The following is a 72,089-nucleotide window of genomic DNA, read 5'->3' as shown; positions in this document are numbered from 1 at the left end:
AGGAGATTGAGGGGTAGGAGGAATAGAATAAGGGAGGAAATGCAGAATGAATTTGACAAAATCATGCTTTGTGCATGTATAAATATAACACAGTGAATTCCACTTTTATGGATATCTACAAAGCACCAATCAGAAATAAATAAACAAATGAGTGGAAAGAAGACTAGTACAGTAGGGGAGAGAGGGAGGAGAGGAGGGAAAGAGGGCAACCAGGGACTAAAATGAGTTATAAATTCCATGCATGTATGATTTTGTCAAAATGAACCCAATTATTATGTATAACAATGAACTGATAAAAGAAAAAAAGAACAAAACAAAAATAAATATTTACATATATAAATCATGTATATGACGTTATACATTTTATTTCAGTGTTATTTCTTGATAATTTGAAATGTTCACCATGTATTCCATTCCATTGTAAACACCTTTCCATTCCAATAATTGCATGCACACATGCATTCTACTTTTTCAGAACAACATTCCAACTCTCCTAACATATATAATCTTCACCTCTAGTCCTTCAATGCCAAATGAGACCTTTAAGATATATGTCTCCCTTCATTTATACATATCTTCTCCACTATTCCTGTTATTGCCAGCCACTAAAAATAGAGTCATCTTATCTTTCTGACCCACACAAAACAAAACATATTTGCTATATGGCTAGGGGTGATGAGTATTCAGAAATCTCAGTACCAAGAGTCAGTGAGAGCATTTCCATGCAATTGCCTGAACTGCCCCCATTTGATGAGTCCTCAGCTAACAAATTTGGGATAAATGCTGTGCTCCCAACTGTATTCAGCAGGTTAACACTGATTTCTTTCTATAATATGGTCAACTGCCACATGTCAGACATTATACAATACAAATTGTATTTTGGCATGTTCTTAGGTAAATCCTTGATGTTTTCCCTGTTACATGCAGAACAAATATAATGTATAAACCCATTTATATTAGTATAACGACATTTTTAAATAGATCATGCAATAAGTTATTATATATACATATATATGCATTACATATTGCATATACACACACACATACACAGTATACCATGCTTACCATGCTAAAATTCTTATTATTCTTTTTTTTTTTTTTTTGCGGTGCTGGGGATCAAACCCAGGGCCCTGTGCTTGTACGGCAAGCACTTTACCAACTGAGCTATCTCCCCAGCCCTTCTTATTATTCTTTACAGTGAAATGTTCTTCTGGTCAGTCTCAGTTTTTCTCGAAAATTTCCATTTTATGTGTCAATTATAACTAAAAATCCAAAACTATTTTTGGGTATTTTGTTTTCTCTGACTGAAACATTTATAATTCATGGTCTTTTAATCCCTAGAATTATTGTCAGTTTTCACATATGATTGATATTTAAATACATTAAGAAATCTATCTATCTTTCTTTCATCTTTGAATCCCAGAACTTAGCATATTATCAAGCACTTGTTAGGGTCCAGTGGAATTTTGTTGACTTTCATAATTTCCTTAGATAAAATAATTATTTATAGACACTCCCCTAAATTTGGCTACTATGACTTCTTTAGTGATTTGTCAGTCCAGTGAGATCACATTTGTGGTTATTTCCGAATGACCAAACACATCAAGGAAATAGAACAGGGGATCTTCAAGGATGCAATCCCAATTAAGGCTGACTAATTGCTACCTATAGTGCCCCTGATGAAAACACCTATACTTAAACCCAATTATAAAAATTCAACAGGAAATAGACTTACCAGGCAGAAGAGATAATCATGTCATCAAGTGTTTTAGAGTTCCTGTTATTGCTGGGAGATAATCCTAGCCAATAGTTATATAATTCAAGGGATTTTATTAATTCCTATAGGAAATAGAAATGATCTGTTTAAAAATTATATTCTATTGTACTTTCCTTATCATGAAATTTTTGACAAATTACTTTCTTAGTATTTTTGATATTGCACTACTACTTTTCAATGCCATTTAAAAGAAATTGAAAGTGATTTTCACTGTCAGATTTCAGTGGTTTTACAGTATCACTTTCTGTCTCACAAGGAGTGAAAAACTGTCAGTTCATAGCATAACTTTAACAAGGTTAAATATTTGAGCAGTAAATATTCAGTTGAGGGCAAAGGAGGTAGTTAATGACCATAAAGGAGAGTTAACAGAAAAAACAGGTTAGGAAAGTAGTGCAACAGAGTTGAAGAAAAGAAGTCAGGATAGAATTCAGAACCAGACCAAAATTTTGTAGTCAAAAAAACGTGTCCCTTCTTATTCCTGACTTTAAATTTTTTCTTGAGTAAGAAACTATGAATGGATTACTTGAGATAATGTAATGAGAAAGAAATTGTGCTTGATATCCCCTCTTCTATAGAGGTTAACAGATTGTCTTATGGTAAAAAAAATCTGAGATGCTTAGGAAATGTTTTGCTTAAAAACATATGATTACTGAGGGACCAGAAATCCCAAAATAATAAGTGAAATGTGGAAAAACCATCTGGACTTGAAAATAAGGATTAAAAAGAAAATCAGAAAATCAGAAAATCAATAAAGCACAGAGAAATCACTTTTTCTGTGTCCCAAGGACATAGTTCAACATATCTGTCTGGCACTTGCCCTTGTCATACCATCTAATTTCTACTTATTTATACATCTTTTGTGATAGCCTAATTAACCAGACTTTTTCTCTTAGTTAATGACAGAATACAAGAAGGTAGAAGCAAGGAAAATCCTTTTCTGTATTTTTTATGAAATTGGTAATTCTCAGGAATGATCTCCAGGTCCTGTGTTTTTAGATAAATATTCAGATAAATAATCTGAGGCTTGATTCCAGAGTTCCAACTAGGAAACGCTCACAGGCCTGAAGATTCTGGGTGCCCCTGATTTATTTCTCTACCCATCAGTTTCTAAGACTCTGCTGATGCTAAGATCCTAAGCTAAGGTTTTATGTGGTTTACCTTATCTGTGATTCCCTGAGAAAAATATACAAGGTCTCAGTCACCTCACACATTGACTAGAATAAGCCAAAATCAGGAGTGGGTCTTTCCCAATGTTCCCCACTCCTACTTTATGATGGGAGAAGAGACTTCCTTCCTCACAGGGTGAGAGACTTGGAGAGTCTTACCAATTTTTTTTTGTTCTTAACCTGTAGCAGGCTGGCATTATGGGCAGAACAGAGGATTTCAGCATTTTGCCATGTTTTATAATTAGGAAATTGGATATGACAGCTGTCTTCTTTCCATATCCAACCCTTTGGACAAGGTTTACATTTGTGCCCTGGAAGAAGAACATAGTTTTTTTGGTTTTTGTGAATAGTCTTTGTTATTTTTTCCTTACCCTATGTGACATTAAACAAATTTACAGTGTTTCTTCATTTTGGGTCAAAGGAAGGGAAACAAAATGAATCCTGTATGCTATATTCCTACATATCACAAAAATGTGTCTACATAACTTGAACAAAAAATTTTAAAGTAAGAACTTGGATTCAAGTGTGTCTTCCTCTATCGGAAGACCTGGATCATCTTCATCATTTCTTGTATTCACTTGTGGCAATAAACACTAGTCACAGGAAATATTCTGTATATAAGAATCTGTCTCCCATACCTGCAGCAATCCTCCCTTCTCCAACTAGTGCACCTCTAGCTCTCTGACTTGTTGACTATTGGAGAGGTTACAAAAAAAAACTATAAAAACTTATAAAAATATTATAAGATCAGTTTCTTAAGGTAACACCAATAGTGCATTTCTTTTCTATGGCCTTTTTATCATTTACTACAATTTAGGAATGAGGTCATTCAAAAAGAAGTTCTTTCCTCCCTGTTGTCTAATGACCGCAGTGCCTAAAATAATAGTAATTGCAGATTAAACAAATTATATACTGCTGTCTAATGTTTTATTATATAACTGTCATTCCTTAATAATTTGGCAATTTGTAGTTACTGTTACTTTTCTGTTTTTCCTTCTAACTCAATGAAGATATCAATGAAAATTCCATATTTAATTCCTTTCTTTAAATAATGGTTAGTGATCAAATTATTCTTAAATGACTAAGGTTTAGTTCATGGTCTAGTAACTCTGAGAGCACTACAGGTTACCTGGTTTTTTTCTATCTAGCTCACGACACAATTCGGTGGCTACTATTTGCAGTGTGATAGAGAGGTTCCTGATCTCTTCTGAGCTTCTTACGTTATCCATGAGTTGTAAGGAAACATTTCTCTGAAGTTCCTCTTTGACATTTTGCAATTTATTCAGTTTTTTCCTTTCTAACTTCAAAGTTTTATAAACTCCAGTTGAAAAAAAAGGGGGGAGGGGAAGAGAGAGAGAACAAGATAAAAAAAATTGTAAACCCTCAATAAAATTACCACCCTCATAAATTTTTGTTTGTTTTGCTGTGATTTTTGCTGTTTTTTCTTTCGTTTTGCAGAAGTAATGTTAAAAAGTCTATATACCACCTTAAGGTCCATTTGTGGGCACATCACCTCTTATTATTACAAGCCCTTAATTCAAAGAAAAAACATAGGTTATAAAATTCATAACATTTTAGATGCCTTTCCTTTCAGTCAGGACAGCATTAATACATACACACGCTTCCCAAGGTTCCCAGTCCAATGAGCAGCAGAAGGCATAGGAGAGTCAGGATCAAGGTTGATTGACGCCATAGAGGGGAAGGAACGGAAGCTGCTGTAGAAAGCAAAATTTGATTCATTCATTTATTAATTCATTCTGCCTTTATTTGTTTCCTAATATGTACCTTGAAAAGGAATGTGATTTGCTAGAAACTCATGGACTCCAAAAAAATTCTTTTCAATTGTAAATCATGAATAAGTCAGGAAAATCAGTTGGTTGGTTGGCATGCAAATGGTTCTCACGAGTGAAGATGTCAACTTGTGGAGTGATTCATGAAACCAAAAGGCAAAGATGAAGTTTATAAAAGAGAGAGGAGAAAAGTTAATCTCGATACAGTATATCTTTTTGTATAAATTTGGAGAAAATGAGCAGTTGGCAAATAGTAAAGACATCAATCTGAGTAACTTTTCCTTGAGGCACAGTTGCAGTTTACCAAAGGAAATATTTTCAGTTGTTTATGCATTCCCCACTTAATCCCTAGTTTGGTTGCAGAACATAACAAGGTAGGCTGTTTCTTTGTAATGCCTTCAGATATTCCCTTATGAGAAATGGAAAATCCCGGTGGTCCATTTTCAAAATAGCATTTAGCTTTAAATGTAAAATGACTTGGGATGTAAGAAAGGCAGCTGGAGAGCAGAATGGAAAGTTACGAGCAGTTAACAGGGGAGTGTAAAAATTCACAGACCCTTGACAAAAAGTGGGTGAGAAGGAAGGGACCCACCAGACCAACAGAGATAAACTGCAGGTGCCAGAAGCCACTCAACCCAGGGGGCTTTCCCACCACAAGGGAACAAAGGGAGGTAGGAACAACTAAAAGATTTATCTCTTTAAATAACCCAATAGAAGATAGTGAATTCAGCCAACCAGTGAGTAGTAGTCAAGTACCTACTTTCCTTAATGGCTGTTTGAACCAAAGATTGTGTGGTCAGCCCTGACCAATGGGCAACTACCCAGTGCCCTTGCATTTGGCCTAAAGGCTAAGCAGACTGCCTGTTCGTCACACCTGCCTTTCAGTTTTGATTGCTGTGCACCCTTCTCCACCATGATAGTAAAATTCTTGCCTTCTCAACAAAGTTGATTAGTACCCGAATGTTTATCTTGGCTCCTGGGTTGCCCATGACCCCTGATATTTCCAACTCCCTCATCGGTCCCATGTCCTCCTTAGTTTTGACTTATTCCATTTTCTGATCAGAATTTTCAATTTTTAAAAATGTTTTGTAACAAAAATCTTTTATCGAATGCTTCCTGGTTTTTTTTTTTTTTTAAACTGAGTGGAAAAGCCCAGAATAGATAATTTCCCTACAAAAATTATGAAATTTATATTATTATCATTAAATAGCTATATGATTTAAATTTATTGTCATATGCATATGTGAAGATTAGTTATTTAAAGAAAATACAATTCATGGATAATGTTGTACTCTTACTATGTTTGTGAAATATCTTAACATTCCACAGTTGATAGCGCAATAATGTGAAATCCAGAGAGAATTGGAAATAAAATGTAAAACTTAATTCCTTTAGATATTAGAAAATTGTTATTCATAAAAGAACTACATGGTTGGGATCATATCTAAGGTTAGAATTACAAATTTAAGTGCTAACTTTTATAAGAATTATTTTCTCATTTATGTATGCATTTAATTATTTGAAAACTATCTACTGGGTACCTTGTATTTCCTAGACACTCTTATGGGTGCCACTGATACAGAAGTGGTGAGACTTGCAACTGTCTGTTCTCATGGAGATAAATTTTATTGTAGGAGGAAACAAATGAATAGATGGACAGACATATAAATCTCAAACTGGACTATAGTGTGTCGAAATTTGAAATAGAGTTATGTTATAGAAAGTAAGTAGTTTAGAACTTATGGAAAATGGGAATCAGCATACAAAGTCAGTGGGAGTAGCACTATATACAACAAAAACCTCTAGTTTAACAACTCTGGTTTGGGGGAAATTTTTCTATTTTGAAAAACAGAAATAGAGTGGCTGTAGAATTGTGGTCAGTGTGAGAAATGATAGTCAAGGAGGTAAAAAAAAAAAAACAAAAAAACAAGAAAACAAAAAACTTCATATAAAATTGAGAAGCAGTCTTGAGATTTTCTAGTCTGGAAATCCAGGGAAAAGTCATAAGAAGATACTTGGAAGTCATTGTATTTGAAGCTAAATGACAGAATGAAGCAACTTAGAAGAGCATAATGAGAGACAGAAGAAAAGGTGACCCAGAACAGAAGCCCTGGCATATTCTATCAAACAGACTTTGATCCAGAGGGAAGAAAAAACAGAAACAGAAGTCCTTGTGATAGCAGAAACCATAAGGATGTGTCTAGGAGAATGTGCACAAAAAATGTTTGCAAAAGAAGGAGCGTTCAACTTTGTAAATGCTGCAGGGAGGTGAAGCAACAAAGAATAAAGACAGGACTATTGGGAGGAAACCAGGAGGCCATCAGTGACCTAGACAAAAACAGTTTCCACGGGACAATGAGAAAAGAAGCCTCATAAAGCTGATTGAGAAGGGAATGAGAGGTGAATTGGGAGTCAATGACCAAAGAACACTTTTAAAAAAATAAGTTTCTTTCTCTTTAAATACAACATGCAATCATTTTCCTATTAATAAAAACATACAAACCCATGACTTTCCAGGGTAAAATATTCTCCTTTTTCCATAGCTTTGTCTAATGAAGGGAAAAACACTTTAGACAACTCATTCAAAAATATGATCATTTTTTATGTATCTTGAGTGTAACATTAAAAAAGTAGATTTATAAAAGATTAAGAATGTTCAGCATACACATCACTGATTTTAGAAAAAGAAAAACCATTATAGTCATTTTGTATGGATGCTTTTGATGCATTTGGTAAAAATTGGGAGACTTGATTAAAAATTCATATTGAATGATACCAATATCATTATCAATGTACTCATACCTGAAGTGTGAAGTATAACCACTTCTGCCACCTTACAACACATCCATAGCTCAAAATCTTACCTTTTTTCCCAAGGTTTTGAAGGTTCTGGGTATTTTCTATCTTATTGGAGTCCTGGAATTTTAGATTTGAATAAATAATTTCTTCAGACATTGGCAAATATGCAAGGAAAACTCGAAAAAGAAAAGGCGAGAGGCAGATAACCCTTGAATTTTAAACAAGATCTGTAACTAAACTTCTGTATATGACCTGAAGCTTAAGTTTACAAGCTTCAGCTTCTGTTCATAAACCTACTGTACCAGTCTCTCATATGTCTGCATACAAGCTTGTCTCTGTCCTCAGACAAAAGCTGAGAGCTGTTGCAAGAGGAAACATCTTTCTTCCTCATATTTCTTCCTTTTTCTTATTTCTATAAATAAAATAAAGTTTGGTTTTATTTTATTTCAATACTGGGGATTGAACCCAGGGGTGTTCCATCACTGAGTAACATCCCTGGCTCTTTTTTTTTTTTTTTTTATTTTAGACAGGTTTAAGCTAAGCTGCTTAGATTAACCTTGAACTTATGACCCACCTACCTCTGCCTTCAAGAAGCTGGAGTGCACCACTGTGCCTGGCCATAAAGTAATTTTTTGAAATGGTGTTTGTGTAATATTATTATTATTATTATTATTTTTTTTTTTTTGCGGTACTGGGGATCGAACTCAGGGCCTTGTGCTTGCAAGGCAAGCACTCTACCAGCTGAGCTATCTCCCCAGCCCGTAACATTATTATTATCACACAAAAGTGCACAAATTATTAGCCTCATATGGTGTGGCTATAAATAGAATTTTTTTTCAAGCAGAGATATAAAAGAAAGGATGCAGTTAACAAAACATTCTTTAATCTAAAGGAGTGGCCTAGTTCAAGTGTTCTGAGAGTATCAGAGGCAAGATCCCAGTAGAAGGATTGGCTTGGCTAGGAGAATGAATGCACACAAAAAGGGACTCCCAACTATAGTGGGAGAGTACACAGCATCCTTCACACTGCTGCATAAGTATAGCCTACGGGGAGCTTAAGAATGCCTAGTTTCTCTAGGTATCAAGAAATATATTAAGAAAAAAAAAAAAAAAGAAATATATTAAGGGATCTTGGGCCTAGCAGCTACACTGGGAACTTTCACACTTATGGTATGTATGTGAGGGCTCTGTGACAAGCTTTACAGGCTAGAGACTATCTCTATCAACATGAATCACTTAGCTAAGCTACCAAAAGGAGAGAAGGAAATGAATCCCCGCGGTCATCCAGGTTTGTGTCCTATCAGTTCAACCCAGCATTCTTAGTATTCTTGATCAGCATGAAAGTGGAGATGGGAGATGAGCGATGAATATTTTTTAATGTTTCCTAATTTTCATTAGTAAATTTTACTTTGAAATTCTTATTGGTATTGCACCTATATAAATAATATATAATGAATAGACGTTATTTAACTACAAAAGAGAATGTATAAAGATTTTCACAAGAATTTAATAATATTTAACTGCTTTATTATGTTAGAACAGATAGAAAAATAAATGAGAGCACCCTCTACAAGAGCTACTAAAACAATAAACAGAAAAAAAAAAAAAGCACAGGTACAAATTAACCAGAAATTTGAATGACCAAACTGAAGAAAGTTAAAAAATTATCAATGAAATTTTAAAAAATTAAAATAGAAAAATATGTTTTCAGATTAGAACATCAATTCTATTAAAAGGCAGTCCTAAATTTATAAAAAAAAAAAAATCAATGTCAATTTACTTAAAACACTTTTAGACTTTTTCTTGATATTTCAAAAGGCTCTTATATGGTATAATTTAAAGTAATTAGAAGAGGATTTTGAATATTTCTATCACAATCACAAAGGAATGACAAATATTTGAGATGTTGGATACCTAAGTATCCTGAGTGGATCATTACACATTGTACCAATGTCCTGGAACAATACTAAGAGTTGTTTTAGAGGCATACACAGCATACAATGTCTTGTCTCAATTTCCAACTTAACAGAACCATAACTTTGTTTTCTGTTTGGAAATGCTACAATCTTTGGGACTTGGGCCTCCAACCACAACAAATGGGAAGCACAAATCTATTATGTTGGCCCTCGCACATAATATATAAAGCAGTAGCTCCTACTGAATATAGGAGGTTGACATCATGTTTTGATAGCAGTTTTAAAGCATATAAAATAGGTAATAAGAGAGCAACCAAATCTTCTGAGGTACTATCTTCTAGATTACACCACAACTAAACCTTTTTCTTTGATACCAGGGATTGAACCCAGTGGGGCTTAACCTGTGAGCAACATCCCTACCCTGTTTATATTTTATTTAGAGACAGGTTCTTGATAAGTTGCTTAGGGTTCACTAAATTGCTGAGGCTGGCTTTGAACTTGCAATCCTCCTGCCTCAACCTCCTGAGCCACTGAGATTACAGGTGTGTGCTACCATGCTTGGTCATAACTAAGTCTTAAGAAAAGCATTGAAGTCACTTCTGTGCATTAACAAGCTATCTGATTTTGGGTAATGGAGTATGTGTAAAGTTCAATGAATTGTCCTTCATTGTCCCATTTCCTTTGCCTGGAAATGAATTTCTTTGACAGAGGGCATGTTGTAAGGAATGCTATGGAGATTAATAAATTGCTTTGTAAACCCATGATTAATTGCTCCGTAAATCTTACCAATCCGGTACAACCTGAATTTTTTTCTCTTAATAAAATAGTCTCGCTGAGTTCAACAAAGACTATCTTTTCACTCTATTCATTGAATGTTTATTTTATATTGTCTTACTTGATGTATTAGAACCATTTGATTTCAAGGGTACTCGTTCCTTCTTAAACATTTTCATTCTTGAATTACATCTTGCCTTCCCCTAGTTCTTCATTATATTACTCTTAATTTCAGGTATCTATGTCAGTACTAGAATTTTCATTTATTCTTGAATTAGTTTTGTGTGCTTCAAATTCATTGTATTTTATTTACTTGAGCATATTAATCATTTTTATTTTCAATACCCTATCTAATATCATTAGAATCTGAAGCATCCAAAGCATACATAGTTGATTTTTTGTTATTTGGCTTGTCATTTGGTAGTCTTCTGTTTCTTTCTTTTTTTTTTTTTTTTTCCCTTCCCTTTTAGGATACCTCATAATTTTTATTCAATGCCAAGGATTATGTGTGAAAAAAAGAGGAGACTCTGCATGAATCTCACTACAAAGAAGTTCTTTGTTTTGTTTTGTTTTGTTTTGTTTTCCTGGCATGCAGGAAGAATATAAACAGAAAATTTTGATCAATCAAAACCACTGGAGTTTTGTCTTCTCAGTTGTTTTATGAATTTTATTCTATACTTGTAATTATCTCTTTGTAGGAGTTTTCATCGGATACAAGCTCCAGTTCTGCGGTCAAAACTGGAAACTTCCCTTTGTTCTTTGTATAACACCTACTGAGTACATAAATATACTGAAAATTATATACATTCAGTGTATATATGTATGCGTGTGTGCATGTAATCAACTAACTCATGCATTCATGCACATTATTTTCTGGAATGAGTTTTATTAGAGGAAAATATTACAGACACAGAAGCAATGGAAGTTGCTCATTTGTCCCCTCACACATCACACTCTTGTGCAATGTGCAGGAGTGTGGCAAGTCTGGGCAAACACTAGAGACAGGAGTCTGAAGTTTGCACATGGGTGTTTTAGAAACAAAACTAGTTAACCAGCAGTTCCTCTGCTGCCATGACTAAGGAGTGCATTCTAAGCATTTAGTAATGGCATAATATGGGGAAATCTAGCTTTTCCTTTATTCTTCTACCTCAGCATTTTTACCATAGAAAACGCAAGCCTCAACCTTTGTGTCTGAATCTGTAAGATGCATCTAAAAGGGTCACCTACATCATTACTGAAGAACTTTATGCCAATGAATTGCTCTAAGCTCACTGTAGCCAGCTAAAGTGGAGACTTACAGGAACTAAATATGATAAAAATCAGTATAACGCCAGTTAATTCTTCCCCATTATACTAGTCTTGACTTCAAAATGTGGCTATATATTTATTCCTATTCCATAAGCAAACACTTTCACTTGTAAGAATTCCAAGGCTGGATCACTGTAGCACACAGCTGCTGGAGAAAAGTTTTAGTTCAACCTAGCACTCCCACTTTTACAAGAACAAATTAAATCTGATAATCACCAAATTCATTACTTTTCCTGAATCTATAAGAGATCTGAGGTTATAAGGCAATCAATTCAGCTGAAATCTAAGGAAAGATATGTACCTCCAAGGAGACACAGAATGTGAAATCCTGCTCACGTGACCTAAGCACTTAACCCATACACGTGTTTTTAAAGTATTTAGATTAATTAACAAGTCACAGAAGGCAGAGAGTAAGTTTGCATGAGAGCCTAGAACCTTTGGCAGCTGCCTCCAAAAGAGTAAGTCACTATCATTTATAGTACTCTGTAGACCTCTCCAGATGCCGAAAAGGTTAGGAGATTTTAGAAAGTTTCCTTATGTTATATTTGTGGGAGAGATGAGCAGCAACCATTGCACAAAAGACAAAAAGTCCCTCTTGGAAATGTCTTCTCTGTGGAACAAGAGCCTAGGGCCTTTGAGGATACAACAGCCAAGTCTCCATCTCAGTCCTGAGGTGAAGACCTACTGCCGTTGGGGGAAAGAACCAGAAATCTCTCCACTTCTGAGGGAGGGACAGGAAGACATCTGAATAGTATTTGCACTGGCTTCTAGAAGGCCCATGCTACATTAAACTGGTTATTCACAGTGTTGACTTGCTTAATAGTGTATCCTGTCCCAATTCTCCATTGCCCTTCAGTGTTTCTTTCACCTTCCAAATAAACAATTTGCAGTAGATTCTGTGGGTCTTGCTTCCATGAGTCTAATGACTTTTTTTCACATTTTCTCTAGGTCTTTTCTACTCTCGAAGTGAAGGGGTTTCTTTCTTTCTCCCTCCCTCCCGCCTTCCCATCTTTTTTCTTACCTTCTTTCTTTTCTTATTAAGCATTCAATTGACAATACATATCAAACATATTCAAGGTGTATAATTTAATAATTTAATATACGTATAGGTTTCTTTTATGGAACATTACTTTCCTGTGCTCAGTACTTAGGTTGTATCAATATCTGAAGCTTTACAGAGAAGTTTAAGTAGAAATATAAGTAGAGAAAAAACCTAAACCAAACCCTGGAGTGCTTAACAATGTAAAAGAAAACTGTTGTGACTTAAGTAGTTTCATCAAATAAAGCACAAGGTATCTCAGTTAAATTGGCATTTTGGATTAAAAGGATTACTTTTAAAGCAAATATTCCTCATGCAATATTTGTATTTTATTATCTTTGGCATATTTGTTGTTGATATAAAGTTCAAAGAAACAGGGCATCCTATATATTAAGTTGCTAAATATGGCCACTTTCTATATAAGCTCAGTAAAGTGGGTTGACTAGAGAAACAAAGAAATTTATATAGAGAGAAAAAATAGTTTAATGGGAAGGGAGGTTATTCCCACACCCACAGTGTACTCCCCTGACCTTCCAAACATATATTAGCTAACCTATCCATAACCCAATCCAATGCTTTTTACTGTATTTGTCAAATATATCTGTGAATTATGTCTAATTAATATTTTCTAAATGACTGCTGTTATTCTAGTTCTGGACTTCAGAAGTGTTTTAGTCAGCTTTTTTATTGCTGGGACTGAAAGAGGAAACATTTATTTAAGGGTTCATGGTTTCAGAGGTCTCAGTCCTTAGAAGTCCAGCACCATTCCTTGGGGCTTCAGGTGAGGCTGAACATCATGGTAGACGAGTGTGGCAGAGGGAAGCAGCTCACATGGTGATCAGGAAGCAGAGAGAGAGGTCTCCACTTGCCAGATACAACTATATATCCCAAAGCCATGCCCCCAATTCCTACCTCCTCCAGCAGCATCGTACCACTTCACTTACCACTCAGTTAATCCTTATTAGGAGATTAATTCACTGATTGGGTTAAGGCTCTTATAACACAAACATTTCTCCTTTGAACCTTCTTGCATTGTCTCACACATGAGCTTTTGGGGGACACCTCACATCCAAACCATAACAAGAAACTTCAGAAAGGGTACTGAATGTGGTAGACATCTTTCTTATACTATAAACAAAAACCTGAGATAATCAATTTATAAAGAGAAAAGGTTAATTTTGGCTCACAGTTTTGGAGGTAGCAGTTGTTGAATGCTTGGTTCTGTAGTTTGGGGGCTATGGCAAGGTAGTGTGTAGCGAAAAAACAAAACAAAGCAAAACACTCATCTCATGACCAGCAAGCAAAAAAGAGAAAGAAGGGTCTTCAGTTCAACAGTCTCCTCCTTCAAGGACCCCTCAGTGATCTAAATACCTCCCAACTCACATAACTTCTACCACTTTCAATAGCACCACCCTGGGGACTAAGCCTTCAATACCTGGGTCTTTACAGGACATTCAAGACCCAAAATATAGCACTAAAGGAAGAACATAGCTACTGAGGTTTCTGCACAGTCTTACATGTAAAAGAAACTTTAAAGTTCTAAATTGAGACTGCCACAACAATAACACAAAATAACTGAAGCATAAGTACTTATACATCAGAATGCTTGGTCTGGTAGCAACACCTCTCCCTTCCCTTATATCACCTGGCAATTAGAGATATGGAGGGAAACAAATGCCCCACCGTCTCTGTGCATCAGTCCTGGGAGACAAGTCCAGGTAAGGGAATGTGGACAGGCAGTTGACTGGACCTCAGCCTACATTCAGGTCTTTACCTGACAGCTACTGTGACCCTGCTAGGGCAGTATATTCCTTAGTTTTGGTTACTGCATATCAAGGGAGTTGGATTCTAAATCCCACAAAACGTAGCTCTAAATAATATTTTCTTCTACTTTGTGCCTAAAAAATTTAAATATTCATTCTGAAAATCTAGTACTATGAAAACATGAGCAAATGGGAAAAATTATGGGCATATGCAATGATTTCTAGGCTTAAAATACGTGGTACCTTCTGAGCAATAAGGAAATATTTCCTTACGTAAGAGTTAATGAAATACATAGGGACGAAAAACTCTCCAACATAATCATGAGAGTCCAGAAAACATCATAATATTAAAAAACTAATTTGTACAACTGGAATATTTCCTAAGGTTCTGCCTTTCTTCTTACTCAACAGGAAATGACATAAACAAGTTTATAGTCAAGGAAGAACCACTAACTCATAATCCTTAGCCACATTAATGAAGATAGAAAGACTGTGTAGATAGGGACCAGAGGATAGGGAAATAGGTGAGTCTGAAGTTTTTAAAGAACTGTACTTCTCTGTGTACACCTAGAAATTTACTTTATTCTTTCATTCCATGAACCTTATCCTGAGACTCTCAGATTTTCCCCAACTGAATAATTTAAGGTCAATCCCAAGTGTTCAATGGTACTTTAAGTAATAAAATAGTCTCATGTCAGAAATGATAATGTGAAGTCTAGCACAACATCAAAACTCCAAACTGTCATATCCAAACTTAAACTTCAACTGAAAACCTCTCCCTTCCTCTACCATGATGCTTTCAGAGGATGAAGTGTGCTCTGTGCTTCCTCATCTTCCTAAAATCATCAAATCCTCTATTCACTAGCTGCTGTTTCTAGGGAGAGCAAAAATAGCACAGAGGTGTGCTGTCGATGGCTCTCCTTTTAATGAGGGCATATGTGGATTTTTCAGAAGTCATCTTATCTGTCTAGAACTTATTTCCTGTCTAAAATATTTCTCTTGAACTGGTTTCCCCCTCATCTTTTGGGGTCCTATAGACTTTTACTCTTAGAATTTCATTACCTGGAAGTCCTTTTGGACATATATATATATTTTAAATTGCAGTAAAATAGAATACACAATATGAAACTTCTCAACTAAATCTTTTTTACATGTACCTTTCAGTAGTGTTAAGAAGTGTACAAATATTGTTGTACAATCGTTGGAATGCTTTTATCTTGGAAAACTGAAACCCTGTGAATCCATTAAACATCTCTTCCTTCCCCTCCTACTTCTCCCCAGCCCCTAGCAATTGCCATTCTAGGTTCTATCTTTATGATTTTGACTACTGTAGGTACCTCATTTAAGTGGAATCATGTAGAACCTGTCCTTTGTGACGGGCTCATTTTACTTAGCATAATATTCTTAAGGTTCATCTTTTGCTGCATGTGGCAAAATTTCCTTTCTAAAACAAAATAATGTTCTATTTTACATACTTATGAGAGTGTTTATCTATTCATCTGTTGATGAACACTTGGGTTGTCAACCTGTTGGCTTGTGAATGATGCTGCTGTGAACTTGAGTGTGCAAACATCTCTCAGAGGTCCTGCTTTCAATTCTTTTGGCTATACATTCAGTAGTGAAATTGCTAGGTCATATCATAATTCAATGTTTAAATGTTCTGAGGGACTTCTATATTGTTTTCCATAATGGCTGCACCACTTTTAAAAATTCTCACCACAAGTTTTTAAGGATTTCGATTTAGCCACATCTTTATAACCCTTGTTATTTTCTGTTTTTCAAAGAAGATATGATAATGCATGTGAGGGGGGCTTCCTGTTTGGTATTGATTTGGATTTCCCAAATGATTAATGATGTTGAACATCTTCTATGTGCTTATTGGCCATTTATATATTCTATAGAGAAATGACTATTTAAGTCTCTTTCCCAATTTTTAAACAAGTAATTTATTTTTTATTATTCTGTAGGAGTTCATGTAAAGAACTCGTTTTTAAGTTCTCATTTTTAATCTCTTATTAGATAAATGATTTGGAAATGTTTTTACCATTTTGTAGGATGATTTTTCAACTTGTTGCTTACGTCCATTGACGCACAAAGTTTTTAATGTTTATGTAGTCCAATTAATCTATGGTTATGTATTTTTCTGCTTTTGGTGTTATACCTAAGGAACCATCACCAAATCTAATGTCATGGGATTTCATCTTTTTAGATTTTCTATTTAGGTCTTTGATTTATTTTGAGTAATTTACCTACCAAGAAAGTTCCCAGCATCATTGTTGGAGACCGTCCTTTCCTCATGGAATGGTATTGGCACCCTTCTGCAAATCATTGGACCATATATGTGAGAGTTTATTTCTAGGCTCTGTGCTCTAGTTTATTCATTTATATTCCTGTATTTATTCTAGCATCACATTGCTTTGATTACTATAACTTTGTAATAAGTTTTCAAATCAAGAAGTGGGAGATCTCTCCATTTGTTCCTTTTCTAAATTATTTTGATGATTTTGAGTCCCTTAAAATACCATACAAATTTTAGCATGGAATTTTATATTTTTGTAAAAAGCACCACTAGAATTTTGAGAAGGATTACATTAAGTTTGTATTTACTTTATAATCCCCCCCAAGCCATTTGCCTAAGGTAGGATGCACATCCGGGTTCTCTGCTCAGCTTACTTTGGGATACTTTTTACATACCTTTTAGGTTTCTCTAGTTAGGCTCAGATAATGGTCACTATTCCATTCTAATTCCGTGGTACATATTTGTGTTTATCGAGTGGACTCTTGGAAACTACTCCCACTTGTTTGGAGATGAGTAGGAAATACTCTCCCTCACTCACTGTGGATCATTGAGGAAATACACAGCAGAGTGATAACTCAAATAAGTGTCATTTTTTTCTATTTTCTCACTTAAATATCTTTGTACTTTCAAGGATAGTTATAGTTTGATGTAGGTCAAGTTGACTTTATACTCTCTTAGAATCTCCTGCTAAGTGATACAGCATCTGGTTTTAGGATATACATGTATTTAATACTTCTGAATTGTTTTTGACCTTTGAGATATCAGCTGAACTGAGCAGAATGGGTTTCTTTTCATAAAACTTTGCTATGGTGTGCATGGGTGGCATTTTTACCACTTTCTTCTTTGTATCTTCTAATCATTCAACAATGCCCACCCCTGCACATTTTAAAAAGATTTTGACAATGAGACTGTATCAGGTACTATTAGTTATATAATCAAATCCATTCTCTTCTCCTGCACTTCAGGTATCATCCTATTTGAAGAGTAGTGTTTATATTTGTGTGCATGAAATAACAAGGAAATAAAAAGATATATATATATATAATATTATATGATATGTATATATAAATCTTCCCCTGGTTCCTGGTATACAGTACCTCAAGTCCTTGTGATTTCCTCAGTGATAGGAGTGCTAGGAGCATCCTTCATTACTTGGTCCTTGATCCCTGGTTCCTGATCCAGGAGGATCTGACAGAGCTTCTAAATCACTTGGAATGTTCTGGGTGGTAAGAGCATCTTTTGGACTAAGTCAGTGACTTGTGCTCGGCTCCTAGATAGGAACTGGTGATTAGAACAACCAAATTATGTTAGAAGCCTAGAAGATTCAGTTCCATTCTCCCTTCTTTGAAGAAGAGGGTTGGAAAAGGAGTTAATCATTGACCATGCCTAAATGATGAATGCTCCATAAAAATCCTGAGTACAGTGTTCCAGGAGTTTCTGGATTAGCAAACATATCCATGCATTGGGAGGGTGACACACCCAACTCCATGGGGAGCTCCTGCACTTGGGCTCTTCCAGATCTCCCCTTGTATGTCTGTATATAGCTATTTATCTGTATCTTTTATCATACCTTTTAATAATGAATTATAAACATAAGCATTCCTTAAGTTTTTTGAACCACTCTAGCAAATTAATAAAATGCAAGTAGGGGGGTCATGAGAATCCCCAATTTAGAGTCAGTAGATCACAAGTTTCATGGACTAGAGTTGGAATTATTATCTGAACTGAGAGGGAGTCTTGTGGGACTGAGTCCTTAATCTGTGTGATACAATCTTAATTCTAGATAAACACTGTCAGAATTAAATTGATTTACTCATAGAACATCCAGCTAGTGTCTCCTGGAGAATTTCTTGATACATGGGGAAAACTTCCCCCATGTCTGGTGTCAGAAGTGAAGTATTCAGAGTGTCTGAGCTTAATGGGAGTTTTTTTGCTTCCATAGTGTGGCATACATGCCCTTCTTTGAGAAAAAGGTTGATTCTATCCATCACAATTTTACTGAGTTTAATTTCAGCTGATCATAGTATTTCCCCTTCATAGTTATCTGCTTAGGAAAGGTAAGTCAAAGTTCAAATAAGGTGAATGAAAAATGGGGTACATTTGGTTAGATTCTAGAATTATTTTCCAGCCATTAGGAAGATGGAGGCAGATGGGTGTGATACAGATGCAGACACAGAGCAATGAACACTAAGTATTGCTGGCAACCTCCGAACCTAGAAGAGATCTGGATCAAATTTTCTCCCAAAGTGTCTTGATTTCAGACTTCCAATCTCCAGAACTATGAGACAATAAATCTCTATTATTTTAAGCTACAGAATTTATACTAATTGATTATTGAAGTCATCGAAATCTATTAAATAAATAAGCATAGAATAACATATGTAACATATAGGTAGATTAAATGTTTATACATAATATATGCTTTTATATGTATATATATTTATTTATATATGTATATTTGAAAGGTAATGAGGGTTTGGGTAAGAGTGTATTCCCTTTGCTTTGCATGGTTGTAATATGCCTAAACTTTGCCTTCTACAAATTAATTAATTAATAGCAACTCAATGACATGGTTCAAGTATCAGTTTCATTGTATACTTACTATATTCACAGGATATTTGCTGCAAATAGTTGCATAAAGTACAGATTCCACTGCTAGATTTTTTAGCTCATGAGTTACTTCATACATAACAGGTATGCATCATGATTAATAGTTAGTCATGTCACTTCCTTCCAAGTCTGTCAAGGTTGGTCAACATGTATCTGTCATTAGTTAACACACAGCAGCATGAGGAGATTTATTTCTTCTTTGTAACTCAGTAACAAACCCGGGTAAGATTTTTCAAAAATAATCAGAAGAAGCTATTAGTCAACAATGCTTAAAGTCCAGCAAAAAGTAATGATGCTGGAAGTGAAAATCAAATAGAAGATAAGTAGAGTTCTAGAAGAAATAACTAATCATGGGAATATTGATATTCCCCTTTGAGGAGATTCTAGATATGCAACCAGAGGAATTTAGTAAAAGACAAATTTACTGACAAAAATAGAAAAACGTTTTGATGAAAATGATCAAGATGTCCCAGAGGAAGTTATAAGGACAGAATATCTTCACATCAAATGAACACTCAAAGTATTTCAAAAACTATCAAGTACTAGGGATAAAATGTAGGAGCCCATCCAGACTTAGAAATATGAAAGGTTGAGACAATTTGGAAAATAAACTGGATCCATACTGCAAGTGATATAACCAAAAATAAGGCAAGCACTATTTGAACAACTCATACATTTTTAAAAATAAAAAAAAACACTTGAAATATCAATGTTTCTAATATTTTAATTACAATGTATTAAAAATATGAGTTTTACTGATTTTTAAGTTCCCCTACTCCTTTCCTCTCCTGCTTATGTGCAACAGAGTTTTTAAAGACTAAGAGTTTTCAATGTTTTGAGAAAAAAAAGTTAAAGGTCAATAAAAAAATCATAATTCCCCATTTATTAAAATCACTCACCATGATTTCATTTTTCAGGACAATTTCTCCCCCCACCACCACCTTTCTTCATTGGTGGTGCTAGAGATTGAACCCATCCATGGCCCAGGTATGCTAGGCAAGCCCTCTACCAATGAGCTACATCCCCTGCCCTTTCAACATTTTTATTTTGAGGTAAATAAATTGCCTAGATTGGTATTGGATTTTACAGTTCTCTGTTTCAGGTTCCTGAATAGCTTGGATTACAGCTGGGGCCACTAGTTGCCAATTTTTATCATCCTGCACTAATATGGAAAGTGAAGACTGCCTGTATATGAAACAAATCTTTGTTTAGTCACTACACAAACAAGGACAATTCCCCAAATTTCACTAAGAAGGTAAACTTAGAACTCAGAAATAAAAAATAATAAAAAAAAAGATTAGAAAAATATAAAAACAGAAAAACAATAAAAGAATGGGATGAGGGTAAGATCTACAGTAGGATGCAAAAGAATGTGTACTGTTAACATTACTAACTCATATAACTATCAGATTTGAGATTTTAAGGAGACTACATAAAGAAGTTAAAAAAAAAAAAAAAAAAAAGGAAGGAAGGAATAGAAATACCCATCCTTTGCTTTGACTAGTTATCGGGTGGGAGATAAGTGCCAGTCAGAGATTGAATTCTCAGTGTTCACTGCGCTCGGCCAGCCAATCCTGGCTGCTGAGCCATCACTGCTGGGTCAGGAGTACCTACCGTTGGTGCTGGCCAACTGCCGTTATGGTCCCCACCGCATTTTTCCCTGTGAGAATCCGACAAATGAAATAATAGTGGGTCACTACTGCTACAGTCCCGTGGTGGATTGAGTAGAGGATACTAGACGGCAACACTATTTCCCATACATTCTTGCTGCAGCGCTGCCCACTGAGAAAACCCGGCCGTTTCTTGCATTTATAACCACCAAATATAATTAGTAGTTATCACTTTATCCTGGGATTATTCCAGCCTCTGTGATCATGGAAACTTCTTCAAAAGTGACGGAAACATGGGTAGAAGAGTCTGAGAATAAAGTTGAGCAGCCCAAGACCAACCAGATGGGTAAGAGAGTTGGCAGTTTGTCCACAGCCTTAGAAGTACACCTTCTGTGATTATCCTAGCATCCTTTCCCGATTCATCTTGACTCTCAGCATTTGGGGTAGTGACAGTGGAGGGTATTGTTCATCACAAGCACCTTGAAATGAAATGAAAGCAGTCTCCATTAATAAAACAAATACTTTTTAAAAAGGGGGAATACACCCCACTCTACCTCTGCCTCCCTTGTAAAAGACAGCATTTCATCAAATAGCCTCAGGAGGAAACTCTGGTTTTGTTCTGGAAGCTAGGTAGAAGAATGAGTAGCATAGTTTTACAAAATGACACAAAAAGTGGAGCCAACTCACTTTGAGTGGGCTGCTGCTGAAGGGTCACAACATCTTACCCTTTTTCATTTTCTAATCTTTTGTTTACTGGACTGTGAACAGGAGAACATACTGAAGATAGATTAGCTTGTTTTTCGCCAAAAGATAATGACATTTGTTTCCCTTATGTGTAGTAAAAAAGAAAATGATAATCCTTTCAAGTTTGGCATGTGGAGCTCTTGCTTTTCTTCTCTGGGGGATTTTAAGATTTCCTAAAAAATGTAAGTTAACAATTTCTGCTAAAAATAACAATTGTATTTTTATTGGTCCAGTCTGATACTAATGACTAGATTTTCCTTCCCTAATTTTGAACAGCTGAAATCAGAACTGTTGTATAAGCCAGAACATTTAATTGCTCTTCAAATTTAGTCCCTGCTTTACCTTCTAGAATGTCATTCAATAAATGTTCATGGAGCTTAGATTATAGCGTTAGCTGCTCTCGTTTTTCTTCTCCTTCTCTTCCCCCTCTCTTCCTCTTTCTTCTTTTGGGTTGGGGATTGAACCTAGTGCTTAGAACACACTTGGCCACTGGGCTGCACACTAAGCCCTTACCATTTTCTATTAAACTCATTATGATCAAGCTTCTACTCCCCCTGCACCCCTCAGCAAACTTGTCTTTCAAGTTTGCCAATAATTTCAATATTGCAAATCCAGTGGTCCATTGTCAGTCTTCATCTTGCTTAACCTTTCCAAGTCCTCATTCCTAAAATAATTTCTTCATTTGACTTACAAGATAACATATTCTCATCATTTACTTCCCACCCAATTAATTGTTCTTTTTTCATTTCCTTTACTTGTTCCCTCTTTTTTTTTCTGGCCTTTTAATTTTGGTATGGCCCAGGGCCCAGTCCTTGAACAGGACCCCTCTTTTCCAACCCTTGTACCCTTGGTGTTCTCAACTAGAACATTATCACACCAATACCCCTGATAATACATCTCCAATCTGGGATATTTCCCTGAATTCAAACTTTTTAAGTCAGACTACCTACATGGCTATCATATAAGTATTTCAAACTCAACATGTCTAGGCTGAAATATAAATCTCCCTCTCTTCCATGACATCCTCTATCTGTGATCTTCCTCATTCCAGAAATAATAAATTCATTCTTCTAATTTTAAAACCAAAAAAACCTTATAATCATTTTTAAACTGTTTTTCTTCTCATGTTCCAAATATAATCAGGATCGTCTTTCAAACTATAAACAGAATCTAGGCACTTTTTTCCCCAGCACCTAGCCATCATTTCTTTTCTAATGTTCTTCCCTCTTCCATCCTTGACTTCCTTGAGCAACACAGCCCAGTAAAAATAATGCAGGTCATTACATATACATATGTAATTTATAATTCTAGAAGCAACACTAAGGAAGTAAAAGAAAATGTGTCAAAAATAATTCAAATTATATTTTCATTTAGCCCTATATAGCCATTATATTATCATTTCACCATATCACAGTATAAACATTATTTAAGAGACTTTTACCTATTTTTTTTTTTTCCTGAGTATATTCAGTGTAGATTTTACACTTGCAGGACTTCTGAATTGGGACCAGAAACATTTTAAGTACTCAATAACAACATGTGACTAAAAGCTTCCATACTGGAAAATAAAGTTCAAGAGTTTGTTTCCCTTTTTTTTTTTTTTTTTTTGTTTATTTTTGTTTTATTTTGTTTTGTTTTGGTTTGGTACCAGGGATTGAATCTAGGGGTGTGTTTCTACTGAGCCACATCCCCAGCCCTTTTTATTTTTATTTTGAGACGGGGTCTTGCTAAGTTGCTTAGGGCCTCACTAAGTTGCTGAGGTTGACTTTGGATTCAAAATCTTCCTGCCTCAGCCTCCCAAGTTGCCAGGATTGTAGACATGCACTACCATGCCTTGTTCTAGAGTGTTTTTAATAAAATTTTAAACATCCCAATTAGATATGTTCAAAATTCTGCAGTGGGTTTTCATTCACTTGGAGTAAAGCCAAATTCCTTCCCATGGTCTACTGTGCTCTTATTGGATCCAGTCACCACATTACCCCTCTGATAGCATCTACTTCTTTTCTCTTCATTGAGTCCACAGGAATATGGACATTCTCACTATTTAATGAACCAGTCAGGAACATTTACTCCAGTTCTTTGCTCTAGGAAGATATTCTTCCTTTGTATGTGCATTTGCTTCCCTAGCCTAGCTCCTTCAAGCCTTTACTACTCATCACCTTCCCATCTAGCCCTACCCTGATATCTGCACTGAAATTGTAACTACTTCCACCAATAATCCTGATCCCCTTCACTCTGATCTATTTTATGACAAGGTATATAATTTCAGACATGTCAGTTTTATAAGAACTAGGATGTTCTAATGTTATGTGTGTCATTGTATTCTTAGAGCTAAAAGTGTCTGTAGTATTGTGAATTCTCAACTGGTATTTGTTGAAAGTATAAATGAAAGGTTGAATAAATTAGTGAATGAATGAGACGACTGGCTTTCTGATGACCCAGATTTTGTATCAAATACATGATTACTATGTACTTGTTGTCAATTTAAACTTGGTATTTAAAAATAATTTTTAATTGAGTACTTTCAATTAATTTCGATGACCTCAATATTTTCACTTGACTGTCATAGCAGGTCTCCAGAAGTAGAACTGCACTGCTAGTTGATCCTTCCATTTGAGGGTCCTTCTATTCATAGGTTTAAGTATGAGTCAGTTATTTTTCTTTTTTCAGCTGTGGGTAAGAGATGTTTTAAACCTTGTTTCTCTGAGTTTTATCTTAAGTAACTTCATCTGTCTGTTACAGTAAAGAGTAAAAACAAGTGGTAAAAAGTCAATAAAATTTCAGCACATTTTTTCCATCTAATGCATTTTGTTTTAGGACAAAAGACAAAGAAACAGTTTCAACTTCCGAAAAAATGCTGTCTTTGAAAGACAATTGAGTCTCAGTTAAATCAATGATAGAAAACAAGCTCTTTGAGGTTATAAATGTAGAGAAACTTATTTATAGTAAAACTTGTTCCAGGCAGCACAGTAAAATTTAAGAAAGGAAATGAATGAATAAGGGAAATCCCAGTAATATAAAAAAAAAAAAATGGAAGGGAAAGTTTCTGGATGTTGTTTGTTATTGCTGTTATAAGTTACGCATAGCTATTCATTTGCCAGTGCTAATTTCTTTCACACTCTGTTCTTGATGTTTAATTGTTCTCAGTACCCAACTCAGACATCAATCTGAGTGAATGTTTAAAGTTAAATCTTCCAATCTGAATGTGAAAGTAAAATATATTTTATCAGTCTGAAATATATAAGAATCTTTTACACCAAAGATCAAATTTTTTCCTCTTACACTTTCTTCATTTTTTTTTATTGTTAATTTTAGTTGGAATTAAAAGAATCTTTAAAGATAAGACATGCTTACGGGATTTAAGTAAATGTCCACAAGGCTGGAACCTAATCCATAAACATTGCTTCCTGTTATCTGAATACGAAACTACTTGGATCAGTGGCCAGGAAAGCTGCAAAATGCATTACTCAACTCTGGCTAAGTTCAACTTTCCGAAAGAAATGGTTAGACTTCTCCTTTGCAAGATTAATGTGATTGAATGTATTGAGTAGCTATTATATAGCAGGCATACATGTATGATGTGATATGTTGGTCCATAAAGTCAGTCAAAGATCTTTGCCCCTTGTGGAACTTACATTACAGAGGAAGAGATAAGAAATGAAAAAAAAATCATGGCAAAAATTTAAATTATACAGTATATTGGAAGTTAGTAAGTTTCATGCAGAAAGTATACAAATAACTGGTATGATTAGTTGGCTAATTGGGTAGATTGAAGGCAAGATCAGAGCTCATTGAGATGAGACAGAGTCAATATGTAAAGCAGATAAATTAGTTAAGGGAGTATCTGGGGGATAAGATCTCCAGCAAAAGAAAATAACTGGAGCATAGGTCTTTAGGTAGATGCATGCCCAGAATATTAAAGGAACAGAATGGTGGCAGCCAGTCAGTATGTCTAAAAATAGGGAGGGAGTAAGAATGTGGATCAGTAGGATCTTGTGACCCACTGTAAAGACTACTATTTTTGCTCCAAGTAAAATAGGAAAATGTTCCAAATTATGAGCAAAAGTATAATGTGCTCTGATTTCAATTTTAGAAGAACTATTTTCTTTGCTATGATGAGACTGGCTACTGAGTAGCAAATACAAAGGCAGAGAATTATGTCATCAGGCAGTTGCAGTAACCCTGATAAGGATATGGAGAGAGTCTGTTGGACTCAGACAAAGACAACAGTATTTTACACAGTAAGAATAAGAAAACTAGGAGATATCCATTATGGCGCTCTGTATTTTGTAACAGGAATATTTGATGCAACAGCTGAAGCACCCTTCTACATATTGGATAGGACTGAACAAACTCAATGAAAACAAAACCTGGAAATGGGCAGATGGGAGTGTATACAAAGAATGGTAAGCTTTAATAGCATTTATTAATTGAGTTACACTTGGTAAGAATTCTGAGTTTATGGGCAGCTACCTCTATAGTGTCCTCCACAGCATCCCCAATAGTCCCTCAACAAGTAGACGCCAAAGAGAAACTGCAGATACATTGCTGGGCTTTAAAATACCGATTTCACGTCTAAATGTTGAGTTGTGTCGCAGTGTTCTTTTTGTCCTGAACTAGATGGAAGCCTAAGTAGTTTGATTTTTATCTCTTTCCACTTTGGACTTTGCCTTTTGCTTTTTTTTTGGGGGGGGGCAGGGTTTAAATGTGTTTTCCTATTTACTTTTATTTAATATTTATTCCATTTACTTTTATTTTATATTCTTTAGCCTGGAGAACCAATTATACTCTTAAATTCCATTTTTGTTTTGTAAACATTTAAACATTTCCCCAACCTTAGACTGGAGAAAGTACTTAGAAGGACAGTGCTCCCCACAGAGGATAGCTAACATTTTCTGAGCACCTACTTTGTGATGGGTACTTGTTCTGCAGCAGTACAATAACATGTCAGACATTATATTATGTATAAGACAATGAAGTTATGAGAAGCTTTAGAGAAACTTCTTTGATCATTGTATTTACATCAAATTTGAGATAAAGATACTTGAGAACAGTAATATAACCAATAATAATTGAAAATGTAAAAAAGTATGACATAAACTTTCTAACTAAAAATCTCATATTTATGACATTTTCCTGAAAGAAAACATTGACAATTTAACCTGATGTTATATATTATATACAGTCCAATTTTTTTAAAATAGATAAATCAAAGTTATCAGTTGGTAAAATTTGGTGTATTACTTTGCTAGGGTTGCTGTATCAAATGCCACAGACTGGGCTTCTTAGTAATTTGGGAAGCTGGAAGTCCATGAGCAAGTTGTGTGTAGGGTTGGTTTCTTCTGGGGCCTCTCACCTTGACTTTCAGAAGGTTGCCTTCTCACTGGGTCTATTCATGGTTTACCCTCTGTGCACTCTCAAGTCTGTATTGAAATTATATCTCTAAATGAGATCATCAGTCATATCACCATATTTGGCCCACCTAAAAGAACTCATTTTGTTATCTGTCCCTTTAAAAACCTTATCTCAAAATACAGTTACATTCTTAGGTATTGGAGGTTTGGGCTTCAACGTATGAAATGTGGAGTTGGGGAGGAGATGTAATTCAGCCCATAATATTTGGTAAGTTCTCAGTTGGCACTAGGGAACACATAGGCAGGGAAACACAATTGGTGTTCTGCATCTGTGGATTCCACACACATTGATTCAGCCAAAAATGATAAAAAAATATTAGAAAATAAATTTGTGTGGAGTGTGAACAGACTTTTTTTGGTCATTATTCCCCAAAACAATACAGCACAGCACAGCAACTATTTCTATGGCATTTGTATTGTATTAGATATATAAGTCATTTAAGGCTGATTTAATGTCTGGGAGGATATGTATAGGTTATTGGCAAATACTGTACCACTTTATATAATTAACTTGAACATCTGTGGATTTTGGAATTCATCACAGTGGAGGTCCTGAGCCTAAAACAAAACTCATTCTCTCTCATTTTTTTTTTTTTTTTTTTTTACACATTATACACTTTCAAAATGTCTTATAAGGCTATGGAGGGATGACTGTACACATAATTTTGAATATAGGTACCAGTGCTACAACCATTTTAATTATAATATAACCAGAAATTCATCATAACTCACCATTGTATTTTTTTAATCGCAAATTTTCAATATCATGTATTTGTGTGATCTAAAAATATGAATTCAGAAAATCCTCTTAGATATTTTGTGATTGCTTACACATCATAATACATCAAGTGAAGAATATTACACATCATAATGCATCAAGTGAAGAATACCTATTTCACTGCAATGATTGTTGCAGAGAGTGGCCAAATGAGCCTCTATTTCAGCATTGGATATACCATGGAAGGTTGTTCAATGAAATGTCAGTTACACTCTCCTTCTGTATCATCTCCAGATGGTTAAGTTCATGTATTTCTTTAGATTCTAAAGCACGAGGGCAAGAATTCAGGCTCTCACAAAATGATGTTCAGCGTTTTCTATGTTGGCAACAACATGAGAGGCCAGTACTGTGTTGTTATGGAAGTGAAGTTAACTCTGTGCTTTCTTTACCATCGTCTTAGAGTCCTGAGGTAGTATCTGGAGAGTGGTAAGAGGAGAGAAACTGATTATTCAACTTCCTCTTCTCTTTCTGCAATGCACATTTAGAAACATGGTTACCAAAGTTTACATTCTATGTTTCAGGTGTGCTTGGTTGTTTTTTCTAAGATCCCATAAATAAAACACATCTTTATTTTGTTGCAGGTACAAAATTGAAGATAATGGCGATTGTGTCTACATAGATAGGAGAGTCATGAATAGTTCCAAATGTGAAAAAAACAAAAAATATATTTGCAGCAAAAGAAGCTTCTGTCTTTAGAGTTCTTCTATTACAGAAAATAAGAAAACTATCCTTTTTTTATGCATTATGAACTCATATAGATACCATTAAATGTATGTTTTAAGATGATTGATGAAAGTTTAAATAAAAATTAAATTAACTGTTAAGTCTGGAAATTAAGCTGAGTTTTAACACGGTGTGGTTAGAGCAACACCGTTGGTGCTCTGAGCTATGGGTATGTTGGTGGTCTTGGTCGGAACTGACCCATCAGCAAAGCCTTAAAAAAAGATTGGAAAGAAAAAGGGAAGGGATCGAAAGATGGCTCTACTTGCCTGAAGTCCAATTAAAACTGCCTAATAGATATAAAAGAGATGCAGCACAAGGCAAACATTAATGATGTTTCACTCCACCTTACACTACATTCTTTATTTAAGATTTGGAGAAAAGGCCCATGCAGAAATATCCCAAGATTGAAAAGGGACTTTATCACCATTGACCAAATCCCCTGGAAATGAAGTTCACACTGAGCCATGGACAACTCCTTGTAATTCTTGGACCCTCAATCAAATTACTGAAGTGAAGAATCACGCTCACTGGATTTATGCTGTTGTTGCTAAGACTAGTGAGGGAGTTGGGCTTTGTGGCAAGCAGAATGTGAGCAGGGATGGAGGCGATCGTGAGTAAAGAAGACTGTCTCACAAGAGTGAACCACGGAGTTTCCTCTGGATTCTTTAAAACTATAGTATTTAAATTCCAGGTAATATATAAACAGGTGTTGGAGAGATAGGGAGTAAGGTTAACCTCTGGTCATTGTTAAAAATCTCTCTTTTAATATTTTCATTTAATCTAACTTTCCCTCATTTTTTGTTTTCTAACATAATGGGAGATGCTCTTTTGAATATTACCTTATACCATGAATCATGCTAAATATTTTACCCCTCAATGGTGAATATTTTATATCAATTTTTCTTAAACAAGACAATTTCAATCTTATTTAAGATTATATTACATGATAGAACCACATTTGAAATTTTGCTCTCTCTCATACACATTATAGACTTCTAATCAATATGGAAAAGAGGATAGAAAAAAAATAGAAGTTATGTTTAGCATCATCAAAAGCAAGTTGTCAACATCTTTTCATTCTCTATACCGACTGGGATTTAGTAGTGCCTGAAATGTGTTAACAGGCTAAATACAGGCTTTGTTCAAACATAATTTCCATTTTATGCAAGAGTCCCAAATCATCTTAACCTTCTCAGATTACTGTGCTGCAAAAGACAACCATTGTCTATGAAATGAGACTGCGGGATAGGACCTGTGCATATTCAAAGTCATGGTTTAAATAGCTTCTTCACTGGAGCTCTTGAGTGGTGACTACCTCATCAGAAGGGTGCTGCCCCGCATCTCCCAAGGGCGAAATTGCCATCAATCTGTATTGAAATGGAAATAAGTATTATTAGAGTCAGAGTGCCCAATGTTAAAGGTTTGACAGCTAAAGAAGGAGAGATAACAAAGAAACAAAAAAACAACAAAGGGGAATGTCTTTGTGCCGTGAGATAGGTAAAGATCAGATGAAGAAGGCCCCAAATACCAACTGGGGGAAAAGAAGTGATTGATCTGCCTTTATTAAAATGAACTTTTGATATTCAAAAGAATTAAAGCAGTGAGAAATGAAAAGTGAAGCCATGGGTTGGGAGAGAACATTTGTAAAACATATACAAAATGGGAAACGTATATCCAAAATACCTGAAAATGGACAAAGTATTAAATGAGCATGTCACCAAATAAGATATCTGAATAATAAATACACTAAAAAAGGTGCTTTGACATGATTAGTCATTAGAAGGATGTAAACTAAAAGAAGCATATGAGTAATCTATAAACATTTGTTACAATACCTAAATTTTTTTAATTTTAAAAAAGCTTTTAGATGTTGATAGACCTTTACTTTATTCATTTATTTGTATGTGGTGCTGAGCATAGAACCCAGTGCCTCACACATGCTAAGCAAGGGCTCTACCACTGAGCCACAACCCCAAACCCAAAATACCTAAATTAAGAGACTGACAAAAACAAAAGTTGGTGAAGATATGAAACATTTGGACTCTCATGCACTGTAAGAGAAAGACAGTGAAAACAGAAAAAATAGAATCTTGAAATGAGTTAGAAATGCCAATTGAAACCATTGTTACAGTTTACCAGTATGAGCTCCAATAGCAACTTTCAATAATTCTCTTAATAATATGTGAATATGATAACATGAAAGGTAGAAGACTTCAATAGAACTTCTCATCTAAGTGACATTCCCAGCTACAATACTTTTAGAACCCTCTATTGGAATATTTTCAGTGAGAATATTATCTGTCTTACGTTTCATTTCAATTTAGAAATATTTTAATTGAAAATTTTTCTGTTTTAGGGTAAACTTAAATTTACCTTTCTATATAGTCCAGCTGCTGGTCATATCGGTGTACTCCTGTTTGGGATATACAATGAGAAAAGGAATTTCTGTTGTTGTGTGGTAGAAAGACAAAACAGGAAGGGTGGGGAAAGGTTTATTGGAAGAGTACAAGAAAACTAGACTGCGGGAGTGTCATGATACTATGTGTGTGCAAGAAAAACGAGGAGCACAAAGCCTTCAGCCTGTGATTCATTCTATTTTGCAAGTTTTCTGCACAGTTTTTCTGTGAATTCTGACTTTATTCAATCCTGTGTTAACTATCCTTAGGTCGGCCTCACTTAAGTACAAAAAACATCCCTTCCACCTGCTCAGCCAAGTCATTGTTAAAAAACAACATTCTCCTCTAACCCACAGTTTCAGTTTCTCAATATTGAATGGAAGACATTAAATAGAAAATTCCAGAAACAATTTATAAATTAAAAACCCTTTTATTACAATACTGTTATAATTATTATATTTAATAGTTAATTTTTTCTTTGCTACTTTTAAAATTAAATTTCATCATAGGTGTATATGTATTGGGGAAAAAACATGATATATGTAGGGTTTCATACATACAACAGTGTTTTGGATTGTAGCTCCTATGAATAAGGGGGAAAAACTATGGATGAACTCACACATTCTTCCCAGATTGTTTCTGCAGTTTTCAATAATGTTTTAGACAATACTATTTTATCATTAATAGAATTATTATTTGTTCCTAATCTTTTAACATTACCATGACTACTAATTCATTCTGCTTACCACAAATAAATTACTAATTTATTTTGACATTCTCTTGCTCAAACACCTTAGATGTCATTCTACGGCTTACAGGATAAAGAAAAAGAAGTATTTTGTAATTAAAGTCTTCTCTCAGATAACATTATGGCTTTCTTTCTCCCCTTTTATTGCCTTGTATTTCTGTTAGACATTTGTTCTAGTCACAGCCCTTTTGAAGATGCCTTGCTTTCTTGCTTGCAATCTTTCTCTCCATATTTCCACTTTTTGAATAAACTTGCCTTTCCTTACTCATATCCCCCCACCCTCCACTCCCCATCTGAACAGCTGTGGTCATTACTAATCTTTCTTACACTTTGTAAAGTCTTTGTATGCATTATTATTTTAAGATACATATTTTTGAAAATTTTTATTTGTTCTTTTTAGATATCATGACAGTAGAATGCATTTTGACATATTATACATACTTGGAGTATAACATCCCATTCTTGTGGGTGTACATGATGTGAAGTTACACTGGTCATGTATTCACATAAGAACATAGGAAAGTTATGTTCAATTCATTCTTCTTTCCTATTCCTATCTCCCCTCCCTTCCCTTCATTCCCATATGTTTTTTTTTTTTAATTTTTTTACATTTACATAGGGTAATGATGTTTATTTTATTTTTCCCCTCCCCCCACCCCTCCCACCCCTCTTTTCCCTCTACACAGTCCTTCTTTCCTTCATTCTTGCCGCTCTCCTTAGCCTAACTCTAAACCTAACCCTAAACCTAATGCTAGCCCCTCCCACCCCCCATTATATGTCCTCATCCGCTTATCAGCGAGATCATTCGTCCTTTAGTTTTTTGAGATTGGCTTATCTCACTTAGCATGATATTCTCCAATTTCAACCATTTGCCTACAAATGCCATAATTTTATCATTCTTCATTGCGAAGTAATATTCCATTGTATAAATATGCCACAGTTTCTTTATCCATTCATCAACTGAAGGGCATCTAGGTTGGTTCCACAATCTGGCTATGGTGAATTGAGCAGCAATGAACATTGATGTGGCTGTATCTCTGTAGTATGCTGATTTTAAGTCCTTTGGGTATAGGCCAAGGAGTGGGATAGCTGGGTCAAATGGTGGTTCCATTCCAAGCTTTCTGAGGAATCTCCACATTGCTTTCCAGAGTGGCTGCACTAATTTGCAACCCCACCAGCAATGTATGAGTGTTCCTTTTTCACCACATCCTCGCCAACACCTATTGTTGCTTGTATTCTTGATAATCGCCATTCTAATTGGGGTGAGATGAAATCTTAGGGTAGTTTTGATTTGCATTTCCCTTATTACTAGGAATGTTGAACATTTTTTCATATATCTGTTGATTACTTGTACATCTTCTTCTGTGAAGTGTCTGTTCATTTCCTTAGCCCATTTGTTGATTGGATTATTTGTATTCTTCGTGTAGAGTTTTTTGAGTTCTTTATAGATTCTGGGAATTAGCGCTCTATCTGAGGTATGGTTGGCAAAGATATTCTCCCACTCTGTAGGCTTTCTCTTCACATTTCTGATAGTTTCCTTTGCTGAGAGAAAGCTTTTTAGTTTGAATCTATCCCAGTTGTTGATTCTTGCTTTTATTTCTTGTGCTATGGGAGTCCTGTTAAGGAAATCTGATCCTGAGCCAACAAGTTGAAGATTTGGACCTACTTTTTCTTCTATAAGATGCAGGGTCTCTGATCTGATTCCGAGGTCCTTGATCCATTTTGAGTTGAGTTTTGTGTAGGGTGAGAGATAGGGGTTTAATTTCATTCTATTGCATATGGTTTTCCAGTTTTCCCAGCACCATTTGTTGAAGAGGCTATCTTTTCTCCATTGCATATTTTTGGCCCCTTTGTCTAGTATGAGAAAATTGTATTTATTTGGGTTTGTGTCCATGTCCTCTATTCTGTACCATTGATCTACCTGTCTATTTTGGTACCAATACCATGCCATTTTTGTTACTATTGCTTTGTAGTAGAGTTGAAGATCTGGTATTGCAATACCCCCTGCTTCGCTCTTGCTACTGAGGATTGCTTTAGCTATTCTAGGTTTTTTATTCTTCCAGATGAATTTCATAATTGCTTGCTCTATTTCTGCAAGGTACATCATTGGGATTTTAATTGGAATTGCATTGAATCTGTATAGGACTTTAGGTAGTATAGCCATTTTGACGATATTAATTCTGCCTATCCAGGAACATGGGAGATCTTTCCATCTTCTAAGGTTTTCTTTAATTTCTTTCTTTAGTGTTCTGTAGTTCTCATTGTAGAGGTCTTTCACCTCTTTTGTGAGATTGATTCCCAAGTATTTTATTTTTTTCGATGCTATTGTGAATGGGGTAGTTTTCCTAATTTCTCTTTCTGAAGATTCATCACTTATGTATAAAAATGCATTGGATTTATGAGCATTGATCTTGTAACCTGCTACTTTACTGAATTCACTTATGAGTTCTAAAAGTTTTCTGGTGGAATTTCCAGGTTCCTCTAAATATATAATTATGTCATCAGCGAACAGGGATAGTTTGAGTTCTTCTTTTCCTATTCGTATCCCTTTAATTTCTTTGGTTTGTCTGATTGCTCTGGCTAGAGTCTCAAGGACGATGTTGAATAGAAGTGGTGAAAGAGGGCATCCCTGCCTTGTTCCAGTTTTTAGGGGGAACGCTTTCAGTTTTTCACCATTTAGAATGATATTAGCCATGGGCTTAGCATAGATTACCTTTATAATGTTTAGGAATGTTCCCACTACCCCAATTTTTTCTAGTGTTTTGAGCATGAAGGGATGCTGTATTTATCAAATACTTTTTCTGCATCTATTGAAATAATCATGTGATTCTTAACTTTAAGTCTGTTGATATGGTGAATGACATTTATTGATTTCCGGATGTTGAACCAACCTTGCATCCCTGGGATAAAACCCACTTGATCGTGGTGCACTATCTTTTTAATATATATTTGTATGCGATTTGCTAAAATTTTGTTGAGAATTTTTGCATCGATATTCATTAAGGATATTGGTCTGAAATTTTCTTTCCTCGATGTGTCTCTGTCTGGTTTAGGTATCAGGGTGATATTGGCTTCATAGAACGAGTTTGGGAGGGTTCCCTCCTCTTCTATTTCATGGAATAGTTTGAGAAGTATTGGAATGAGCTCTTCTTTAAAGGTTTTGTAGAACTCGGCTGAGAACCCATCTGGTCCTGGACTTTTCTTTGTTGGTAGGCTTTTGATGACCTCTTCTATTTCATTGCTTGAAATTGGTTTATTTAAGTTGTATATGTCCTCCTCGTTCAGTTTAGGTAGTTCATATGTCTCTAGAAATTTGTTGATGTCTTCGAGGTTTTCTGTTTTGTTGGAGTATAGATTTTCGAAATAGCTTCTAATTATGTTTTGTATTTCACTCGTGTCTGTTGTGATGTTTCCTTGTTCATTCCGAATTTTAGTAATTTGAGTTTTCTCCCTCTTTCTCTTTGTTAGTGTGGCTAAGGGTTTATCAATTTTATTTATTTTTTCAAAGAACCAACTATTTATTTTGTTAATTTTTCCAATTGTTTCTTTTGTTTCGATTTCGTTGATTTCGGCTCTGATTTTAACTATTTCCTGTCTTCTACTACTTTTGGTATTGGTCTGCTCTTCTTTTTCTAGTGCTTTGAGCTGTAGTGTTAAGTCGTTTATTTGTTGATTTCTACTTCTTTTTTTGAATGCACCCCATGAAATAAATCTTCCTCTAAGTACTGCTTTCATAGTGTCCCAGAGATTTTGATATGATGTGTCTTTGTTCTTGTTTACTTCTAAGAATTTTTTTACTTCCCTCCTGATGTCTTCTGTTATCCATTCATCATATAATAGTGTATTATTTAGTCTCCAGGTATTGGAGAAGTTTCTGTTTTTTATTCTGTCATTTATTTCTAATTTCAATCCATTATGATCTGATAGAGTACAAGGTAGTATCTCTATCTTTTTGTATTTGCTAACAGTAGCTTTGTGGCTTAAAATATGGTCTATTTTAGAGAAGGATCCATGTGCTGCTGAGAAGAAAGTGTGTTCGTTCTTTGTTGGATGGTATATTCTATATATGTCCGTTAAGTCTAAATTGCTGATTGTGTTGTTGAGATCTATAGTTTCTTTATTCAATTTTTGTTTGGACGATCTATCCAGTGGTGAGAGAGGTGTGTTAAAATCGCCTAGTATTATTGTGTTGTGGTCTATTTGAATTCTGTAATTGAGAAGAATTTGTTTGACGTACGTGGATGAGCCAATGTTCGGGGCATAGATATTTATGATTGTTATGTCTTGCTGATTTATGCTTCCCTTAAGCAGCATGTAATGTCCTTCTTTATCCCTTCTGATTAGTTTTGGTTTGAAGTCCACATTATCTGAGATGAGGATGGATACTCCAGCTTTTTTGCTGTGTCCGTGTGCATGGTATGTTTTTCCCCATCCTTTCACCTTTAGTCTATGGGTGTCTCTTTCTATGAGATGAGTCTCTTGCAGGCAGCATATTGTTGGATTTTTCTTTTTAATCCAATCTGCCAGTCTGTGTCTTTTGATTGATGAATTCAGGCCATTAACATTCAGGGTTATTATTGTGATATGATTTGTATTCCCAGTCAATTGACTCATATTTGTTTTTGACATGATTTGGTTTCTCCTTTATTTGGCTATTCCTTTAGGCTAGCGCCTCCTGTTGCTGATTTGCATCGTTGTTTTTCATCTCTTCCTCATGGAATATTTTGCTGAGAATGTTCTGTAATGCTGGCTTTCTTTTTGTAAATTCCTTTAGCTTTTGTTTATCATGGAAGGATCTTATTTCATCGTCAAATTTGAAGGTAAGTTTTGCTGGGTATAAGATTCTTGGTTGGCATCCGTTTTCTTTCAGGGCTTGGTATATGTTGTTCCAGGCCCTTCTAGGTTTTAGGGTCTGGATTGAAAAATCTGCTGATATTCTTATTGGTTTCCCTCTGAATGTAATTTGATTCTTTTCTCTCGCGGCCTTTAAAATTCTGTCTTTATTTTGTATGTTAGGTATTTTCATAATAATGTGCCTTGGTGTGGGTCTGTTGTAATTTTGTATGTTTGGAGTTCTATAAGCCTCTTGTACTTGGTTTTCCATTTCATTCTTCAGATTTGGGAAATTTTCTGTTATTATTTCATTGAATAGATTGTTCATTCCTTTGGTTTGTTTCCCTAAGCCTTCCTCAATCCCAATAATTCTCAAATTTGGCCTTTTCATGATATCCCATAATTCTTGTAGATTCTGTTCATGATTTCTTACCATCTTTTCTGTTTGGTCAACTTTGCTTTCAAGATTAAATAATTTGTCTTCAATGTCTGAGGTTCTGTCTTCCAGGTGTTCTATCCTATTGGTTATGCTTTCTATGGAGTTTTTAACTTGGTTTATTGTTTCCTTCATTTCAAGGATTTCAGTTTGTTTTTTTTTCAGTATCTCTAACTCTTTATTGAAATGATCTCTTGCTTCCCGTATTTGGTCTTTTAACTGTTGATTGGTGCGATCATTTAATGCCTGCATTTGCTCTTTCATCTCATCATTCAATGCCTGCATTTGCTCTTTCATCTCCTCATTAGCTTCCCTGATCGTTTTAATTACATACATTCTGAACTCCCTTTCTGACATTTCTTCTGCTGTGCTGTCATTGGGTTTTATTGATGTAGTATCTAGGTTTGTTTGGGACATTTTCTTCCCTTGTTTTCTCATATTGGTCAGTTGTCAGTGGGACCCTGAGATATTGCAGTTTTCCGCTACTGTCTTATAGTGTCCCAGTAGATTTCCAGTGTATCACCTCCCAGCCTTCAGTAGCCTGATGTCTTGGAGGAATCTGATAAAGCAGCTCATCCGAAGAAAACTGCCCCTAGCCCCCTACTGGTTCCATGGTTTGGAACTGGCTCTGTGCGGAAATGCTCTCACTGTGGGCCTGCGCCGTGCAGCTGGCCGTGTGGGAGGAGCCCACTGCCGGAGTGTGGAAGGCTACCTTGGGAAGACTCTAGCTGCCCTGCCCGGCTCCAATAAGCCACCTCTATCTGGGCCTGCCACCCGGGCCGAGCTTTACCCAGTGGGCAGACTCACCTGTGGCTCTATTTCAGTCCGAGTCTCTCAATGCCTCCCCTTCTTAACTCCTGGGTTTGAGCGACCGGGGGTGCAGTCTCCCTCTAGGCCGCCATCTTGGATTGCCCCGTGAAGAGAGCCTGCAGCCGGAGTGGGCAGAGCCGCCTGAAGAGGTCTCTGGCTGCCCTGCCCTAATCCCAGAGGCTGCTTGCTGATCGCGGCTCTCCGCTGGTTCGTTGCCAGAGTACGCTGCGCTGCAGGGGCTCCGGGACTCGGAGCTTGTTCTGGTCAGAAAGGCTCTCACTAGCGGGCCAGTTCCCTTCCGAGAACCTGGAGAAGCTGGGTGTGTGGGCGGGGCCCACCGCCGGAGTGCGCAGGGCTGCCTGTGGATGACTCTAGCTGCCCTGCCTGGCTCCGATAAGCCACCTCTATCTGGGCCTGCCACCCGGGCCGAGCTTTACCCAGTGGGCAGACTCACCCGTGGCTCTATTTCAGTCCGAGTCTCTCAATGCCTCCCCTTCTTAACTCCAGGGTTCTGGAGCGACTGGGGGTGCAGTCTCCCTCTAGGCCGCCATCTTGGATTGCCCCGTCCCCATATGTTTTTAATTAGAGGTTTTGTATTTATTAGAAATTCATTAGGGTACTTAGAAATTTTACAAGTGTTTCTTTGACTTGCAGCTTGCAAATTGAAGCAAGACTGGAAGATGTGTCTTTGTGTATGTGTCCTGTATATTATGGTGATCATTCTCATAGTAGGTGAGTGCCTCAAATCGAACTTTGTGTGAGTCTTCATTCTTGATAGATCTAATTAGTCATATCTAAAGTATCATCTTGGAGTAATAAAAGAGTTTGAGGAGACTTGTCCCCAGGTCTCTCCACTAGTTCAATAAGCTTTACCATACTCTTTTTGAAAGTATAATTTTCCAATCATATTAATTGTACAAATTGATAGGCTTCACTACAAAATTTCCATTCATGCACATATTGTGCATTGATTGTATCCACCCTCCCTGCTATTCTTCTCTCCTGGTCTTCTTCCCTAATTGTCCCTCTTATTTTCAGATCATCTTTCTCCCATCATAGCTTCAACATATGAGAGAAAATATACAATACCTATCTTCCTTAACTAATTTTACCTTACATAATCTCCAGTTCCATCCATTGTCTTGCAAACAACATTTCCTTTTTCTTTATGGCTGAACAACACTCCATTGTGTGTATACACACACAATGGTTTTAATCCATTCATCTGTTGATAGGCACCTAGTTTGTTTTCATGTCAATGATTTTGTAAATAGGGCTACGATAAACTTGAGTATGCAGGTATCCATTTTGTATACTGACTTCAATTTTTTCAGACATTATCCAGGAGTGGTGTAACTGTGACATTATGGTGGTTCTAATTATAGTTTTATTGAGGAGCTTCCATATTGTTTTTCATAGTGGCTTACAAATTTACGTTCCCTACAACATTTTATAAGGGTTTCTTTTTACTTTATATCCTTGCCAGGAATATTTTTTGTGTGTGTTCTATTAAGTTATATGACAGAAGAATGCATTTTGATTGATTGTACACAAATGGAGTGCAACTTTTCATTTCTCTGTTTGTACACTAAGTAGAGTTACACCATTCATGTAATCATACATGCACCTGGGGTAATGTTTGTCTCATTCCACCATCTTTCCTTTCCCCCACCTGCTCCCTTTCCCTCATTTCCCTTTCTCTACACAACTCAGTGTTCCTCCATTCTTCCCTTCCCGCTCCCCCAATTATGTATCAGCATCCATTTATCAGAGATTGGTTTTTTGGGATTGGCTTATTTCACTTAGCATGATATTCTCCAACTGCATCCGTTTACCTGCAAATGCCATAATTTTATTCTACTTTATGACTGAGTGATATTCCATTGGGTATATATGCCACATTTTATTTATCCATTCATCTGTAGAACAATATCTAGATGTGTCCCACAATCTAGCTATTATGAATTGAGCTGCTATAAATATTGATGTGACTGCATCACTGTAGTGTGCTGATTTTAAGTCCTTTGAGTATAAACTAAGGAATGGGAATAAGGTACACTTATACGTTGCTGGTGGGATTATAAATTGGTGCAGCCAGTCTGGAAAGCAGTGTGGAGATTCCTCAGAAAACTTGGAATGAACCCACCATTTGACCCAGCAATATATTCTTTAAATAATATATCATTCCGACTGGGTTAAAGTAGAATCTCAATGAAGTTTTTATTTGCATTTCCCTGATAGCTAAAGATATTGAGCATTCTTTCATTTATCTATTGATTATTTGTACTTCTTCTGAGAGGTATTTGTTCAGATCATTTGCCCATTTATTGTTTGGATTACTTTTTCTTTCCTCACTAACTTTTTTGAGTTCTTTATATATTTTGGATATTCCTCTATCATAGTAATATCTAGCATAGATTTTCTCCCATTCTACAGGCTGTCTCTTCATCTGTTTATGTTCTTTGCTGTGTAAACTTAATTCAATATAATCCCATTGGCCAATTTTTGCCTTTGTTTCCTGAACTACTGCAGTGCTTCTCAGGAAATTGTTGCATATGCTACAATCTTTAAGTGTTTCCCCTAATTTTCTTCTAGTAGTTTCAAAGTTTCAGATCTCACATTAAGGTCTTTGATTCATTTTGGGTTGATTTTTGTATAGGGTGAGAGAAATCTAGTTTCAATCTTCTACACCTGGTTGTCCAGTTTTCCCAGCACCATCTGTTGAAGAAACTATTTGTCTCCAACATGTTTTTGGCACTTTCATCAAGAATCAGATGGCTGCAGATGGGTGGGTTTGCAACTGCATTCTCTATTCTATTCCATTTGTCTACATGTCTGTTTTATGCAAATCCTGTGCTGTTCTTGTAGCTATGACTTGATAGTATATTTTGAAATCAGGTATTGTACCTCCAGCATTTCTTTTTTTGCTCAAAATTGCTTTGGCTGTTTATATCTTTGTGCTTCCAAATGAATTTTAGGATTTTCTTTCTAGTTCTGTGAAGAATGTCATTGGCAGTTGTATGGGGATTGCACTGGGTCTGTACATCACTTTTGGTAGTATGGTTATTTTAACAACATTAATCCTCTCGTTTTGTGAACATGGGAGAGACTGCCCATCTCCTAGTATCTCCTTTAATTTGTTTCTTCAGGGTTTTATACTTTTCATTGTAGACATCTTTCACTTCCTTGGTTAGGTTCATTCCTAGTTGTGTTATTTTTATGTGATGCTATTATGAATGAGAACGCTTTCCTGATTTATTTCTCATCAAGTGCATTATCGGTATATAGGGAAGTTAATGATTTTTGATGTTAATTTTATGTATGTTAGTTTTATATCCTACTATTCTGCTGAATTTATTTTTTATCAGTTCTAAGAGGTTTTTTTTGGTGAGTGTTTAGGTTTTTATAAGTGTAGAATCCTAACATTTTCAAACAGGGATAATTTGACTTCCTCCTTTCCTTTTTGTATATCTTTTATTTCTTTCTTTTGCCTGATTGATCTAGCTAACATGCCAAATACTGTATTGAATAGGAGTGGTGAGAGTGGATTCCGTTGTCTTGTTGCTGGTTTTAGAAGAAATGTTTTCACTCTTCCTTATTCAATGTAATATTGGCCACGAGTTTTTCATATACAACATTTATTAAGTTGTGGTGTGATTCTTCTATGCCCTGTCTCTGCAACTGAAGTGATCATGGGACTTTTATCCTTAATTCTATTTTTATTCTATATTATGTTCATTCATTTGAGTATATTGTAGCCTTCTTGCATTCCTGGAATGAAGACAACCTGATCATGATGTGCAATCTTTTAAATGTGTTGTTGAATTTGATTTCCAAGTATTTTATTCATCAAGGATTTTGGCCTATAATTTTGTGGTTGTTGTTGTTGTTGTGTTGTTATCTGGTTTTGGTAGCAGGATAATACTGGCTTTGTCGAATGACTTTGAAAGAATTCTTTCACTTTCTACTTTATGGACCTATTTGAGTAGCATTGGCATTAGTTGTTCCTTAAAAGACTGGCAAAATTCAACAATAAATCTGTCCAGTTCTAGGCTTTTCTTTGTTGAAAAACTTTTATTACTTCTTTATTCTCATTGCCTGTTATTGCTCAGTTTAGGCTTTTTTTTTTTTTTTTCCTGTTCTATTTGTTCAGTTTTGGAAGAGCATAGTTTCCAGAAATTTTCCATTTCTTCTGAATTTTCTAATTTATTGGAATTTTTTTCGAAACATTCCCTAATGAGCTTATGGAGTTCAGTGATATTTGTTATAATACATTAATTTTTGCTCTAATGTTTTTTATTTGGTTCTTCTCTGTTTTATTTGGTCAGTTTGGCTGAGGTTTTATCCAAGTTGTTTATCTTTTCAATGAATCAACTCTTTGCTTATTGATACTTTATATTGTTTTTTGAGTTTCTATTTCATTTACTTCTGTTCTGATTTGAATTATTTCTTTTCTTCTACTGGTTTTGGGTTTCATTTGTTCTTGTTTTTCTAAAACTTTCAGAGACATTAGGTTATTTATTTGAGATTCTCTCTCTGTCTCTCTCTCTCTCTCTCTCTCTCTCTCTCTCTCTCTCTCTTTGTTTTAAAGTAAGCATTGTAGTTATAAACTTACCTCTTAGTAATGCTTTTGTTGTATCCTATAGGTTCTGCTACATTGCATTTCCATTTTCATTTGGTTCTATCAATCTTTTAATTGCTATCTGATTTATTCAGTGACCCACTGTCAAAAGTGTATTGTTTAACCTCCATTCATTTGTATAATTTCTATAGTTTCTCTTGTAATTGATTTCTAGTTTCAATCTGTTATGCTCTGATAAGATATAAGAAATTGGGCTGGGGTTGTGGCTCAGTGGTAGAGTGCATGCCTGGCATGTGTGGGACCCTGGGTTCAATTCTCAGCACCACATATAAATAAATGAATAAAATAAAAGATCCATTGACAACTAAAAAAAAAAAAAAGATATAAGAAATTATTTCAATTTTTAAAATATTTACCAAAGCTTGCTTTATGGCCCCAAATATGATCTAGTTTGAAAAATGTTCCATGAGCTGATGAAGAGAATGTGTATTTTGCAGCTATGGAGGGAGTGGATTATTGGAATATTCTGGAGATGTTTGCTAAGTCCTTTGTATCTGTAGTATAACGTAACTCTGATGTTTCCATGTTGATTTTTTTGGGGGTTTGGGAATCTGAATGATTTATCTATTGGTAAGAATAGGGCATTGAAGTCACCCACTATCCTTGTTTTGGAGTCTATTTCTCCCTTTATTTCCAGTAGTGCTTGTTTTATAAAGTGGCATACTTCAATGTTTGGTGCATATATGTTTACAAATCCATCTTCTTGATGAATTGCTTGCTTTAATAATATGTAGTAACTTTCTTTTTATCTTCTGACTGATTTTTGGCTTAAAATAATTGTGTAGGATATGAGTGTAGTTATTGCTGCTTACTTTCAGATTCCATTTGCTTGAATATCATTTTCTATCCTTTCACTCTCAGTCTGTGTATGTCTTTGCTAGTGAGGAAGGTGTTGTACAAAACAAGAGATTTTTTTTTTCTTTTTTCTTTTTTGCTCTTGCTTTTTAATCTAATCAGTCAGTCTGTGTCTTTTTTAATTGGAGACCTAAGTCCTTTTACATTCAGAGTTACTCCTGAAAGTTTATACTACTTTCTGTCATTTTGTTTGTCTTCTGGTCATTTCAATAATCTGTATTTGTTTCTTTTTTCCTTATTCATTTTATAGGTTTGATGGTTTACTTGGTTAATAATATTTGATTATTTTCTTATCCTCATTTGATTTTCTATTCTTCTAGAGTGATTTTTTTCTATACTCTTATGATTCTGTTTATCATGTTTCCCTTTCTGAATGTAGGATTCCTTTAAGTATTTTCTTTAATGCTGGTTTAGTAATATCAACTCATTTAGTCTATGTCTGTCTTGAAAGGTCTTTCTTTCTTCCTTCTATTCTGAAGGATAACTTTGATGGATATAGTAATCTAAATTGGCAGTTATTTTCTTTCAGAGATTGAAATACATCATTCCATGCTCTCTTGGCTTTGACAGTTTCTTCTCAGAAATATCCTTATATTCTGATAGGTTTAATTTTATATGTGATTTAGCACTTCTCTTTTGCAGGCTTTAATATTCTTTGTTCTGTACTTTTGGCATTTTAATATTTTGTGAATGGATTCTCTTCTAGCCATATCTAATTGAGGCTATAGATATATCCATATCTTTCCTAATATTTGGACATTGTTCTTCTATTACTTACCTGAATAAGGTTTCTATGCTTTGAGTCTGTACCTTAACTCTCTTGTCTATTACTATTATTCATAGATTTGGTCTTTTAATGATGTCCCATAGATACTATATGTCCTTTTCTTTCTTGTTATATTTTCTTTATTACTGTCTGAAAGACATAATTCATAAAACTTATCTTCAAACCTTGATATTCCTTCTTCTGCTTGATCTAATCTATTAATGTGGGTTTCAGCTTGTCACCGCCCATGGCAACAATTGCGCGGGTATTTATTGGAGGTGGACTGGAAATAAACTACTTTTCCTATATTCACTAATTTATAGAGGAAGAGAGACTTCTTTGAGAGGAAGAGAGACTTTGAGAGAAAGATAGGTTTTGCTTATAGAGAAAGTTTTAGAGAAAGAGAGGCTTCTACGCTTATCAGAGATCTATTTCCTCCCAGAGTTCTGCTGCCTCTTCTTAGAGGTGCGTCCGGCATCCTGTGAACTAACGGGTGCAACCTAGAGGTTTGTTCTCAGTTCTCCACTCTACGATCTGCCCTGCCTTCTGCTACTGCCTACTGCTTCTTACTGCTAGCTGCTTCTGCTTACTGCTGCTTGTGCTTACTGCTAGCTGCTTCTTCTAGCTGCTAGCTGCTGCTTTTGCCTTCTGCTTACTGCCCACTTATATTCCCTCCAGGAGGCGAAGGGCGGGGCCATGCTAGTTGAGATCAGGCGAGGAGCCAGCTACCCTATCACGGCAAAGGTTAAAACGAGCAGGCCCGAGCAGGAGCACTCAGGAACACCTGTGCACCCATTGTGTGCATGGACTTAATTGAATACGGCCAATGACAAAACACCTGGGTGTGCTTATACTAATCAACCTCCTCACTGCCGATGTGATCAAAACAACATCCGGCTGGCCACCAGGCGCCATCCTGGCACAGCCCACATGGCACAGCCCCCAACATCAGCTGAGTTTTTAATTTTATCTACTGATCTTTTTGTTTTAGAATTTTTTGTTTCATTCTTTCTCAGAATCTCTCTTTGTTGATTTCTCTTTCACTTCCTGAATTGTCTTCCTCATTCATTCAGTTTTTTATTTGAACGCTGTTTGAATTCACTATCATTTTTCATCTATTTTGAATTCTTCATCCAGCATTTCAACCACTTCAATATCTTTAGAGTTAGTTACTAGAGTTACAAACTTTTAGAGTCTAATTCCCTTTTTTTTTTTCATATTTATTGTGTTTCATATTTATATGTAGTAACCTTTTATCTTCTGAGATATCAATGTTGAGATTTGCTCATATATTGGTATGGACATCTTCTCTCTTTTTATGTGAGGTCCTTTTTAGGGAAAGGCCTTTTGACAATATGTCCTAGAATTTTGGATTGTGCTGTAGTGCTAAGTTTAATTCTAACTGGACTTCATGGTGTAATTTTTCTATTGCTTCTTTGGCCGCAATTAGTGCATTTCAACATAGTGTATATTATTGCAGAACCTGAGGGTCCCAATTTTCTGAAACTCTCACTGCAGTGGAGTTCCTCTGGAAGATCAGGCAGTTGCATTGTAGATAGCAGAGTATATAGACTATCCCCTCTGTAGCTTCTCCTCCATTCTTGTCATTAATGTGTGGTCTGAAAGGGCATGGGAGTAACAAATACCAAGTTCCCTAGTAGATTAGTTGTTTACAATCTTTGTGTTGGTCTCTCTACTGTTGCTATAAAGGTTAATTTTTAGAACAGGCCTTCAGCCTTCTTCTCTTGCCCCCTACCAATGTCTAAATGTGGCCAGTTGTTGGCTGGTCTTTTATCTCCCCTATTCTTTAAGTTGAGATAGCCACAAGGTAAGAATAGGGATGGGGCATGGGTGGAGTACAGTGCAATTTTCCCTGACTTGGACTGGGAGTAAATTCAGTGGCAGAGTAATTACCCAGCATGCTCAAAGCATCTGGCTCAATTTCCACCATTGTGTAAAAAGAGGAAAACAAGTAACAATAATCACAACAAATAAAACAGATGAGATACAGAAATAAATTAAAAACTAAGTAAAAACTACAACATTTGGAATACCAAAAACTACAGGAATTGCAAAGGCAGAAATGATATAGAATAACCTAAAAAGTTAAGAAATGATAAATATAACATTAAAAGAGAAAAAAAGTTGAAGAAAATTTTGAAAATTCAAAAAGAGAAAAAAAAAAGCAGGAAAAAGTTATAAAGCACAATAATAAAATATTTAAAAGAAATAAATATTAAAAGAAGAGAGTGTGAAGAAAAAGTATATATACAAAACAGCAAATAATGAAAAAATAAAAAGAAAACCTTGCTAAAAAGCAAAAGTATTGTTTCTGACAAAGTGGCCACTCATGTGGCCAAGAGTTGGTATTCCCTACCTATGCTAATCAGAATTTCTTTGTGTTCTCTTAGGCTATACTCCCCTTAGGGAGCAAAAGCTGGGTATTATTTATTCTTTCATTCTTATTTTGTATTACTTAACAAACAACCAGTGGAAGTAGTTTGGGGCTAGAGCCAGTTGGAATAGATCTCAACTGCCCTGCTTAATAATACAAGCTAGCAAAGTTCCAGAAATTTACTCTGAAAAGATTAGCTCAAGGAATCCCAGGGTTGGGCTGACACCAGGGACTGTGTCAAAGTCTGTGTCTGGTGCTCATTGTGAAACTCACTTGGAAGGAAAGGCAAGTAACCACACTAGGAAGAAGGAGTCCAGCAGGCCTCGTACAATCCATAGCACCTGTCTCTGACCTTCTAAGAGCCAGCTCCTACTGTAATCATCTGTGCCTGCTCAGTCCCCAGAACTGCTTCAGCTCCTCACCCAGTCTGTCCATCCTAAAGGAGAAGCAAGTTCTGCTTCATTTCATGTCACTCACTTGTTTCCCACTACATATATTTTTCAATGGGTTTGTTTCAGTGGCACTCCTTGGCACTAAACTGGGTCTCAAGGTAGACGTGCACTGGAATGGTGTAGGAATGTTCGCTGTGGATTCCCAGGGATAAGAAAATGCAAAGGCTTTTGTTTTGCACAACAGCAAGCTCAGATGTGACCTTCCCAAAACGGCTTATTTTTACAGCCCTATGAGCATAGGTTAGGAACTACAGAGAACTTCTCAGTGCCAGCCTGTTATGCATATCCCAGATCCAGTCTTCCTGTCTGCACTGTGTTGAATTCTGGACTAGCTGGGCTTACTGGGTCTCCCTTTTTCTCTGTGATTCCTGCCATTTGCCATGCTGCCACAAATGTGACACTGTACCTCTTTCTCATCTTCTCTTTTTTTAAAAAGTTTGTTTTTAGTTATACATGATAGTAGAATATATTTTGACATATCATACATACATGGAGTATAACATTTCATTCCTGTGGTTGTACATGATGTGGAGTTACGCTGGTCACATATTCATATATAAACATAGGAAAGTTACATCCAATTCATACTACTGTCTTTCTTATTCCCTTCCCCCTTCTCTTCCCTCTGCTCTGCCCTGTCCAATCCAATGAACACCTCCTCCCCACGCCTATTTTGAGTAAGCATCCGCATAACACAGAGAATATTCAGTTTTTGGTTTTGGGGGATTGGCTTATTTTACTTAGCATGATTATCTCCATTTACTGGCAAAAGTCATAATTTCATTCTTCTTTATGGCTAATATTCCATTGTGTATATGTACTACATTTTCTTCATGCATTCATCTGTTGAAGGATTTCGAGGTTGGTTCCATAGCTTAGCTATTGTGAACTGAGTTGCTACAAACATCCATGTGGCTGCGTCACTATAGTATGCTGATTTTAAGACCTTCGGTTATATACTGAGGAGTGAAAAAACTGGGTCAAATGGTGGTTCTATTCCAAGTTTTCTGAGGAATCTCCATATTGCTTTCAAGAGTGGTTGCACCAATTCACAATCCCACCAGCAATGTATGAATTTACCTTTTCCCCACATCCTTCCTGACATTTGTTGTTACTAGTATTCTAAATAATTGCCCTTCTGACTGGAATGAAATGGAATCTCTGAGCAGTATTAATTTGCATTTCTCTGTTCTAGTGATGTTGATTATTTTTTCATGAATTTGTTGACCAATCATATTTCTTCTGTGAAGTGTCTGTTGGTTCCTTAGCCTATTTATTGATTGGATTATTTGTTTTTTTTGTGTGTGTGTTAAGTTTTTCGAATTCTTTATATATCCTGGAGATTAGTGCTCTATCTGAGGTGAAAGTGGCAAAGATTTACTCCCATTCTGTAGGCTCTCTCTTCACATTCTTGATTGTTTCCTTTGCTGTGAAGAAGCTTAGTTTGATACCATCCCATTTATTGATTCTTGATTTTACTTCTTGCCCTTTGGAAGTCTTGTTGAGGAATTTGGTTCCTAAGCCAACATGATGGAGAGTTAAGCCTACTTTTTCTTCTAGTAGGTACAGGGTCTCTGGTCTAATGCCTAGGTCCTTGATCCACTTTGAGCTGTATTTTGTGCAGGGTGAGAGACAGGGGTTAAGTTTCATTCTGCTGCATAAGGATTTCCAGTTTTTCCAGCTCCATTTGTGAAAGAGGTTATTTTTTTCTCCAATGCATGTTTATGAAACCTCTGTCCTGTATGAGATAACTGTATTTATGTGAGCCTGTCTCTGTGTCTTCTATTCTGTACCATTGGTCTATACGTCTGTTTTGGTGTCAATACCATACCATTACTATCCTATTGCTTAATTTAATTCAAGTTTTATTATATTCTTTGCCTTTCTCAGAAAAAAAAATCATGCTTTCAACTGAAGTGTAGAATCATGTTCTTAACTTTATTATAGGAGTCCTTGGTCTTTGAGTAAAAATAATCTTAAATTCTCAGATGATCAACAGATAACAAAAGCAATACTTTTTTTCATTGAGAGTACTGTATGTGAGTTAATGTTAAATACACTATGTCCTATTATTTACATTTAATTCTCACAATACCATTACTATAGCTCCATAGTATAATTTAAGGTCTGGTTTTGTCTCACCTTCTCTTCTACTATCCAGAGTCTGGATTGCTCCAAGCCTCTGTATGTCCACTATTACACTTCAGCATTTTTCCATGGTCATGCACCTCAATAAATAGTTGCTTTCTAATATTTTGATTACAATGTGAAGAGATGTAAGCAAGTTCTGGTTGCTTCTGATTTGCCATTTTGACAACTATTGCTAAATTTAATTCAAGTTTTATCATATTCTTTGCCTTTCTCAGAAAAAAAAAAATCATGCTTTCAACTGAAGTGTAGAATCATGTTCTTAACTTTATTATAGGAGTCCTTGGTCTTTGAGTAAAAATAATCTTAAATTCTCAGATGATCAACAGATAACAAAAGCAATACTTTTTTTCATTGAGAGTACTGTATGTGAGTTAATGTTAAATACACTATGTCCTATTTACATTTAATTCTCACAAGATTGTAAGGGAGATATAATTATGAACTTCACTTAAAGATATAAAGACTAGAGTAAGTTGATTCTTGCACATAATAACTTCTAGATTCAGGAAGTTATTAACAAAATCCCTGTTTAATGTTAATGCCTCATAAATTATAACCACCTCCACAGCAATACCTACACAATATCATTTATTTGTTTTAATTTCTTTTAAATTAAGAACAAATTATATTACTTATAGCTGTTCTTTGAAATCTTTCTCCTTTCCTTCCTTCCTTCCTTTCTTCCTTCCTTCCTTCCTTCCTTCCTTCCTTCCTTCTCTCTTTAGGAGAAGCAAAAGTTTTCCTCTACCCTCTTGGGATTTTTCTGCTCAGCGTGAGAATGTAGTTGACCTGGAGATAAATAGGAGAATAGTATCCAACTTTATATGAATTTCATGCAGCAGGGAAATTCTCATAAGAAAATGAAGACTCAAAGACTCAGAATTGAATGTGCATATTTAATTGGAAAAATTAGCAAATTGTGGACATATGATAAGGCAAAGGGATTTGGGGTACGGTAGAGAAGTGACCAGGAGATTTATTGTGGTTTGTTTATACAAATTTCCCTTTGCCTCAACTCTCCATTCTTGATGTAAGAATGTCACTTTACTTCTGGTATAGAAAGGACATTTTTCATGCTGGATTTTCAGGTCCTGCTTCCAAGAAAAAGAAGAAAGATCAGGACACTTCTTCTTGCATCTGCTGCTTTTCAGATACTTCAATTCAAAATAGTCAATATGCCACAGCAGCACAGTTCTGAGTGTCACCCTCTGAACTCCTTCACCATCATATCATGTTAAAGGGGGAAGAAGAAACAATGGCATCAGTGATCTGTTGTAAGATCTTCTCTTGGACCTGCAAGTTTGAAAAAAAAAAAAGTGGTAATATTCTTCTGAGTATTATAGGTTACACACACACACACACACACACACACACACACACACACACACTGACTCGCAGAATCCAAAGTCAGATTTAATTCCCGCTCTATGGCCTAAGAGTTCTTAGAACCTGGTTTTCCATATGCTCTCTTTGCTAAATTTAGCACTTAAAATCAACTGTGCTAGTGCTCAGCAGTTCCGATTCTTGTTTTCCTTGTCATTCTCAAGAATGCTGATGTTCTTTCTGATGTCTGCATGCTCAAGCGTTCATTGATTAAACAGAGAGATAGAAGTAAAAAGTAAAAGTGATTCACTGCAGTGAGTGGAAAGAGTTTTTGATTTATTTTTTACCTGGTAATTTCTTTTTTTTCCCAGTAATATCAAAATGTCCTAAAACTGTGTCACGTGTAGCACAGAGACTGGATTGGAGTAGGAGAGATGTGTTTCTCTTTTTCTAATAATACCAGAAATTGGACAGCCAGTGATAGATACTGCAGATACAGGGGTCACAACTTGCTCAGATTGATACCCAAAGGGAAATGGTAAGAAAAAGGCAAACTTTTAAATAATTTCAAAGGTTATGTTTCTGTAAGGAGAGATTGAATACAATAACAGCTGATATTATGTGACAATCCATGTCAGACAGTGCTCTAAGCACAATCTTATAAAAACTCAGGTAATCTTCAGCCATGCTCATGTGCACACACACACAAGCTCACACCCACAGACACATGAGCTGGGACCTGAATGCAGGCAAATTGCCTAATGAGCCCAGGTCTTAACATCAATGCCCACTGTGTATATAGATAAATATCTTTATTGAATGTTCTTAGATTATAATATTATTTCTTACTAACTTTACATTTGCATTCAACCAAGAATATTCTGGAATTTTTTTGAAATTAAAAAAAAGGATGTACCTCTTTAGAATTTAGGAATTTAGAGATGAGGATGTTAAGGAGATGTGGGTAGTTCCAGAAAGTAAACTAATGAATGGAAGAGGTGAGAGAAGGCAAAGCAGACAGACTAGGACTTCAGGGGCTCAGAGTAAATAAGGAAGAGATTGGTTGCTTTGTAAAGAAAAACTGACAAATACCATTAAGGTTCTATAGTAAGAAGATGATAGAGGACACCCTGAAACTCCCACTTAATATCTCCCATAGTAATAAATCATATTTACCCAGAAGTTAGTTTGATCTCTGATTGTATGAGAAAACACACAACAGGAATGGCATTCTTAGTGAGGTGGGGTCTATCCAAAGTAGTTTGCCACTGAGTTTTCCTGTCTTAATAGTACTGACACTTTCCATTACTCCTTTCCTCTGCAGTCCTTCCTCTGTGAGTGGTGGAAGAGCACCCTTGCTTAAAACAAAACAGAAACTTTGTTTCCTGTCCTTCTTGAGGAACAAGCTGTACCAGTTCCTGTGCAAACCACTGAGAACCTGAGCTTGACATCCGGGTAGGATTAATGTCAGAGCAGTCCATGGTCTTCGTCATTCACCCAGTGACTAGAACAAACCAATGACTTAGGATTTTGAACTTGAAAGAAAAATGTCAGTTATGCTTTCCCCACAATTTCTGAAGAGATGGAAATTGCCTTAGAAGATAGAGACAGTGTAGCTTACAGAATTTCAATGACTTGATTAAAATGTAACTTCTTAGACAAGTCTAACTGAGAGAGTGAAATAAAGAGTTCTGATAATACTGTCTCAAAGGTCAATATCTGTACAATTTGTGGCTACAGGAAAATGAAGGCATGGGAATTTAGAATGGGAATTTTAAAGGGTGAAATGATTTGGTTGAGAGGCATGTTTCACAGTGTGCTCTAAAATATTAACTAAGGGATGACGCCTTGTGCTTTGTGAAAGGAATTTTTGAAGAAATACACAGGAACTTCCATGCACTGGATTGGGCTGAGCAGGAAAGTGGGAGAGTCTTGGAAATGGACAAATGGTACCATGTTCAATGCTGGGTAAGATTCAAATTCAGTAGGAAAGTTTTTATTATTGTGTTGTAGATAACTTTAAATCATTTGAATTGTGATATTAAAAATAAATCTTATTTTCTGTGTTAAAGAGACCTTCATATGAAAATATTTTCAGTCTCCAATCTAACATATGCCTCTTCACAGATCTCATAGTTATTTCTAACTTATCCAATGTCTACCATAAGCAATTTATTTATTTTTAAATTAAATTAAATTAAATTTAATTTAAAATTGAATTAAATTAAAATTAAACTGTTATTTCTCTGGTTGTACATGAAGTAGAGTTGCACCATTTGTGTAATCATACATGTATAGGGTAATGATGTTTGTCTCATTCTGTTATTTTTTCCTTCCTCCCACCCCCTGCCCACTCTTCTTTTTCTTCTATACAATCCATCCTTCCTCCATTCTTGCATCCCTCCCACCCCCCATTATGTATCATCATCTGCTTATCACAGAAATCTTCAGCCTCTGGATTTTTGGGATTGGCTTATCTCACTTAGCATGATATTCTCCAACTCCATCCATTTACCTGAAAATACCATAATTTTATTCTTCTTTATGGCTAATATTCCATTGTGTATATATACCACAGTTTCTTTATCCATTCATCAACCGAAGGACATCTAGGTTGGTTCCACAGTCTGGCTATTGTGAATTGAGCAGCTATGAACATTGATGTGGCTGTATCTCTGTAGTATGCTGATTTTAAGTCCTTTGGGTATAGGCCAAGGAGTGGGATAGCTGGGTCAAATGGTGGTTCCATTTCAAGTTTTCTAAGGAATCTCCACACTGCTCTCCCCAGTGGCTGCACTAATTTGCCACCACACCAGCAATGTGTGAGTGTACCTTTTTCCCCACATCCTCTCCAACACCTATTGTTGCTTGAATCCTTGATAATCGTCATTCTAATTGAGGTAAGATGGAACCTTAGGGTAGTTTTGATTTGCAATTCTGTTATTACTAGAGATGTTGAACATTTTTTCATATATCTGTTGATTGCTTGTAGATCTTCTTCTGTGAAGTGTCTGCTCATTTCCTTAGCTCATTTATTGATTGGGTTATTTGTATTTTTGGTGTAAAGATTTTGAGTTCTTTATAGATTCTGGAGAATAGTGCTCTTTGAAATGTGTGTGGCAAATATTTTCTCCCACTTTGAAGGCTCTCTTCACACTGCTGATAGTTTCCTTTGTTGAGAAAAAGCTTTTTAGTTTGAATCTATCCCAATTAATTGATTCCTGCTTTTATTTCTTGTGCTTTGGGAGTCATGTTAAGGAAGTCTGAACCTAAACCAACATGATGAAGATTTGGACCTACTTTTTCTTCTATTAGGTACAGTGTCTCTGGTCTAATTCTGAGGTCCTTGATCCATTTTGAGTTGACTTTAAATTAAATTTTATGTATTTTTAATTTCTGTACCAGTTTCTTGGGCAAAAGTTGCCTCCTCACATATATACCATTTTTCCTGATAACATGGGCTGTAAGACTCTTCTTTCAATTCATGTATTCCTGCCTAATCATTTCAGGGAGTGCTAGATAGAAAAGTGACAACCAGTAAGACAAATACTGAAATACACAAGCTAGGACACATCACACTTACTATAAAAATACTTGAATATCATCAGAGCCAATTAATACAAACTATGTTACATATGTTCTTGTGGTTTTACTCTGTATTTCAACAATATCAAATAAATATGAACCCTAATTGTTACTTTTAAAAAGTATATTCATTAAATGCATGCCTGAAAATTGCTTTTTTATTTAGAGAGATTTTGATTGAACAAACATTTTTTTTTCTGAATAGAAAGATAATAGATAACATGGAGGATGAAAGGAAAAGAAGGAAAGAAGAGGGAAAGAGAGGGGGGAGGAGGGGAGGGGAGAGGAGGGAAGAGAAGAGAAGAAAGAGGAGGAGAGGAGAGGAGAGGAGAGGGCCAAGCATGGCAGAGCACACTGTAGTTCCAACAACTTAGGAGGCTGAGGCAAGAGGATTGCAAGTTTGTGGCCAGCCTCAGCAATTTAGCAAGACCTTGTCTCAAAATAAAAAATTAATAGGACTAAGAATGTAGCTCACTGGTAAAGTACTCCTAGGTTCAATCCACCAGTCCAAAAACAAACAAACAAACAAACAAAAACAAAGAAAGAAATGGACATAGACCTGTCATCATCTGTATGTCCACGTCTTCTCCACATTGTTCTAAAAAGAAGTATAGATTATAACTCCAGCAAATACCACGGTCTTATTTTCTTTTTTTTTTTTTATTAAAAATATTTTTTATTTTTATAGACTGCATTTTGATTCATTGTACAGAAATGGGGTACAACTTTTCATTTCTATGGTTGTACACAATGTAGATACACACCATTCATGTAATCATACACACAGGGTAATACTGTCTGTTTCCTTCTACTGTCTTTCTGTCCTCCACCCACTTTCACCCCATTTTCCTCTATACCATCCACAGTTCCTTCATTCTTCTCTTCCCCCCGCCAACCCCACCCTTGTTATATATTGTCATGCACTTACCAGAGAAAACATTCAGCCTTTGGTTTTGGGGGCTTGGCCTATTTCACTTAGCATGATATTTTCCAACTTCATCCATTTACCAGCAAATACCATAATTTCATTCTTCTTTATGGCTGGGTAATATTCCATTGTGTATACATACCACAGTTTCTTTATCCATTTGTCAATTGAAGATCATGTAGGTTGGTTGCAGAATCTAGCTATTGTGAATTGAGCTACTATGAACATTGATGTGGCTGCATCACTGTAGTATGCTGATTTTAAGTCTTTTTTTTATTTATTTATTTTTTTTTTAAATTTTTTTACGTTTACATAGGGTAATGATGTTTATTTTATTTTTCCCCTCCCCCCACCCCTCCCACCCTTCTTTTCCCTCTACACAGTCCTTCTTTCCTTCATTCTTACCGCTCTCCTTAGCCTAACTCTAAACCTAACCCTAAACCTAATGCTAGCCCCTCCCACCCCCCATTATATGTCCTCATCCGCTTATCAGCGAGATCATTCGTCCTTTAGTTTTTTGAGATTGGCTGATCTCACTTAGCATGATATTCTCCAATTTCAACCATTTGCCTACAAATGCCATAATTTTATCATTCTTCATTGCGGAGTAATATTCCATTGTATAAATATGCCACAGTTTCTTTATCCATTCATCAACTGAAGGGCATCTAGGTTGGTTCCACAATCTGGCTATGGTGAATTGAGCAGCAATGAACATTGATGTGGCTGTATCTCTGTAGTATGCTGATTTTAAGTCCTTTGGGTATAGGCCAAGGAGTGGGATAGCTGGGTCAAATGGTGTTTCCATTCCAAGCTTTCTGAGGAATCTCCACATTGCTTTCCAGAGTGGCTGCACTAATTTGCAACCCCACCAGCAATGTATGAGTGTTCCTTTTTCACCACATCCTCTCCAACACCTATTGTTGCTTGTATTCTTGATAATCGCCATTCTAATTGGGGTGAGATGAAATCTTAGGGTAGTTTTGATTTGCATTTCCCTTATTACTAGGGATGTTGAACATTTTTTCATATATCTGTTGATTACTTGTACATCTTCTTCTGTGAAGTGTCTGTTCATTTCCTTAGCCCATTTGTTGATTGGATTATTTGTATTCTTCGTGTAGAGTTTTTTGAGTTCTTTATAGATTCTGGGAATTAGCGCTCTATCTGAGGTATGGTTGGCAAAGATATTCTCCCACTCTGTAGGCTCTCTCTTCACATTTCTGATAGTTTCCTTTGCTGAGAGAAAGCTTTTTAGTTTGAATCTATCCCAGTTGTTGATTCTTGCTTTTATTTCTTGTGCTATGGGAGTCCTGTTAAGGAAGTCTGATCCTATGCTGACATGTTGAAGATTTGGACCTACTTTTTCTTCTATAAGATGAAGGTTATCTGGTCTGATTCCAAGGTCCTTGATCCATTTTGAGTTGAGTTTTGTGCATGGTGAGAGATAGGGGCTTAATTTCATTCTGTTGCATATGGATTTCCAATTTTCCCAGCACCGTTTGTTGAAGAGGCTATCTTTTCTCCATTGCATATTTTTGGCCCCTTTGTCTAGTATGAGAAAATTGTATTTATTTGGGTTTGTGTCCATGTCCTCTATTCTGTACCATTGATCTATCTGTCTATTTTGGTACCAATACCATGCCGTTTTTGTTACTATTGCTTTGTAGTAGAGTTGAAGATCTGGTATTGCAATACCCCCTGCTTCGCTCTTGCTACTGAGGATTGCTTTAGCTATTCTAGGTTTTTTATTCTTCCAGATGAATTTCATAATTGCTTGCTCTATTTCTGCAAGGTACATCATTGGGATTTTAATTGGAATTGCATTGAATCTGTATAGCACTTTAGGTAGTTTAGCCATTTTGATGATATTAATTCTGCCTATCCAGGAACATGGGAGATCTTTCCATCTTCTAAGGTTTTCTTTAATTTCTTTCTTTAGTGTTCTGTAGTTCTCATTGTACAGATCTTTCACCTCTTTTGTGAGATTGATTCCCAAGTATTTTATTTTTTTCGATGCTATTGTGAATGGGGTAGTTTTCCTAATTTCTCTTTCTGAAGATTCATCACTTATGTATAAAAATGCATTGGATTTATGAGCATTGATCTTGTAACCTGCTACTTTACTGAATTCACTTATGAGTTCTAAAAGTTTTCTGGTGGAATTTCCAGGTTCCTCTAAATATATAATCATGTCATCAGCGAACAGGGATAGTTTGAGTTCTTCTTTTCCTATTCGTATCCCTTTAATTTCTTTGGTTTGTCTGATTGCTCTGGCTAGAGTCTCAAGGACGATATTGAATAGAAGTGGTGAAAGAGGGCATCCCTGCCTTGTTCCAGTTTTTAGGGGGAACGCTTTCAGTTTTTCACCATTTAGAATGATATTAGCCATGGGCTTAGCGTAGATTGCCGTTATAATGTTTAGGAATGTTCCCACTACCCCAATTTTTTCTAGTGTTTTGAGCATGAAGGGGTGCTGTATTTTATCAAATGCTTTTTCTGCATCTATTGAAATAATCATGTGATTCTTAACTTTAAGTCTGTTGATATGGTGAATGACATTTATTGATTTCCGAATGTTGAACCACCCTTGCATCCCTGGGATAAAACCCATGGTGCACTATCTTTTTAATATATATTTGTATGCGATTTGCTAAAATTTTGTTGAGAATTTTTGCATCGATGTTCATTAAGGATATTGGTCTGAAATTTTCTTTCCTCGATGTGTCTCTGTCTGGTTTAGGTATCAGGGTGATATTGGCTTCATAGAACGAGTTTGGTAGGGTTCCCTCCTCTTCTATTTCATGGAATAGTTTGAGGAGTATTGGAATGAGCTCTTCTTTAAAGGTTTTGTAGAACTCGGCTGAGAACCCATCTGGTCCTGGACTTTTCTTTGTTGGTAGGCTTTTGATGACCTCTTCTATTTCATTGCTTGAAATTGGTTTATTTAAGTTGTGTATGTCCTCCTCTGATTTTAAGACCTTTGGGTATGTATAAACCGAGGAGTGGGATAGCTGGGTCAAATGGTGGGTCCATTCCAAGTTTTCTAAGGAATCTCCATACTGCTTTCCAGAGTGGCTGTACCAATTTGCAACTCCAAGCAATGTAGGACTTATTTTCTTTTATCAAACCAATTTTTGTGTAACATATATCAAGTAGCATATTTTCTGAGAATTTGATGTTTTGTACAATGTTTCAAATTACTGTATTTTTAATTTTCTTTTTGATTGTAGCTGTATATGACTCCCAAACTGAATTAGATTATTTGTTTTCAGGTATGAAATAAGAAGAAATGGATTCTTTGCATCCTGCATACTGATGGAGTTCATAGTTCCAGGGGATTAGTTGATATCACATGGATTTGCAGCAAACCTAAATATTTGTAGAGCATAGAAAACTGGAAAATGACTATCTTACTTCTGAGATAAAGGAAATGACTAGTTAGTAGAAGTTGTTTTGTATTTATTATGCTATGAATAGAGAGCTTTTTGAGAATTAAACAGAAGAAACTGAACTTCCTGAATGAAGAATAATATAGAGAACCTCATATATTCATGAAACATAAGTGCCCAAGATGTGCAAAATTCAAAAAATTATGACTCTACTGCAGAATAGATCAGAACAAAGTAACAATGAATAATTGTTACTTTGATGAACTGTGACTACAATGATGGTTATGAAAATTGGCCTGTATTGATAGACCAATCAAGAATTATAGGTTAAGAATTAAAGCAATTTATGAGCTCTCTACATGTAAATGTTAAAAAAATGCTAAACATAGTGACCTTGGCTTAAATGTTCCAAGACAGTCACCCATCAATGGACATTTACTTCAACAATATCCTAAAAATAAGGGACTACCTACCAGAAAAAATGTTGACTGTGTTGTCTTAGTCTGTTTGGTCTGCTATAACAAAATATTTTTATACTGGTAGGTTTATAAACAATACAAATTTATTTCTTAGAGTTGTGGAAGTTAGTAAGTTCAAGATCCAGGCATTCGGTTTCAATGACTGGTGAGGATTCCCTTTTTGTTTCAAAGATGGTATTGTCTTGATGTGTCCTCAAGGTTGAAGGGTCAAAGCAGCTCTGATAACTCTGTAAGGGCACAATCCTGTTCACAAGGGCCCCACTCATGACTTAGTCACTTCCCAATGGTATCACCTACAGATATCACAGTAGTGGTTAGATGTCAACAAATGAATTTTGTGGGGACACAAACATTCAGACCATGGTATCTATAAAGAATAATCACTGATAAATGACCGGGGTTATATATTAAAATTGTAATGCTTAGATTATAGAATATAAACTAGAATAATAGATATCAGAAGTGGTCAAACAATAGACTAGTAAACAAATTGATCTTCCAAGTAAGAAAAAGTAAATAAGATGTGGTAATGACACATGCCTGGGTCATTCTCAAACTCAAATTCTGTAGGATATTAAAAAAAATCATATCAATATTGCTTTATTACCTTGGTTTAAGTTTAATTTTTTGCCTAGGTAAATGTAATCTATAAATGCAAGAAGAAGTGTGAGTGTAGGCAACTAGAACAGAGAAGGGAGAGGAAAAGGAGCATCTAGGATACAGTGTAAATACATAGGAACACAGACAGCCCATCTCCCACTTTAATAGAGGCTGATTTCATGACTTAGTAACAGATAAAGCCTACTTTTTGGATAAGTTCCACCTTTAAATATTTTGCCAGGCACTATCTGTTAATTTAAATGAAAGTAATCTTGGCAAATACCATCGTGTAATGAAGTGTGGGCATGTTACATCAGAGTATCATGTTGTTACCAAGAAAACTGGAAAAGTACTGGCTTTGTGAATTAGTTTAATGTATTAAACTAATGAATTTGCTCAGTTTAAGTTTCAGTTTTACATAAGTCATAATCGCTTTTATTTTTCTTGTTGATTCATGATTTACAAGTTAATTTTGTTAACTATTTAAATGATCAAGAGTAACTAGTAACTTGTTTTCTTTCCCTCTTCTTTGATTCACAGTTATTAGTGCATAAATTTCTGATGGCTTAGAATAGACTAAACAATTTCTTGAAGGAATTAACTCACTTATAGAATGAATAGGTACTGCTGGATTTATTTTGAAATATGAATGGGTTTTGAACAAATGAGAGGAAAATAAGAAACTTTATATATAATTTCTGTTAGAAAACTGTGAGAATAAGAAAATTTTCAATTTAATCATGTTTAAACATAATTTCAATGAAAGGGGAATAAATTGTGGAATTATTAAAAGGAAATAAGAGGGCCTGGGTATATAGCTCAGTTGGTAGAATGCTTGCCTAGCATGCACAAGGCCTGGGATTGGATCCCCAGCACCACCAAAAAAAAAAAAAAACAAAAAACAAAATAAGAGTGTGTTTTAGCCAGCTTTTTATCTCTGTGATCAATATACTCAACAAGAACAAATTTTAGAGGAGGAAAATTTACTTCGACCCAGGATTTCAGAGGTTTAGTCCATAATTGACCAACTCCATAACTCTGGGCCCCAGATGAGGCAGAACGTCATGGTGGAAAAGCATGGCAGATGAAAACTGCTTAAATCATAACAGCCAGGAAACAGAGAGAGCTCTATTCACCAGAGATAAAATAACTCTAAAGTCATGCCACTAATGGCTAACTTGCTTCCTCCAACCATAACCTACCTACCACCCAGTTAATCTATATCAGTGGATTAATCGACCATTAGGTTAAAACTCTCAGAATCGAATACTTTCGCTTCTGAACGTTCTTACCTTGTCGCAAAATTAGCTTTGGGGAACACCTCATATCTAAACCCAAACCAAATGCATATAACTTCATATAGTCATCTCATGCTTACAGCATTTTAGCACTTTATTATCAGTTGTAAGTTTGATTTCTTACAACTGATAATAAAGATAGATGAAAGAACAATTAACACAGAGGAAAGGTCAATGAAGAAAGAAATTACATGCTTATATTGATGTGCCTAGTCTACTATTTCACCAAATGCTCAGAAGCAATTACAATTCAAGAAATAGGACATGGACAGGAAATGAAGCAGGGGTAGAAGATTAAGTAGAATTATTTTAAAACAAACAATTGACAAGATTGAAGAATTGTTTTCCTATTTAAAATAAAACTAATAGAAGCAGAGAATAGAATGGCAGTTTTCAGGAATGAAGGAATGGAGAATAGGGAATTATTTCTTAAAGGGTAGAAAGTTTCAATTATGTAAAATGTAAGAATTCTAGAGATATGCTGTACAATCTGCAGTTCATAATACAGTACTGTACACTTTAGAATATCTGTAGTCCACAAAAAAAAAGTCCTTCTCATTTAATGTTTTGCACTGTATCATCATAGTCTTGCTTTTTAACTGTTTGATGGTGTGTTGGGTGACCTGAAAATGATATCTTAAATTCTCTATATTCTCTATATATGCATAGATTATGCATACAGACGGTCCTTCATTTATGATGATTCAACTTATGAGTTTTGATTTTACAATAGTGTGAAGTGCTAAGCACTCCACACAAACTGCAATTTGCATTTTGAATTTCATTCTTTCCCTCAGACTAGTGAAGTATAGGACAATACTCTCTGGAAATGGTGGCCAGTGGCAGCAAGTTGCAAGCTACCAGTTAGCCATGCAATCGTAAGGGTAAACAACCCTTGACTCTACAATGTACTAAGTTGCAGTGTCTTAGTCTACTTTTTGAAGCTATGATGAGACTTCTGAGATTTGGTACTTTATATAAAAGAGGTTTAGTTAGGTCACAGTTTTGGAGGCCAATAGTCTTAAGATCAGCAACCCCATTGTGTGTGAAAGAGCAGTCACATGCACAGATAGGAAAAAAAAAGAGATTTAGGGACCAGGGTCTCTCTCATGGGAACTAATCTCAAGAATTACATTAATCCCTGCCAAGGATAGTACCTCCAATGTACTAATCACCTTCCACCTGTCTCATCTCTTTAAAGTGCCCATTCCTCGACACCACCACACCAAGAACCGAGACTCCAGCATGCAAGTGTTTGGAGAACACATTCAAACCCTATCCAAATCACTGCAGCCAGCATTTTTGGAATTTGTGTTTCGTGTTTTCATATCATATCATGTCTACAAAATGCTTGTCTGTCTCTGTACATAACAGAATCAGCACTTTATTGTAGAGTAGGCTTTGTGTTAGATGATTGCTAACTATAGGGCAATGCAAGTGTCAGCATGTTTAAGGTAGGCTAAGACAAGCTATGCTGCTCAGTATGTTAGGTGAATAAAATGCATTCCAACTAGTGATGTTTTCAACTCAAAATGCACTGATCAGGATGTAATCTCATCACAAATCAATTTGCATTATTCATAAAAATAATATACATAATATATCAATATATCCTATAACATTAATATTTAAAATAGAGAAAATATAGAATTTATATATATGTTATTGGCATTTGTATGCAGATACCATATGAACATTCATATGAATATTATCTACAGAATTATTCTACCAGATAGTTTGCTATGCTAGTGGCCAAAGAGAAAGTAATTTAATACTCTGATAATTATTTACTGGTTTTATTAGTTTATAAAGAAGCATGGACTTAATTCCTTCTTCCCGATTGTCCAATTCACAAATAATTTGTCTTCTAAGTCATATAAAAGGCACTATTTTAAAATCTAGGTATTATGTGTGATGCTTTCAATAATTTTATGGATTTGTGCTTCTGAATATATCTACGATATACACTTAAAGGATCTGTTTACATAGTAAAATTTTTGAAATTTGCTACTTAATTGTATTACAGAATAAACCCAAAGTAGTTTCCTATTTGTCTATTTCTTCTGTTCTGTGTGGAAAGATTTCTACTTACCGAAAACACTCAAAATATGGTTATGCAATTTTACGAGGATACACAGATCAAAGGCACACAGATGTACAGTTAACTGAAACTGTGAAACAGTTTAATCTCTACACTTGTCAGAAAGAGATTTTAAACTCATTGCTGAATAATATTTATAAAACTGTTAACACAAAATAACACAAAATTTAAAAATAAATACAAGCCATAATTTATATACCATGTCTGGTAGGATGAACACGGAGCTGAGTATTTGGACTGCACTATACTGACACATTCTGGACTTGATTGGGTGGAGGCCATTGATCTACACGGGGCAATGTTAAGAAAATGCTCTATAAAACCAGTTAATATTACTATTGCAAAAACACCAAATGTATTATTTTGATCTATGTTACTAGTTCTCTTGGAAAACATTACTGATTTAGTACCAAAACACATTTTATCTGTCCTAAACAATATTTGAAACTTTTTCTTAGGTGCATGTGAGTTCAATAACTGGTTTCACTTATTTCATCAATAACAAGGAAGCTTTAAGCAAATGTATGGCAAGAACAAACATGTTTACAGAATGTGACTTTTCACACCCTATTTATTTTCCCAGCCCTATTCTTCTTTTACTTGTAATTTAAAAGGATATTTTATTGTACATTATGCACACCTAAACTCAGAGTACAGATATGCACTCCCTTGTCTGTTATATCTTATAAAGAAAAATAGTTAATTTAGTTTAATATCCACATTAGAACATAACAAGATGCCCTATTATAAATGAAGGCACTGAGGTTTAAGAAGATAAAAAGTGTTTGCCAAAGCCATGTATTTAGTCCATGGGGTTTAGGGTCCAACCCAGTCAATTTGACTCCAACAGTCTTAGTTTTTACTAAATAAAGTAATTTACCAGTGAAAAAGGAAGCATTTGTTTCCAGACATTAAGAGCACAAAAGAGACCCTAGTCTTCTGATGATCAGAAGAACACCATTTTGCTTTTTTCTCTTTTAAAAATCTCAGATTTATTCGGTATAAAATGAGATAGGAGATGGCACATGAGGATGTCAAACAAGAATACATAGGCAGAACTGCCATTGTGACTGGAAACTCTGAATTTATGGTCTGCATTCTCCTGACTTACCTCTTGGTTATTTCAGGAGAATTGTTTTCAAAAATCTTTTCTTAGACCGATTGAATTCAAGCAACAGCAATGTTTTATATTGTACATCTCTATGAAAATTGCAGTAGACCTAAACAAACAGACAAACCAACTAAAACAACACACAACTGCTCTAAACAGCAAAGACTAATGTTTTATTTTTGACCTTCTATCATTCCAGTGCCTTGTTTATCAGTTGCATGAGGATTTTGTGAAGATTGGAAAACTCTCTCTCTGAACTATAAAATATTAATATATTAATATATTAATATTAATATTAACTATTAAATACTGTTAATCTCACTATTTTACCTTCTGATTACAATGCACATTTTCATGACACATATTTATGCATATGTCATGCTAACATAAAGGCTTCTGTGGATCTTATGTTTCATAAGAGAAACATTTTCTCTAAAACCACCATTTTTTTGGTCTTTTATCTAAGGTTACATTCTTAATCTTATGCCACAACAGTGAGGATTATGCATCATCCTATTAGCATTTCTTTATTCCTAAGAAAGCAAAAATATGGACTTTTTATTATGCTTGCTTGAATTTAAATAATCTATCTTAGACAACTTATAACTGATTTAAAAAATACAACCCTTTTTTTTTAAATACCAAAATGTGGTCAATTTTAACCCATCAAAAATATTCATAGATGGAAGTTAAGCCCAAAAAACCAAAGATCTAATGTTTTCTCTGATAAGTGGCTGTTGATACATAGAGGGGGGAGGGGGAGGGTGGGGAGAAGATTGTGGAGGTGGGGCAAGAGAAGAATGGAGAAATTTTGGATTGTGTAGAGGGAAATGGGTCAGGAGGGAGGGGGTGGGGAAAGGAAAGATAGTGAACTGAGACAGACAGTGTTACCCTATGTACATGTATGATTACACGAATGGTGTGACTCTACATTGTGTACAACCATAGAAATGAAAAGTTGTACCCCGTTTACGTACAATGAATCAAAATGCAGTCTGTAAAATAATAATTAAAAAAACATTCATAGATGGGCTGGGGTTGTGGCCCAGTGGTAGAGCACTTGCCTGGCAGTTGTGAGGCACTGGGTTTGATCCTCAGCACCACATAAAAATAAATAAAATAAAGGTATTGTGTTCATCTACAGTTAAAAAAAATTATAGATAATTATCTTCTAAAATAATAATGCAGTTTTAAAATTGAGTGTGAATGGGAGACGCCAATATTCTTACTGTCAGATCTTTCCCCGGATTTCAAACGATTTTGATATTCAGTATCATATAGCGAGCTTCATTTTTCATCCCCTCAAATGTTTTACAGTGTTATTCCCTAAAAAACAGAGTAAAGAAAATGGAAACCAGTCTCAACCTTTGATTGTTCTCCTACGTAAAATGTAAGAAAAGAAAACTGAAAGGAAGTCCAAAACTAGTCACAATTTACCCCAACATGGCTGTCTGAAACCACACAGGATATGCTGGTAAATGAACATAGAAAGACATGTTAATTTCTGGCTAAAATTCTGTATGCTGCAAGATAAAGGTAGCTCATCTGCTCCATCTTTGCAACAAATATTTATTGTGAATTTACTACATACAAGTTTCTTGAATGGAGTATATTAGTAATAGTGAACAAGATACACATACTTCCTACATTCTTCTATATTTTAGTGAGATTAAAAAATAAAGTAAAATAAAATAAACACCAAATAAACATAAAAGAAGTGTCTGAATAGATTAAAAAAATAAGTAAAAATAACTAAAAATGGCCATTTGACTATTTGGGAACATATTTGACTAGTTGAGTCCAGAAAACAATGCTTAGATGTGGTGAAACAGGAAAATAATAGATCAAGAAATCTCAAATGAATGCAATAAGAATCATCTGAAGAGAGTAAAATTTTAAGTGTTTTTTGTTGTTTTGCTTTCGTTTTCAGAAAAATGTCTGGAAGAGATTTTCATTTTGTGATTAATTTTGTGGCAATTTGACTGGGCCACAGAGTGTTTATATACTTGATCAAACATTAATTCTGGTTGTTTCTATGAGGGTGTTTTCAGATGGGATTTTTATTAAAATTATTGGACATTGAGTAAAGCATGTATTTCTCTATGGTGGACCACGTTGAGTCATTCTAAGTCCTAAATAGAAGGAAAAGACCAGTTCCCTGAGCAAGAGGGAATTCTCTAGCAGACTGCCTTTGGATGTCATCTACAACACTGGCTTCTTCTGATGCTGCAGCAATTGGCCTTTGGACGGGAATGCCAGCTATCCTGGGACCCCAACCCGCCCATGCCTCCGCTGCAGGTTTTTGTCTTGCCAGCCTCTTGTTCATAATCTTGGCTTAAATGAGCTTCTAATTTTCAACAATTCCTAAAGCTTATTTCTGAAACTTTCTCTGAACTCTATATACTGTACAATGCTGACTCCTTGGTATCTCAGTGGTTTAAACTGAACATTTCTAAAATTAAATGTATGATGTCCTCCAATTCTGGGGTTCATGCAAGTGTTTTCTACTGTACTGTATTTCATCATTATCCAACCAATTGTGAAAAACAAGCTTGATTTATTCCATCCCTTCTCCCTCATTCATGTAAACAACAAAGTCCTATAGATTTTTTTACATGAAACAGCTCTCTAATCCACTCCTTTCCTTATTGATAACAAAGTCATCAAACAAGGTACACTCAGCAGGAGCCTGTAATAGTACAATAATCTCCCACTGAGCCTTCTGGCAGAGTAGCTTGCCCTCTACCACCCCTAACACCTATTTTCTATTCTTCAGCCTGAGCAATTTTTGAAGTAAAAAATCATTTCTCTGTTTATGGTCTTTTATTGGCTGCTTTAATGAAGATCAAAATGCATTGTGTGACTCAAGCACTGTGTCCTGAAGCAGTGTTCTATTCTAAGCCCTGGTTTCCTTTGTATGGGATAACTGTCACTGATTCATTCAAGAAACACCTTTCTGTAAAGATTGAGGGAACAGCAGTCACCTGAGCTAAAGCCTGCTCCAAACCAGATCCAGAGGTAGCTGTGTTAAGGGCTTAATACTAAAACATAGCGTATACCCATCATATTTAGCCTTTACCAACAGATTCTGCATTAAATGCATCAGGGTCTAAAATATGCAGACTGAATGCTTGATTCACCACAACATTAAAAGTGCTTTTAATCTGAGATACAATTTCACTTTCATTAATGAATCTACTTCTTTTTCTCTAATAAAAATCACACCTATCTAATGTTAGCAATAGCTTTTTTCCAAATATAAAATTTGAACAATTTTCATTCAGTCTATACTCAACTGACCTGCTCATTTTCTCTGCCCCTTTTCTTACCTAGAGCCTTTCTTACTGTCTTCCTTTTCCTGAACCCTTACAAATGAGTAATTTTTTAAACCCTATTCAATACTAGCAAAAATCAAAACAGTTATCACCTATGAAAATTATATCTTTTTTTTTTTTTGGTGGTGGGCAGGGAGGACCAGGGATTGAACTCAGGGGCACTCAAATACTGAGCCACATACCCAGCCCTATTTTGTGGTATCTTGAGCAAATCAAATATCTGCACTGTGGTGTCCATGCGGGATTGTGAAAACCAGCTCAGATTATTATATGTTATCAATTCAAATATTTACAATGATTTCTTGACACAGAAATCATTGCCTTTAGTTTATAGATTAATATATCACTTCTTTGCAAGCTTAATTTACACACTGACACTTGCATATGCACACATTCATATGCACTCACATTATTTCTAAGTTATAGAACTAAGATAGAGGTCTAGGCATTTTAAAATTTTTATTACAGTACTTTAAATCAGAAGGGACACTGGCTATCTCAAAACTGCATCTTGTGTAGCATTATCTTATGTCCAGTGACCCCTAGGTGGAGTCTAAGGACTTTTTTCAGACTCTTGGTGCACATCCTATGTGAACACAACCATAATAACAAAGAAAAAGTGTACCAAGATTTACAAAATTATATATCAGAAAAGTTTATCCAGATACTTGTAGAATAAGTAGATTCTATCTTATCCCTTCAAGAAAATTGGCATGTTGAGGCAAAGTTCCTTAAATTCCTTTTATGCTTCAAGGTACAGTTCTATTTTAGTAATTTGTCTAAATCACAAAGCTTGAATCTTATTTTAATCATGTTTTCAAGTGGCTTTATGTCTTCTACTCTCAAAAGATCAGAAATATACAGTACATTTGAAAAATTATATATCGATAAGTGCCTACATCTGAAGAAAAGAATGAGAAAGAAAGAAAGAAAGAAAGAAAGAAAGAAAGAAAGAAAGAAAGAAAGAAATTTCAAATAAAAACCTACCAATGAAATTCAAGGACACCCCTCCAAAAAAAAAAAAATAAATAAACCAAGAAGAAACCAATAAAAAATTTGTAAAAGGAAAGAAAGAACAAAAAAATTAAAAAATGATGACAAAACTTCAGCTACACTAACCAAGAAGAAAAAAGAAAGGATCCAAATAAATAAAATTAGAGATTTAAAAAAAGAAGACATTACAACCAATACCACGAAAATTCAAAGAACCATTAGCAAAGCAAGAAGCATCATGATACCTGATTTCAAGACATACTACAGAGCCATAATAACTACAAGTGTGATATGGGCATAAAACAGACACATAGATATATAGAATGACTAGAAATTCAAAAATAAACCCATACATCTATATCCCATTGATGACAGACAAAGGTGCCCAAAATATACATTGGAGAAAAAAAAAAAACAAACTTCCTTAATAAATGATACAGGGAAAACAATATTCATATGCAAAAGAATGAAACTTGACCTAACTCATGCAAAACTCAACTCAAGGTGGATGAAATATCTAAATGTAAGAACTGAAATGACTAAAAGAAGGCAAAGTGCATACCTCAGTACATTGGTATAAGCAATGATTTTCTCAATAAGAATCCAAAACACAGGAAACAAAAGCAAAGATAGACAAATGGGATTATATCATAGTAACAAGTTTCTGCACAACCAAGGAAATCATTGATAGAGTGAGAAGACACCTATAAAATGGAGGAAAATATTTGCCAACAATTCATCTGACAGAAGATCAACGTACCAATTATATAAGGAATAACAATATCATCAACAACAACAAAAAACACTTAGCAACCAAAACCCAAGTAATAAAACTTTAAAAACCAGCAAATGATCTGAATAGACAATTCTCAAAATAAGAAACACAAATGACCAACAAATATATTTTTTAAATACTACATATTATTACTATCAGGGAAATGCAAGTCAAAACTATAATGAGATGCTATCTACCCTCAATGAGAATGACTATTATTAAAAAGACTAAAGAGAGCACCTGATAGGGAGGATGTAGTAAAGAGGGATCCTGCACACTTTTGGTGGGAGTGTTATTGAAGTAGTCATTATACAAAACAATATAGAGAGTCCTCAAAAAATTAAAAGTAGAAAATTAATGGATACTTGTTAAACATAACTGTTTATGTCTAATGAAGCTAAGATCTTGCTTATTGAGACAAAATGAATTTTTCTACAGAAGTACAGAAAAAGAAAACTATCGCTCAAGTTGCCATTACTGCTTAATATTGGTGAGGGGCTTTTATTTATGCGATCAGATTAGATTACCAAATTATCTAGAAACATCAGAAAAAGGAAGCAAAATTATTTGAAGATATGAGTATTTGGCGTGAGAAAAGGAATAAATGAAAAAATACAATAATCTCAGACATAATTTATAGCTACAGTTATAAAATTAACATTAAAATCACTTTCCTTTATATATCCAATAACAACTTGGAAAACATAAATAAAATAAGCTAACAACAAAACCTAAAAAGTAAACAAGATATAAACTTAACAAGTGCCCAAGGCTAATAGGAAGGGAACTGAACAAACTGAATAAAATGACTCTAAAGAAGAACTTACTAAAGCGTTCTTGGATAAGAAGACTAAATGTTAAAAGATAAATGCTAAAATAATTTAGGCTACTACTGAAATGCCTCAAGTTCTTTTTTCTTTTTTTGTGATGAGTGAAGCTATAAAATTTGTCATAAAATTATTTGAAAGAATAACAAGCAAGAATTGATAAATCAACACTGAAAAGACAAAAATACAAAATTGTACAATACTGGGGGAGGGTATTTACAAGCAAACATGAGCAAAAGTATACAGGCATCTACACTGTCATCCCACAGTCTCCCATCTAGAAATTTGCCTAAGTGATACATTAGCAAATTATAACTAAAACAAATGTGCAAAGCTATTTATCATAATTCTGCTTAAAATGGGAATATCATATTTAAAGAAGCATCCAGCAACTGGATGACTAGTGAAGTAAACAATTGTGTATCCAAATAATAGAGAAATATTTAGTAACATAAAAGACTGAGGTACATGTATATAAGTGTCTAGTCATTTTAGGAAATATTTCTAAGTAATATATAGACTTACTTTAAATATTCTCTTATAGGGTATGGAGGGGGAACCAGATAGGGAAGAATGGGAGCTGGATTTATGGGAACTGGGTGTCTCTGAAAGTGCTTCACTATATAGGTTTGACCTTGAAATGTGTGAATGGTCTATATAATTTTAAAGTAAGTCAAAATAAATATTTGATCCCAAAATAAAATAAAAAATTTTAAAAAGAGGAGGTACCTTGGTGTCATTAATGGCTGAACTGTAGAAAGAGGAATTATTTCAAGTGGTTTTAAAACAAAATTGTGCATGTCCAATGGAATGCATACTAGAAATAAAAAAGGAACTGCACGAACCCTTCAATGTTTTAAGCAATTAGCCTGGCCCTCTCCTTATCACTTCTTTATGCTTGAAACCATTGATCCCTTTTTTTCTAGATCTTCATAAATACATAATAGGTTATTGTGAACTATAGTCACCCCACTGTGTATTCACAAAAGGAAACACTGTATTTTCATTCTCATAGGTAAGTTTAAAAAGTTGATCTGAAGATAGAACAGTGATTATTAGAAACTGAGAAGAGTAGGAGAGAAGGGGGATGAAAGATGATTAATAATACTATTTCTACAGTGATCCTGTAAGAGTATGATAAAGCTTACATATAGCATTCACATATACATGTGAATATGTGTGTATATATATATATATATATATATATATATATATATATATATAAATACACATCTTTGTAATGCACACCATATGTCATCATATATTAGGACAGAGCAGTTACATAATTTATTACTATTTCTAGCAACCAAGAATTTTTGGTTTCGTTTTTTGTTTTTGCTGTTGGGGATCAAACCCAGAGTCTTACACATCCTAAGCCAGCACTCTACCATGGAGCTGCAGCCCCCAGTCCTGTGATTTTCAACATATAAGAAAGGATATACAAATTCAAAATCATAAAATTAAGTAAAACTCCATTTATAATCACAAGCCTCAAACTATCAGTCCGATTCTTATGAGATATATAGCTTTACCAAATATGGGCAAAAGATACAAGATATGATAATAGCTTGTGTCAAGTACCTGGGAGTTACAGATCTACACAATTTGGCTTCAGAACAATGTCTATGAACTGAGTGTGAAAAAAAGCATAAAGAAAACACCACTTTTTGTGGTATCTCAGCTTTTAATATCTCTGTTCACAAAACATAATTTAAAGTAGGAAGCAAAGAGAGATTTTTAAAAATGTGAAAATCTGAAAAAAACACATAAAGCATTATTTTGAATCAACAAATTCCTCAACAGGACTTGTAAAGTTTAGAAAATAGTACTAAAAATCCATAAATGATTGGCATCAAATTAAATAGCTTCTGACAACAAAGGAAACAAGAACATGAAAAGAGAATCAGCAGGGAATTCCTCAAAAGACTAGGAATGGAACCACCTTATGACCCAGCTTTTCCATTCCTTGAGCCTACATCAGCATACCGTAGTGGTAAAGTCCCATGGGTGATCCCAGCAGCACAACTCACAGAAGCCAAATTATGGAACCAGACTGGGTATCCACTAACAGATGCATGAAGAAAATGTATTGTATACACACCCTGGAGTTTTACTGAGCCACAAGGAACAAATATATGTCATTTGCAGGAAAATGGATGGAACTGGAAAATAGCATATTAAGGGAAATAAACCATAATCAGGTAGTCATATTTTCTCTCATATGCAGAACTTAAAGGGAGAAAAATGGATTCCAAATAAATAACAAGGAGATCAGTAAAGTAAAGGAAAGGGAGTTGGGTGAGGGAGAAAGGGAGGAAAGGGGGAGGTAGTGGGGAGTGAAATTGATCA

General features: G+C 35.3%; 3 protein-coding genes across 4 annotated transcripts in view; 2 read left to right on the top strand and 1 right to left on the bottom strand.

The window, feature by feature from the left end:
* Positions 1-7,863, bottom strand: part of Clec12a (C-type lectin domain family 12 member A) — a 13,186-nt gene extending 5,323 nt beyond the window's left edge. The window contains exons 1-5 of one of the 2 annotated variants that reach the window (XM_047547947.1): positions 7,598-7,863; positions 4,560-4,658; positions 4,073-4,261; positions 3,103-3,254; positions 1,736-1,839 (exon numbers count right to left, since the gene is read on the bottom strand). In XM_047547947.1, the coding sequence (XP_047403903.1) occupies positions 1,736-1,839; positions 3,103-3,254; positions 4,073-4,261; positions 4,560-4,658; positions 7,598-7,688 (635 nt within the window). In that variant the 5' untranslated portion in view covers positions 7,689-7,863. The remainder of the gene's footprint in view (positions 1-1,735; positions 1,840-3,102; positions 3,255-4,072; positions 4,262-4,559; positions 4,659-7,597) is intronic. The other variant, XM_047547948.1, reaches the window with a different exon arrangement.
* A 13,251-nt stretch (positions 7,864-21,114) lies between these two features.
* Positions 21,115-28,482, top strand: LOC124982782 (early activation antigen CD69-like). Its single transcript, XM_047549704.1, has 4 exons — positions 21,115-21,196; positions 24,910-25,097; positions 25,891-26,000; positions 28,368-28,482. Exons 1-4 carry the CDS (start codon positions 21,115-21,117, stop codon positions 28,480-28,482), a joined length of 495 nt encoding a protein of 164 aa, XP_047405660.1.
* A 15,760-nt stretch (positions 28,483-44,242) lies between these two features.
* On the top strand, positions 44,243-58,215 carry Clec2a (C-type lectin domain family 2 member A). The gene is given in 6 exon segments (XM_053743384.1): positions 44,243-44,260; positions 50,724-50,805; positions 50,808-50,854; positions 52,181-52,284; positions 58,105-58,133; positions 58,136-58,215. Coding segments are annotated over 6 exon segments (360 nt in total).
* Positions 58,216-72,089: the final 13,874 nt, after the last annotated feature.

This window comes from Sciurus carolinensis, chromosome 4 (genome assembly GCF_902686445.1).
Source record: "Sciurus carolinensis chromosome 4, mSciCar1.2, whole genome shotgun sequence".
NCBI classification, from domain to species: Eukaryota; Metazoa; Chordata; class Mammalia; order Rodentia; family Sciuridae; genus Sciurus; species Sciurus carolinensis.
The sequence above is the reverse complement of the archived record's forward strand: the minus strand, read 5'-3'. Positions and strand labels throughout refer to the sequence as shown.

What these genes read in the sequence shown, in the direction of transcription:
- LOC124982782 (XM_047549704.1), top strand. Translation starts at nt 21,115, where the DNA reads ATGGAAACTTCTTCAAAAGTGACGGAAACATGGGTAGAAGAGTCTGAG. An exon ending in TCAACTTTCCGAAAGAAATG is followed by an intron (nt 25,098 to 25,890) that starts GTTAGACTTCTC and finishes ATTTTGTAACAG; the next exon opens with GAATATTTGATGCAACAGCT. An exon ending in GGGAGTGTATACAAAGAATG is followed by an intron (nt 26,001 to 28,367) that starts GTAAGCTTTAAT and finishes ATTTTGTTGCAG; the next exon opens with GTACAAAATTGAAGATAATG.